The following is a 72,089-nucleotide window of genomic DNA, read 5'->3' as shown; positions in this document are numbered from 1 at the left end:
TCGTACCCTACCATAATCTCTTCGTTCGTTCTCCGCTATTAGTGACTTTGGAGTGACTCTTTGTTGCATGTTGAGGGATAGTTATGTGATCCAATTATGTTAGTATTGTTGAGGGAACTTACACTAGCGAAAGTATGAACCCTAGGCCTTGTTTACCATCATTGCAATACCGTTTACGCTCACTTTTATCATTAGTTACCTTGCTGTTTTTATATTTTCAGATTACAAAAACTATTATCTACCATCCATATTGCACTTGTATCACCATCTCTTCGCCGAACTAGTGCACCTACACTGGTAGAAAAAGGGCCTATAGTCCCGGTTCGTAAGGGCCTTTAGTCCCGGTTCTGGAACCGGGACTAAAGTGTCGGTACTAATACCTCCCCCCTTTAGTCCCGGTTCAATCCAGAACCGGGACTAAAGGCCCTCCACGTGGGCAGTGCGCAGAGCCCGGTCAGGAGACCCTTTGGTCCCGGTTGGTGGCACCAACCGGGACCAATAGGCATCCACGCGTCAGCATTTCTGTGGCTGGGGTTTTTGTTTTTTTTTGAAGGGGGGGGGGGGGTTGGGGGTTTTGGGGGGTTAATTTAGGTGTTTCATATATTGTGTTAGCTAGCTATAATTAATAGAGAGAAGTGTCCTCTCTTATGTCCGTGCTTGGTCGACGCTACGTACTATACATACGTATAGAGAGGACTAGACACGCTGGCTAGCTAGTAAGCAAACGAAGGAAACAGAAGATCGTCATGAACATATATGCATACAGAGAGAAGTGATATCGACCACCTCTCCTTCTCCGAGAGATTGGTCGAACAACAAGTTCTCGTATATCTATCTGACACTACCGGCTACATATATACAATAATTATCTCTTACAAATATAATCATACGGACTCAGGGTCCACATAGAATTCTCCGTCTTCAGGGATCACGTGGTCAAGAAAGAATGCCGCCAATTCCTCTTGAATTGCTCGCATGCGAGCTGGTGCTAGGAGTTCATCCCGCTTCCGAAACATCTAATTTGAAGAAGGGGTCAATACATATATATATGAATGAATGAAACTCAACACAAATGATGGTAATAAAATAAAATTGTGAATGTTGTTATTTACGTACTTCATATTGTTCATTAGAGTACCCGCCCCGCTCACAGGTCGTGTGGCGGATGGACTCGCAGATGTAGTATCCACAGAAATCATTCCCTTGTTCCTGCCACAACCACTTTACAAGAAATAGAGGTCAATCAAACTGATAAGCAAGAATGCTAAATGGTATTGATGAAACTAGCGCTTGAATCACTAGGAGATGCGCGGAACATGCTACTATAGTACTTACTTTCGGGTGTCTAAATTCCAGCTCCTTCGGCAGTCCCGGAACTGTTTTGGTGAATTTTCTCCAAACCCTGCCGGACAAAGAAAACAATTACTTGATATCAGGAAATGAACAAAGTTGCTGATATGGTGGATAATGATCGATTTAACTTACTTCTAGAGTATTTGAGTCATGTCTGCATAGTCCTGGGGATCTTTTCGTTTAGAGTCTAAAACGGTTACTACTCCCTGCTCAAGCTTAATCTCTAGGAGAATATAGTGGAAACTGCACACACATGCATAACTCATCAATTACATTACTATAACCTTGACTAATATATAAGGGAAACCGAATACGCACAAGACAGTAACACTCACCTGAAGTTGTAAGGAAAGAGTATTATATCTTTGTTTTGATTTATTACGAACGATCGTAGCAAGTTGGCCTCGGTAGCTGCGGCATGAAGTTTAACCTCAGTTGCATCTATGAGATATGTGTTAATGAACCCAATATCACCGACTTGTCTTTTCTTCAATTCGGCGATCTTCAATCTGCATAATATAGTGAGGATGATTATAAATACATGCAATGAAAGAGCTAAGCTATATAGAGAAACTTAATGACAGAAGTAGTACTACTTACAGACAGTAGCAGGCGACCGTTGTTTTATCGAGGGCCAATTGATTGAAAAACTGATAGAACTCCTCAAATGGAACAGGCAACAGATCAATTCCAACGAGGTCATGCTCCTTTTTAACTTTCACATACAAAGTACTCCTCCCCCCAGAGTCTCTGCAGATTTTCAAGTACCAATCATGCAATCTTCGCATCATCATTGATAGAGATCTTTCATCTTTGACGAGAGGCTTCCCGTACTCGTATCTTTGTATCTGCACGTCCATGGGTTCATAATGTACTTCGTCGGGCAGGTAATCTGCAAGATTGCTATAATCGGGCACCATCCTCGGATCATTAGCGACGTTGTGGCTAGGCACCTTGAGCGGGGGGCACGATTGCTTCGCTTGTTCGCCGATCTGGGCAATTTGTTTCCCAGCTCGTCATTCTTTCAGCCTTTGATCACTGACAGTACTTCTCGACCACTCCGCTTCGGCAAATTCCTTTCCAATAATGCGGTCATAGTTTCCTTTCGGCGGATCAGACTTCGGTGGTTTTGTCAGGGCAGCCAGAGTGCGCTTCACTTTCACCCGATCTACCTTCTCCTCCGGAGGTGGATGTTTCTTTGCTTTCACCCCTTCAAAGAATTTCTTCACTTCTTCTCGCGCGATCTCGGCGTTCTCCTCCTGGGTCCTCTCGTATGGTAACTTCTCTGGAGTCTTCAGAGAAGGACCGAATCTGTATGTCCTCCCGCCTCTGGTTGTACTGCTAGACGCCGACCGAGCAGACGTAGCGGTTTTCTTCTTTACTTGCTTAAGAGGCGGAGGAGAAGGACTACGACGCGCCGGAGCAACTGGAGCGGCGGCAGGTCTCTTCCGCCCTTGCTGACGAGGCGGAGAAGGAGGAGGCTGGCTGCTCGGGCGCGTCGGCGCAGGTGGAGAAGGAGGCGGAGTGCCGCCACGCGCCGGAGAAGGAGCCGGCCGAGGACCCTGATCGTCACTCGCCGGAGGAGGAGGCGGTGGAGGCGGAGTGCCCTGACTCGCCGGAGGAGGAGGAGGCGGTGGCATCCAGTTCGGAAGGTTGATGAGCTCCTTCCGCCATAGTCATGGAGTCTTCAGAGCAGACCCCAGCCGAGTCTCCCCTTCACCGGTAGGGTGGTCAAGCTGGAGGTCCTCAAATCCCTCCGTTATCTCATCCACCATCACCCTAGCATATCCTTCTGGAATCGGCCGGCAGTGAAAAGTTGCGCCGGGTTCAGTAGGATAAACAGAGCCAACAGCCGCCTTGACCTTCAAATTCATCCATTGCGTCATAAGGTGGCAATTTTGAGACTCCGTTATAGCATCCACGGGATAGCTGGCAGGAGTCGTCAAGGCATGCTCTGGCTGAAGCAGCTCGGTGGAAGCCACGCTGCTTCTGCGCTGAGATGGCGGGGTAGCTTCGGGGGAGGCTTCGGCAGTACGTTTGCTGCGATTTGCTTCTCGTTCCTCTATCGCGTCTACCCTTGCTTGCAGCGCCTGCATTTGGGTCTGCTACACTTTTTTCCTCCTCTCATGGGATTTGTAACCGCCTGCGTCCGGAAACCCAACCTTCCACGGAATGGAGCCTGGCGTGCCTCGTGTCCGTCCAGGGTGCTCAGGATTCCCGAGGGCCATTGTGAGCTCGTCGTTCTCTCTGTCTGGAAAGAACGTCCCTTCCTGCGCTGCTTCGATATACTGCTTAAGCTTACTGACTGGTATGTCCATTTGATCGTTCGTCCAAATGCACTTCCCTGTTACAGGGTCCAGGGTTCCGCCAGCCCTGAAGAACCAAGTCCGGCAACGGTCTGTCCAGTTAATTGTCTCTGGTTCGATCCCTTTATGAACCAGATCATTCTCAGTCTTGGACCACTTAGGCCGGGCTACGAGGTAGCCACCTGACCCCGTGCGATGGTGAAGCTTCTTCTTCGCAGCATTTTGCTTGTTTGTCGCCGACATCTTCTGACTCTTTTCCGATGTCTTGTGGGCCACAAATGCGGGCCAGTGATCTCTGATCTTCTCATATCTGCCCTTGAATTCTGGTGTCTCATTATTTTCGACAAACTTATTCAGCTCTTTCTTCCACCTCCTGAATAGTTCTGCCATCCTCTTCAGAGCAAAAGACTTGATTAATTTCTCTTTAACTATGTTCTCTGGATTATCCTCAGGCGGTAGGGTGAAATTTGACTTCAGCTCAGTCCAAAGATCATTTTTCTGCATATCATTGACATAAGAGATCTCAGGGTCTTCTGTAGCCGGCTTAAACCATTGCTGGATGCTTATCGGGATCTTGTCCCTAACCAGAACCCCGCACTGAGCAACAAATGCGCTCTTTGTCCTGAGGGGTTCAATAGGTTGGCCGTCGGGCGCGATTGCTATGATCTCAAACTTTTCATCCGAGCTCAACTTTTTCTTCAGGCCTCGTCTCTTTACCGAAGTTGTGCTCGATCCGGAGGGCTAGAAAAAAGAACAAAGACTTAATTAATATGTGTACATACCAAAACAATGAATGCATCAATTAGCTAGTCAGCATAGGCTTAACTAATATATATACCTAGCCGGACTCGGTTCGGTCACCGGAGCCGTCATCACGGTCTCCTTCTTGCACCGGCATTGGGTCACCGGAGCCGTCCTCATGTTCTTCTTCTTGCACCGGCATTAGGTCACCGTAGCCAGCTTGTTCACCCTCTCCTTCCAGACCATCGGTTTCATTGAGAAACAACGAGATGGCATCACTTCCTTCTGCGATTATGTCCCTCAACAACGCTTCTTTTGTTGCTTCGTCTAGGGCGGTGTCCATAGTTTCTACAAATATTTACAACATGGCAATTATTATTCAAACATGACAGATGGATATATTAGTGCCAAACATAGAAGATCTCCTCTATTCTTTCTTCTCCTCTTTTTTTTCTTCTTCCTCTTCTTTTTTTATCCTCTTCTTCCTCTCATGTTCGATAGGATCGCCGAGGGGTCGGGAGGTTGCCTAGTGTCAAGGGATTCAACAAAACCATGTCTTCATCATTAGGCGAAAGTAACATGTGCATGATGGTATGAAGCTCTTCAAAGTTGTTCTGGAACGGAGTCCCAGATAGGATAATTTTCTTTTTGGTACAAAGTTCAGCAAGAGCCTTCCGAATATCGCTATTTGGAAGGCCTTTGCTGAATTCGTACCAAAAGGCGGATTATTCTATCCGGGACTCCATTCCAGAACAACTTTGCAGAACTTCGTACCAACATGCACTGGTTACTTCCGGCTAATGATGAAGGCATGGATTTCTTCAATACTTTGACACTAGGAAACCTCTCTCTACTTCCGACTAATAAGAAGAATAAGAAGAAGAAGAAGAAGAAGAAAAGAAGAAAAAAAAAGAGGAGAAGAAGAAAGGAATAGTGGAGAAGAAGAGAAAATAGAATATTCTATTTTCTCTTCTTCTCCACTATTCCTTTCTTCTTCTCCTCTTCTTTTTCTTCTTTTTTCTTCTTCTTATTTATTTCTCCTCTTCTTTTCGGTAGAGGAAACCCTAAATAGCTAGCAAGTATCGTGGGTGTGAGATACATGTGGCCTTCGGTGTCGGACACTACATCCACGTCCCACAAGTGACGTGGGCGTCGAAGCCCGCGCCACTTGTGGGATGTGGGTGTAGTGTCCGACACCGACGGTACATGTATCTCACACCGACGATACTTTCTATTTATGGTTTCTCCTCTACCGCTCCTCGACCTCTCGACGACCCTCGTTCCCCATAAAATAAAGAGGAAGAAGAAGAAGAAGAAGAAAAAAGAAGAGAAGAAAGAATAGAGGAGAAGACTTCCTCTTCTTCCTCTCCTCTTCTTCTCCCTCTTCTTCCCCTTCTTCCTCGCCTCTCTCATGAATGTCCGGCATTCTCGACCCCCCCCCACGTGTCGAAGAAAAAAAGAAGAAAAAAAAAGAGGAGAAGAAGAAAGGAATAGAGGAGAAAAGAGAAAATAGAATATATATTCTATTTTTCTCTTCTTCTCCTCTATTCCTTTCTTCTTCTCCTCTTCTTTTTCTTCTTTTTTCTTCTTCTTATTTATTTCTCCTCTTCTTTTCGGTAGAGGAAACCCTAAATAGCTAGCAAGTATCGTGGGTGTGATATACATGTGGCCTTCGGTGTCGGACACTACATCCACGTCCCACAAGTGACGTGGGCGTCGAAGCCCGCGCCACTTGTGGGATGTGGGTGTAGTGTCCGACACCGACGGTACATGTATCTCACACCGACGATACTTTCTATTTAGGGTTTCTCCTCTACCGCTCCTCGACCTCTCGACGACCCTCGTTCCCGATAAAATAAAGAGGAAGAAGAAGAAGAAAAAAGAAGAGAAGAAAGAATAGAGGAGAAGACTTCCTCTTCTTCCTCTCCTCTTCTTCTCCCTCTTCTTCCCCTTCTTCCTCGCCTCTCTCATGAATGTCCGGCGTTCTCGACCCCCCCCCCACCCTCGACCCCTAGGCGACCGTTGACCCCTCCTGATAAAAAAAAGATGAAGAAGAAGAAAAAAAGAGGAGAAGAAAGAATAGAGGAGAAGCTCCTCTATTCTTTCTTCTCCTCTTTTTTTTTCTTCTTCCTCTTCTTTTTTATCCTCTTCTTCCTCTCATGTTCGACGACCCTCGACCCCGATAACATTTTTTTCCCTGATAACACTTTTTTCTCCGAGATAGTTAGTGTTCCCGAGTGAACCGGAGGGGGACATTGGTCATATCGGATTCGTCATATTTTCTACGAATGTTCTATATACATACATCCATCGATATCATTCCATACATACATATACATCTACATTATATATGAACAAAAAAAATATCAAAATTCATCATACATACATGTACAGTATATATGAACAAAAATTATAAACTTTCTCCCCAACTCATACATACATACATACATCTACATCATATCAACATTTTGCAAATTAAGGAGCAGGGAAGGAAGGAAGGGGGGAGGATGGGGCGGTAGCTACCTCTCCCGGAGGGATCGGGGATGAGACGCGGGTGGCCGGCGTCGGGGGCGACGGCGACGAGGACGGGCTCGGGGTCGGCGAGGGCGAGGGCGACGGCGGGGCGCGCTCGGCGGCGGCGGACGGGCTCGGGGGCGCAGGGGGTGCTCGGGGGCGGCAGATGGGCTCGGCGGCGCAGGGGGTGCTCGGGGGCGGTGGACGGGCGGCCGGCGACGACGGCGAGGCAGGGCGCGCTCGGGGGCGGGGCAGGGGCAACGGCGGCGACGGCGAGGCGAGCAGAGGGGCAGTCTGGCGGCGACGTCGGGGCGGGATCGAAGAAACTGAACCAAAATTTTCACAAGTGTGGCTTATATAGACGGAGCATTGGTCCCGGTTGGTGGCACAAACCGGGACTAATGCCCCCTTTAGTCCCGGTTGGTGCCACGAACCGGGACCAAAGGCCAATTTTCAGCAGCCCAAAGGGCGGGAAGCGGCGGCCTTTGGTCCCGGTTGGTGGAACCAACCGGGACTAAAGGGGGGCATTGGTCACGGTTGGTGCCACGAACCGGGACCAATGCCCCCTTTAGTCCCGGTTGGTGCCACCAACCGGGACCGATGGCCTTTGCTGCCCCGAGCCCAAAAGTTTAGTCCCACATCGCTAGCTGAAGGGCGCCGGCACGGGTTTATAAGCGCTGGTGTGCCTACCCATTCGAGCTCCTCTCTAATGCAGGCTTTCGGGCCTAAACTTGCTACTGCCTGTGGGCCTATTGGGCCTTCTGCGGGCCTGAATCCTGGCCCATGTAGGGTTTCTAGTCGTATTCAGGCCGTGGAGGCCCAGTAGGAGGCATTTTTTTTGGTTTTTTCTTTTTTATTTCTATATTTTTTTGGTTTTTTATTTTTTTATTTCTACTTACAACTAAATACTTACAGTTTTTTAGTGATTTCTTTTTGCTTTTAGGTCACAAAAATTATAAACTTTCTGTTAGTGCCATTAGTTTTAAATTTTAAATAGTTTAAATTTGAATTTTTAAAAAATTGTGTGAATCACTATTTTATGAATAACTTTACTATAAAATTAGAAAAAATTTCTTCTTTGCTATTTATTTTTTATTTATACTTACAATTAAATACTTATAGTTTGATTTTAGGTCACAAAAATTATATTCTTTTTGCTATTGAAGAATATTATAGTTTTATTTTAGTTGATCATAACATAATATTTTAATTGATTTTTTTTATTTTCATAAAATTTTTGTAGTTTATTCTGTTTGCTATTAATTCATTCTTTGAGCTAAATGACTCTGAAATTGGAAAGCATTTCAAAATGAACTCTGAAAAGGTTGAAAGTTGGCATGGTATCATCATTTCACCCACATAGCATGTTCCAAAAAGTAGAGAGGGTTACGACAAAAACTTGATGCACTTCGTGTACAAAATGGACAATCACTTTCGAAGTATCAAAGTTTCAAACCATAAGACATGAAAGCATTTCAAATGAACTCTGAAAAAGTTGAAAGTTGGGATGGTATCATAATTTCACCCACATAGCATGTGCATGTACAAAACGGACAATGGTAGCATGTTTGTCTGTTACAAATTTGGCATGGTATCATCATAATAGTTGCGGGAGAAAGTCTTCACTTTTTCTTCGCTTGTGCCATTTGCTTATTGCGCCGTAACCATGGATAATCTTCATTGTTTATCAGGATGCTTGGGTCAGCCTTGACATTGAAGGGAGGAATTTCATGAAACTTTTCATAATCTTCAGACATGTTTGTCTTGCCGTCCACTCCCAGGATGTCCCTTTTTCCTGAAAGAACTATGTGGCGCTTTGGCTCATCGTATGATGTATTCGCTTCCTTATCTTTTCTTTTTCTCGGTTTGGTAGACATGTCCTTCACATAGATAACCTGTGCCACATCATTGGCTAGGACGAACGGTTCGTCATTGTACCCAAGATTTTTCAGATCCACTGTTGTCATTCCGTACTGTGGGTCTACCTGTACCCCGCCGCCTAACAGATTGACCCATTTGCACTTAAACAAAGGGACCTTAAAATCAGGTCCGTAGTCAAGTTCCCATATGTCCACTATGTAACCATAATATGTGTCCTTTCCGCTCTCGGTTGCTGCATCAAAGCGGACACCGCTGTTTTGGTTGGTGCTCTTTTGATCTTGGGCGATCGTGTAAAATGTATTCCCATTTATCTCGTATCCTTTGTAAGTCAATACAGTCAAAGATGGTCCCCTGGACAACAAGTACAACTCATCACAAACAGTGTTGTCACCTCTGAGACGTGTTTCCAACCAACTGCTAAAAGTCCTGATGTGTTCACATGTAATCCAGTCGTCGCACTGCTCCGGGTGTTTGGAGCGCAGACTGTTCTTGTGTTCATCGACATACGGGGTCACCAAGGTAGAGTTCTGTAGAACTGTGTAGTGTGCTTGAGACCAAGAATATCCGTCCCTGCATATTATTGAGTCTCTTCCAAGAGTGCCTTTTCCAGTCAGTCTCCCCTCATACCGCGATTTAGGGAGACCTATCTTGTTAAGGCCAGGAATGAAGTCAACACAAAACCCGATAACATCCTCTGTTTGATGGCCCATGGAGATGCTTCCTTCTGGCCTAGCGCGGTTACGGACATATTTCTTTAGGACTCCCATGAACCTCTCAAAGGGGAACATATTGTGTAGAAATACGGGCCCCAGGATGACAATCTCGTCGACTAGATGAACTAGGACGTGCGTCATGATATTGAAGAAGGATGGTGGGAACACCAGCTCGAAACTGACAAGACAATGCGCCACATCACTCCTTAGCCTTGGTACGATTTCTGGATCGATCACCTTCTGAGAGATTGCATTGAGGAATGCACATAGCTTCACAATGGCTACTCGGACGTTTTCCGGTAGAAGCCCCCTCAATGCAACCGGAAGCAGTTGCATCATAATCACGTGGCAGTCATGAGACTTTAGGTTCTGAAACTTTTTCTCTGGCATATTTATTATTCCCTTTATATTCGACGAGAAGCCAGTCGTGACCTTCATACTGAGCAGGCATTCAAAGAAGATTTCTTTCTCTTCTTTCGTAAGAGCGTAGCTGGTAGGACCTTTATACTGCTTCGGAGGCATGCCGTCTTTTTCGTGCAAACGTTGCAGGTCCTCTCGTGCCTCAGGTGTATCTTTTGTCTTCCCATACACGCCCAAGAAGCCTAGCAGGTTCACGCAAAGGTTCTTCGTCACGTGCATCACGTCGATTGAGGAGCGGACCTCTAGGTCTTTCCAATAGGGTAGGTCCCAAAATATAGATTTCTTCTTCCACATGGGTGCGTGTCCCTCAGCGTCATTCAGAACAGCTAGTCCACCGGGACCCTTTCCAAAGATTACGTAGTGTAAATCATTGACCATAGCAAGCACGTGATCACCGGTGCGCATGGCGGGCTTCTTCCGGTGATCTGCCTCGCCTTTGAAATGCTTGCCTTTCTTTCGACATTGATGGTTGGTCGGAAGAAATCGACGATGGCCCAGGTACACATTCTTCCTGCATTTGTCCAGGTATATACTTTCAGTGTCATCTAAATAGTGCGTACATGCGTGGTATCCTTTGTTTGTCTGTCCTGAAAGGTTACTGAGAGCGGGCCAATCGTTGATGGTCACGAACAGCAACGCCTTAAGGTTAAATTCCTCCTGTCTATGCTCATCCCACGTACGTACACCGTTTCCATTCCACAGCTGTAAAAGTTCTTCAACGAATGGCCTTAGGTACACATCAATTTCGTTGCCGGGTTGCTTAGGGCCTTGGATGAGAACTGGCATCATAATGAACTTCTGCTTCATGCACATCCAAGGAGGAAGGTTATACATACATAGAGTCACGGGCCAGGTGCTGTGATTGCTGCTCTGCTCCCCGAAAGGATTAATGCCATCCGCGCTTAAAGCAAACCATACATTCCTTGGGTCCTTTGCAAACTCATCCCAGTACTTTCTTTCGATTTTTCTCCACTGCGACCCATCAGCGGGTGCTCTCAACTTCCCATCTTTCTTTCGGTTCTCACTGTGCCATCGCATCAACTTGGCATGCTCTTCGTTTCTGAACAGACGTTTCAACTGTGGTATTATAGGAGCATACCACATCACCTTCGCAGGAACCCTCTTCCTGAGGGGCTCGCCGTCAACATCACCAGGGTCATCTCGTCTGATCTTATACCGCAACGCACCACATACCGGGCATGCGTTCAGACCCTTGTATGCACCGCGGTAGAGGATGCAGTCATTAGGGCATGCATGTATCTTCTCCACCTCCAATCCTAGAGGGCATACGACCTTCTTTGCTGCGTATGTACTGTCGGGCAATTCGTTATCCTTTGGAAGCTTCTTCTTCAATATTTTCAGTAGCTTCTCAAATCCTTTGTCAGCCACAGCATTCTCTGCCTTCCACTGCAACAATTCCAGTACGGTACCGAGCTTTGTGTTGCCATCTTTGCAATTGGGGTATAACCCTTTTTTGTGATCCTCTAACATGCGATCGAACTTCAGCTTCTCCTTTTGACTAATGCATTGCGTCCTTGCATCGACAATGACCCGGCGGAGATCATCATCATCGGGCACATCGTCTGGTTCCTCTTGATCTTCAGCAGCTTCACCCGTGGCAGCATCATTGGGCACATCGTCTGGTTCCTCTTGATCTTCACCAGCTCCCCTCGTTGCAGCATCACCGTATTCAAGGGGCACATAGTTGTCATCGTACTCTTCTTCTTCGCCGTCTTCCATCATAACCCCTATTTCTCCGTGCCTTGTCCAAACATTATAGTGTGGCATGAAACCCTTGTAAAGCAGGTGGGAGTGAAGGATTTTCCGGTTAGAGTAAGACCTCGTATTCCCACATTCAGTGCATGGACAACACATAAAACCATTCTGCTTGTTTGCCTCAGCCGCATCGAGAAACTCATGCACGCCCTTAATGTACTCGCGGGTGTGTCTGTCACCGTACATCCATTGCCGGTTCATCTGCGTGCATTATATATAATTAAGTGTCCAAATTAATAGAAGTTCATCATCACATTAAAACCAAAGTGCATACATAGTTCTCATCTAACAACATATAGCTCTCCAGAGCATCTAATTAATTAAACCATACATTGAAACTATGTAAAACATTTCAATGCGAAAACAAATGCGATCATAATCGCAACCAAGGTAACAATTGATCCAACGGCATAATGATACCAAGCCTCGGTATGAATGGCATATTTTCTAATCTTTCTAATCTTCAAGCGCATTGCATCCATCTTGATCTTGTGATCATCGACGACATCCGCAACATGCAACTCCAATATCATCTTCTCCTCCTCAATTTTTTTTATTTTTTCCTTCAACAAATTATTTTCTTCTTCAACTAAATTTAACCTCTCGACAATAGGGTCGGTTGGCATTTCCGATTCACATACATCCTAGATAAATAAAATCTATGTCACGTTGGTCGGCATAATTTTCATAAACAATAAATGAACCAATAATTATAAAGACAATATACATACCAAATCCAAATCATAGACAGGACGAGGGCCGACGGGGGCGGATACCAAAACCATCGCACTATATAAGATGCAATAATAAATGTAAGAAAATGATACAAGTATCTATCTAAACATACAAGTAAGAATATTTTTCCTTTAAGAAAGAAGATAAGAACAAGAGGCTCACCACGGTGGTGTCGGTGATGAGATCGGCGCGGGTGATCGACGGCGGTGAAGACGGGGACGGGGCGTGACGGACCGCTAAATATAGACAAATCTCGAGGAAAATGGAGCTTGGAGGTCGAGCTTCGAGAGGAGAAAGCTTAAGTAGTGTGGCTCGGGCATTCCATCGAACACCTCATGTGCATAGGAGGTGAGCTAGAGCACCACAAAGCCCTCTCCCCCTTGGCCAGAAAAAACAGAGCACTGAGCTCTGCTCTTGCGCGAGGGGGTATATATAGGCACCTCATTGGTCCCGGTTGAAGACATGAACCGGGACTAAAGGGAAGCCTTTGGTCCCGGTTCAAGCCATCAACCGGGACCAATGGTGGTGGGCCAGGAGCGAGGCCCATTGGTCCCGGTTCGTCCCACCAACCGGGACCAAAAGGTCCAGACGAACCGGGACCAATGGCCCACGTGGCCCGGCCGGCCCCCTGGGCTCACCAACCGGGACCAATGCCCACATTGGTCCCGGTTCTAGACTGAACCGGGAATAATGGGCTGAGCCGGCCTGGACCATAGCCCTGTTTTCTACTAGTGCTATACAATTTACCATTGTATTGGGTGTGTTGGGGACACAAGAGACTCTTTGTTATTTGGTTGCAGGGTTGCTTGAGAGAGACCATCTTCATCCTACGCCTCCTACGGATTGATAAACCTTAGGTCATCCACTTGAGGGAAATTTGCTACTGTCCTACAAACCTCTGCACTTGGAGGCCCAACAACGTCTACAAGAAGAAGGTTGTGTAGTAGACATCAAGCTCTTTTCTGGCGCCGTTGCCGGGGAGGTGAATGCTTGAAGGTATATCTTTAGATCTTGCAATCGAGTCTTTTAGTTTCTTGTTTTATCACTAGTTTAGTTTATAAAAGAAAACTATAAAAAATGGAATTGAGTTTGTCTCATACGCTTCATCTTTTTAATATCTTTCGTGAGTATGATGGAAAGGATAATTGTGCTCAAGTGCTAGAAGAAGAAATCTATAAAATGTTTGGCACTAAATATTTGAATGATGATCATGATTGCAATGTTGTTAGTACGAAATCTTTGAATATCCATGATACTAATGATGATTGCACTAGTTATGATGAAAATGTCTCCTATAAACATGTCAAGTTTTGTGGAGTGCATTGGGTTTGTAAGTACACACCAAATAGGGAAGAAAGATATTGCAAGAGGCATGCTAATGATATGCAAAGCCACAAGCTTGGGGAAGCTACGTTTGATGAAGATGATATTTTTTGTCCCCCAAGTTTTGATGAGCAAATTTATTATGATGAAAGCATGCCTCCTATCTATGATGATTATTGTGATGACACGTATGCTTTAAAGAATAATGATAACCATGAAACTTGTCATCTTGATCTTAATTTTCAATCACATGATAGTTATTTTGTTGAGTTTGCTCCCACTATTATTCATGGGAAGAATTTTGCTTGTGTGGAGAGTAGTAAATTTTCTATGCTTGTAGATCATGAAAAGAATGCTTTAGGTGCTGGTTATATTGTTGAATTCATTCATGATGCTACTAAAAATTATTATGAGGGAGGAATATATGCTTGTAGGAATTGTAATAATATCAAGTTTCCTCTCTATGTGCTTAAAGTTTTGACGTTATGCTTGTTTTGCCCTCCTATGCTAGTTGATTATTGTTCCCACAAGTTGTTTACTCACAAAATCCCTATGCATAGGAAGCATGTTAGACTTAAATGTGCTAGTCATATTCTTCATGTGTTGTTTACTTATTTTGATAAATCTATGGCTAGTAAAATAGTTTATAAACCATAGAGAAGTTGGAATACATAAGGTTTAACACCAATATAAATAAATAATGAGTTCACTACAGTACCTCGAAGTGGTGATTTACTTTCTTATACTAACGGAGCTTACGAGTTTTTTGTTAAGTTTTGTGTTGTGAAGTTTTCAAGTTTTGGGTAAGGATTCGATGGACTATGCAATAAGGAGTCGCAAGAGCCTAAGCTTGGGGATGCCCAAGGCACCCCAAGGTAATATTCAAGGATAGCCAAGAGCCAAAGCTTGTGGATGCCCCGGAAGGCATCCCCTCTTTCGTCTTCGTTCATCGGTAACTTTACTTGGAGCTATATTTTTATTCGCCACATGATATGTGTTTTGCTTGGAGCGTCAATTTATTTTGTTAGTATTTGCTTGCTGTTATTTATAACAATGTTTTGCATCTTTTATTTCAATAAAAGTGGCATTGATAGCCTTTACTATGCCTATGTTACAAGTATACACGTTGCTGTTTGAAAACAGAAAGTTTACCGCTGTTGCAATAATTCCCTAGAAAATTCAGAATGTGATAAAATGTTGAAACCTTTTGAATATTAAGCTCTGATAAATTTACTACAGTGTGAATTTTCTTTCATAATTTTTGGAGCTAGGGAAGTATGGATGTTGCTGCATTCTTTACAGACTGTCCTGTTTAGGCAGATTGCTGTTATGTTTGCATTGTTTGCATATGTTTGCTTCTTTAATGATTCTATTTGAGGATAGGACTATTAAATATGCAGAGGCATTTAGTATGCAATGTTGAATAATAATTTTAGTGATTTTCTACAGTAGAGTATGATAAGGTTTTTGCAATGGTCTATACTAACTTATCTCACGAGTCCTTGTTGAGTTTTGTGTGGATGAAGCTTTTGAGATTTAGGGAGACCGTGATATGAGAGGAATTAAGGAGACACAAAGGCTCAAGCTTGGGGATGCCCAAGGCACCCCAAGATAATATCTCAAGAAGTCTCAAGCGTCTAAGCTTGGGGATGCCCCGGTTGGCATCCCACCTTCCTTCTTCAACAACTATCGGTTAGTATCGGTTGATCCTAAGTTTTTGCTTCTTCACATGATGTTTGCTATTCTTAGAATGTCATTTTCTTTTGATTTTCTTGCTTTTTTAATAGAATACCAAGATCTGAAATTATTAAATGAGAGAGTCTTCACATAGTTGCATAATTATTTGACTACTCATTGATCTTCACTTATATCTTTCGGAGTAGTTTGTCGTTTGCTCTAGTGCTTCACTTATATCTTTTAGAGCATGGTGGTAGTTCTATTTTGAAGAAATAGATGAACTCTCATGCTTCACTCATATTATTTTGAGAGTCTTAAATAGCATGGTAATGTGCTTAAAAATCCTAATATGCTAAGCATACAAGATTTGTAAGAATTCTTATGAGTATGTTGAATACTAAGAGAAGATTGATGCTTGATGATTGTTTTGAGATATGGAGGTGATAATATCAAAGTCGTGCTAGTTGAGTAGTTGTGAATTTGAGAAATGCTTGTGTTGAAGTTTGCAAGTCCCGTAGCATGCACGTATGGTAAACGTTGTGTAACAAATTTGAAACATGAGGTGTTATTTGATTGTCCTCCTTATGAGTGGCGGTCGGGGACGAGCGATGGTCTTTTCCTACCAATCTATCCCCCTAGGAGCATGCGCGTAATGCTTAGGTTTTGGATGACTTGTAGATTTTTTTCAATAAGTATATGAGTTCTTTATGACTAATGTTGAGTCCATGGATTATACGCACTCTCACCCTTCCATCATTGCTAGCCTATTCGGTACCGTGCATTGCCCTTTCTCACATTGAGAGTTGGTGCAAACTTCACCGGTGCATCCAAACCCCATGATATGATACGCTCTGTCACACATAAACCTCCTTATATCTTCCTCAAAACAGCCACCATACCTACCTATTATGGCATTTCCATAGCCATTCTGAGATATATTGCCATGCAACTTTCCATCATTCCGTTCATCATGACACATTCATCATTGTCATATTGCTTAGCATGATCATGTAGTTGACATAGTATTTGTGGCAAAGCCACCGTTCATAATTCTTTCATACTTGTCACTCTTGATTCATTGCATATCCCGGTACACCGCCGGAGGCCTTCATATAGAGTCATACTTTGTTCTAGTATCGAGTTGTAATCATTGAGTTGTAAATAGATAGAAGTGTGATGATCATCATTCAATAGAGCATTGTCCAAAAAAATAAAAAAAGAAGAAAGGCAAAAAAAAGAAGAAAGGCCAAATAAAAAAAGAAAGGCCAAATAATAAAAAGGGGCAATGCTACTATCCTTTTTCCACACATGTGCTTCAAAAGTAGCACCATGTTCTTCATATAGCGAGTCTCATATATTGTGGCTTCAAAGTAGCACCATGTTCTTCATATAGAGAGTCTCATATGTTGTCACTTTCATATACTAGTGGGAATTTTTCATTATAGAACTTGGCTTGTATATTCCAACAATGGGCCTCCTCAAGTGCCCTAGGTCTTCGTGAGCAAGCAAGTTGGATGCACACCCACTTAGTTTCTTTTGTTGAGCTTTCATACATTTATAGCTCTAGTGCATCCGTTGCATGGCAATCCCTACTCCTCGCATTAACATCAATCGATGGGCATCTCCATAGCCCATTGATTAGCCACGTTGATGTGAGACTTTCTCCTTTTTGTCTTCTCCACATAACCTCCATTATCATTATTCTATTCCACCCATAGTGATATATCCATGGCTCACGCTCATGTATTGCATGAAGGTTTATAAGTTTGAGATTACTAGAGTATGAAACAATTGCTTGGCTTGTCATCGGGGTTGTGCATGATGATAGCATTCTTGTGTGATGAAAATGGAGCATGATTAAACTATATGATTTTGTAGGGATGAACTTTCTTTGGCCATGTTATTTTGAGAAGACATAATTGCTTAGTTAGTATGCTTGAAGTATTATTACTTTTATGTCAATATGAACTTTTGTCTTCAATCTTTCGTATCTGAATATTCATGTCACAAGTAAGAAGAATTACATTGAAATTATGCCAACTAGCATTCCACATCAAAAATTATTCTTTTTATCATTTACCTACTCGAGGACGAGCAGGAATTAAGCTTGGGGATGCTTGATACGTCTCCAACGTATCTATAATTTTTGATTGCTCCATGCTATATTATCTACTGTTTTGGGCAATATTGGGCTTTATTTTCCACTTTTATATTATTTTTGGGACTAACCTATTAACCAGGAGGCCCAGCCCAGATTTGTTGTTTTATGCCTATTTCAGTGTTTCGAGGAAAAGGAATATCAAACGGAGTCAAAACGAACGAAATCAACTGGAGAAGTTATTTTTGGAAGGAAACCTACCGGATAGACTTGGACCCTACGTCAGAAGATGAAGGAGGTGCTCACGAGGGTAGGGGCGCGCCACCCCCTGGGGCGCGCCCCCTGCCTCGTGCCCCCCCCCTTCGGTACCACCGATCCGTACTCCTTTCACCCATATATACCCACGTATCCTAAAACTTCCAAACAGAGAATAGATCGGGAGTTCCGCCGCCAGAAGCCTCCGTAGCCACCGAAAACCAATCTAGACCCGTTCCGGCACCCTGCTCGGAGGGGGAATCCTTCTCCGGTGACCATCTTCATCATCCCGGTGCTCTCCATGACGAGGAGGGAGTAGTTCTCCCTCGGGGCTGAGGGTATGTACCAGTAGCTATGTGTTTGACTCTCTCTCTCTCGTGTTCTTGATTTGGCACGATCTTGATGTATCGCGAGCTTTGCTATTATAGTTGGATCTTATGTTTCTCCTCCCCCTCTACTCTCTTGTAATGAATTGAGTTTTCCTTTTGGAGTTAGCTTATCGGATTGGGTCTTTAAAGATTTGAGAACACTTGATGTATGTCTTGCCGTCGATATCTGTGGTGACAATGGGATATCACGTGATTCACTTGATGTATGTTTTGGTGATCAACTTGCGGGTTCCGCCCATGAACCTATGCATAGGGGTTAGCACACGTTTTCGTCGTGATTCTCCGGTAGAACTTTGGGGCACTCTTTGAGGTCCTTTGTGTTGGTTGAATAGATGAATCTGAGATTGTGTGATGCATATCGTATAATCATACCCACGGATACTTGAGGTGACATTGGAGTATCTAGGTGACATTAGGGTTTTGGTTGATTTGTGTCTTAAGGTGTTATTCTAGTACGAACTCTAGGGCGTTTGTGACACTTATAGGAATAGCCCAACGGATTGATTGGAAAGAATAACTTTGAGGTGGTTTCGTACCCTACCATAATCTCTTCGTTCGGTTCTCCGCTATTAGTGACTTTGGAGTGACTCTTTGTTGCATGTTGAGGGATAGTTATTAGTGATCCAATTATGTTATTATTGTTGAGGGAACTTGCACTACGTGAAAGTATGAACCCTAGGCCTTGTTTTACCCATTGCAATACCATTTACGCTCACTTTTATCATTAGTTACCTTGCTGTTATTTTCAGATTACAAAAACTTATCTACCATATCACATGCACTTGTATCACCATCTTTGCCTTCGAACTGAAGTTGGCACCTATATTCAATTTACCATTGTATTGAGGTTTGTGTCGGGGACAACAAAGAGCTCTGTTATAATTTTGGTTGGTAGGGTGCTGAGAGAGACATCTTCGTCCTATACAATCATTAGACGTCTCCTGAGATCCGTGAATATTGAGAGACATTAAAGCTTCATTCAAGGTTAGAGGGGATAATTTGAGCTACTTTTGCCTAATCAAACCTCTGCACTGAGGCCCACACTTCAACATGTCTTAACAGAAGTATGGTGGTTAGTGAGAGTACAGCTCCGTTTTTATGGTTATACTATTTACCTGATAGATGACATCAAGCGCATATTCACTAGCGCCCACGATAAGAGAGTGTGAGACCCGGAAAGCTGAGTATCTGTAGTAGAACTCTGGAAAAAAATTCCCCAATAAATTCCTGGAGGGGATGTTGCTACTGTTAACAAACCTCTTGCACTTGGAGGCCCAACAAGTCTACAAGAAGAAGGTTGTGTAGTAGACATCAAGCTCTTTTCTGGCGCCGTTGCCAGGGAGGTGAGTGCTTGAAGGTATATCTTTAGATCTTGCAATCGAGTCTTTTAGTTTCTTGTTTTATCACTAGTTTAGTTTATAAAAGAAAACTACAAAAAAATGGAATTGAGTTTGTCTCATACGCTTCATCTTTTTAATATCTTTCGTGAGTATGATGGAAAGGATAATTGTGCTCAAGTGCTAGAAGAAGAAATCTATAAAATGTTTGGCACTAAATATTTGAATGATGAGCATGATTGCAAGGCTGTTAGTATGAATTCCTTGAATATCATTGATGCTAATGATATGCAAAGCCACAAGCTTGGGGAAGCTACGTTTGATGAAGATAATAATGTTTGTCCCCCAAGTTTTGATGAGCAAATTTATTATGATGAAAGCATGCCTCCTATCTATGATGATTATTGTGATGACACGTATGCTTTAAAGAATAATGATAACCATGAAACTTGTCATCTTGATCTTAATTTTCAGTCACATGATAGTTATTTTGTTGAGTTTGCTCCCACTATTATTCATGGGAAGAATTTTGCTTGTGTGGAGAGTAGTAAATTTTCTATGCTTGTAGATCATGAAAAGAATGCTTTAGGTGCTGGTTATATTGTGGGTCATCACTGGCCTCTTTATTAAGCCTAGGTCGGTTTGCGGCGTATTGTTTGGCCGAGGCCGGGCATGACCTAGGAAAGTGTGTCCGGCCGGAGTTAATCGAGCGTGGTGGGTAAGTTCGTGCACCCCTCGTTGAGGCATATCTCTCTCGAGGTAGTTTTGGTGATTGATGACAACATGTTTGCGGACTAATCATGTGCTTTGAGTAGTTCACAGATTCATCCTTGGCACGAGACGTTTTCTTCCCTTCGGAGTGTCAATCAAGACGGTGTAGCTCTTTCGTTTCTCTTTCGGTGGACTAGTTGCGTAGAGGGCACCGTACTATCAAGAGGGGGTCCGCTGGGGTATTGCTTGGGTGGAATCAACACGTACACATCAGCTTCTCACCCTCAGAGCTCTTCCACTTCATTGGAGATATCTCTTCTCTTTCTGTGTCCTGTCTGGGTTCCAGCGGTAGTACCGCGCAACCCAGCGGTAGTACCGTTGAGGAGTCACAAGCGGCAGTACCGCTCCGCAGCGGTAGTACCGCCGGTGACTCCACAGCAGTACTACCGCTGGCCTGCCTGGCACTACCGCCTCGTCCTCAGCCTCGACAGAGAGATCTTCTCTCTCTCTTGTCTGTGTCCCAGCGGTAGTACCGCACTACCAGTGGTAGTACTGCCGAAGGGTCACAGGCGGCAGTACCGCTCCGCAGCGGTAGTACCGCCGGTGACCCCACAGTTGTACTACCACTGGGCTATCTGGCTCCTACCGCCTCGACTCGAGGGCTCTTTTTCTCGTGTCGGGTTTTGCGGCACTAGTTGCGGCAGTAGAGGCGGTAGAACCGTTTCGGAGCGGTAGTACCGCCCTTACCACCACGGTAGTACCGCGCTGGGTCCAGATCCCTGCTGCTCTTCTCTGCGCAGCAGTACCGCTAGATGGAGCGGTAGTACCGCCCCCCCCCCTTTAGCGGTACTACCGTCCTGTGCGGGGCTAGTTGGTGGGGCAACGGTTGGATTGTTGCCCCCATTATAAAAGGGGGTCCCCTTCTTCCCCTTTGACCTTCCTCTTCCCCCTCAAGCTCCATTAATGCTCAAGCTCCATTAATGCTCCAAGCTCCATTTTCGCCCGATCTATCTCTCTAGCCAATCAAACTTGTTGATTTGCTCGGGAGTGGTTGAGAAGGCCCCGATCTACACTTCCACCAAGGGATTTTAGATTCCCCCACTCATCCCTAGCGGATCTTGTTACTCTTGGGTGTTTGAGCACCCTAGACGGTTGAGGTCACCACGGAGCCATAGTCCATTCTGGTGAAGCTTCGTGGTATTGTTGGGAGCCTCCGATTAAGTTGTGGAGATTGCCCCAACCTTGTTTGTAAAGGTCCGATTGCCACCTTCAAGGGCACCAATAGTGGAATCACGGCATCTCGCATTGTGTGAGGGCGTGAGGAGAATACGGTGGCCCTAGTGGCTTCTTGGGGAGCATTGTGCCTCCACACCGCTCTAATGGAGACGTACTTCCCCTCAAAAGGAAGGAACTTCAGTAACACATCCTCGTCTTCACCGGATCCACTCTTGGTTATCTCTTACCTTTACTTGTGCAAGCTCTTTAGTGTTACTTCTCTTGCTTGCTTGTATGCTTGTTGTCATTGCATCATATAGGTTACTCACCTAGTTGCACATCTAGACAACCTACTTTGATGCAAAGTTTAATTTGGTAAAGGAAAGTTAAAAATTGGTAGTTGCCTATTCACCCCCCCCCCTCTAGTCAACCATATCGATCCTTTCAATTGGTATCAGAGCCTCGTCTCTTTATTAAGGACTTTACCGTCCAAAGAGTATGGTTGATACCGTAGACGGTGTGGAGGAACACTCCGGTGTGAATCCAACCTCTTCTACGGGCGATGGGGGAACCTCGGTCTCTCGTGAGGAGTTCAATGTGGCCTTGGAGACATTGAAAACCTCCATGACGACCGAGGTTGAAAGCATGTTTACTAAATTTCTTGAGGGGCTTAAACTATCCACCGCACCGTTGAAAGTGGGTGACCCCACCGACAAGGTGACGGATGCTATCTCCGACACGGGGGAAGCTAGTAGTGAAAAGGCTCCTTCCTCTAGTGGTAAAAATGGCACCGGCATCTTTTCTCATGTGGAACCACCACTTGTTTATGGTGGACCGGTTCCTTCCACTCATTTGAATCATGCCGGTCCTCCCCCTAAGATTGTGAAAAATGAGGACTTTGATTCTTGGGTTTACCGCTTTAAACGTCATTTAAATCATGTGAACACTAACCTTTGGAGAATCATTGAAGAAGGTTTCTATCCGCATGATCCAAGCAACTTCACTCCTCGAGAAGCCGCGGATAATCAATTCAATGAGAATGCTCTCTTCATCATTCAAGATGCAATCCCACCCGAAGACCTACCTCATCTTCGGCCCTTCACCTTGGCCAAAGACGCATGGATTTGTGTTGTCTCCCTCTACCGGGGAAGCGCAAGCATTCAACGCTCCAACTATGAAGTGGTGCAAGATGAGGCCGATGAGTTTGCAATGAAAGAATATCAAGAACCTCGTGAGCTTTATCGGAGGGTAACCAAACTCGCGGTCTCACTCCGAGATCACGGGATCAAGGACACGGATGACAATTGGATCAAGCACAAATTCCTCAAGGCAATGATGCCCTACCACAAGGCCATGTCCTCCGTTATTCGTCAAAGACCGGACTTCCACACTTTGACCTCAAGCGAAGTGTTGGATGAGTTTGTGGCCATGAACATTTTGGACAAGACCGCCGACAATGCGGTGCTTCGTTCTCAAAGGGCAAAGAAGCCCAACCTTGCATTGAAGGCCAAGCTCTCCGTTGAAGAAGAAGAAGAGGAAGAAGAGGAGAGCAACCCTGAGGATACGAAGTATGCATATCATGAACACATGGCACTCGCTTCAAGGCAATTTTGGAGCAAGAAAAACTCGAGGCCAAACTTTAACAAGAACAACTCAAGTGGCACGAAGAGCAAGCAACGTGTAAGGACTTGCTACAATTGTGGCAACGTGAGTCATTTTGTTGCGGAGTGCCCATATGAGAAGAGGGAAGACAATGGTGGCAAGCTCATCCGAAAGGACAAGGCCAAGTCATTCCCCAACAAGAGCAACTTCACCAAGAAGACTCCTCCCAAGGCATTGGTGGTACAAGAAGAGTACAATGAGGATGATGACGATGATGAAGGTGATGAGTCGGTTGCCATGGCCTCCGTTGCCATTGCGACGACTCCACGGGTGTCCCTCTTCGGCTCACCCAATGAGAGCATCACCGCCAAATGCCTCATGGCTAAAGCCACCAACAAGGTAACCCCCAACATCAAAACTACCATCATTAATCATCCTTCTCCGACGAATAGCATTAATGAACTTGAGGGAGCGAATGTGGAGACAAATGAGTTTGAGGCCTTTATGGACAAACTTAAGGGAAAATCCAAGAAGCACTTTGTTGCTCTCTTGGAACAACTTGGTGAAGCCAATGACATGATCGAGGCTCACGAAGACACCATCACTAAGATGGAAGAGCATAGTCGTGACTATGCCGATGAGATTTTGGATCTTTCCAATGCTATTGAGGAAGAGCGTGATATTCATTTGGCTCTTGAGGAGTCACACAACGTTGATCATGCTAAGTTAAAGAAAGATTATGATCATGTCCTCATTGTTTCTCATGTGCTAAACTCCGAGAAGGCCGAACTTGAGGTTGATCTTGCTAGACTCAAAGAGGAGTTTGATCTACTTGACAAGGCTCACAAGGTCTTGAAGGGTGCTCATGCTAGCCTCAAAGAGTCTCATGATCAACTTCAAGTAAAGCTAACCAAGGAAAAAGCCACTTTTCCTCGTATGATGTTAATTGATAATGCAAATGCTACTAACCCGTGTTGTGAGCATGTGCATATCATTGAGGAGAACGGTAAGCTAAAGGGGAAACTTGAGAGAGGTCTTGCGACTTGCATACAAGGCAAGAAGAACCTCAATGACCTCTTGATCAACCAAAAGGGAGTTGTGGCCAAGGAAGGGGTTGGGTACGTGCCCGACTTCAAGAACAAGAAGAAGAATGACAAGACCAAACGACCTCCTCCTCTCATGCAAACCTTTGTGAAGGAGGGAGAGAGTGCCTCCAGGGAGAAGAAGAAGAACAATGAGAAGGGTGGCGTTGTCAAAAGGGCAATGCCACTCCTCGCATCAAAGCCGGCGACTTTAATCCTTCATATGTGTTATGCCGTGCTAGTGATGGGCATGTCTATGCCAAATTCGTTGGTTCTCCTCATGAATACATTGAATGGTCTATTTGGGTTCCAAAGACCCTTGTTACTAACATCAAAGGACCCATTAAAAATGGGTACCTAAAACCAAGCATTAATCTCTTGTAGGTGTTTGCTTCCGGTGGGGGATCATGGTTGCTCGATACCGGAGCTACAAATCATATGACCGGAAGCAAGGACTTGGTGGTGGATGTGCACAAGATTCCATCTATGCCCACCAATATCGAGTGGGGTGACGCCTCATCCTCTAAGGTATTGGGACTTGGCAAGGTGGTCATCTCTCATGATCTCACGATCGAGAAGGTCATGCTTGTTGAGTCCCTTGCATACAATTTACTTTTTCGTTCGTCAACTTGCAATTATGGGCTTTGCCACTTTCTTTGATATCGATACCGTGGCCCTCTTGTGGAGCAAGACTCTTAAAGTAGCCTTTGTTGCGCATGTCGAGAACGGTCTATATGTGATTAACTTTTCGGAGCGACCCACTAAGACCGCGACATGCCTAATGGCTAAAGTTGATGTGGGATGGCTTTGGCATCGCCGTCTAGCCCATGTCAATATGAGATCTTTGCAAATTCTTCTCAAGGGGGACCATTTCCGTGGACTAACGAATGTTAGTTTTGCTAAAGATCGTGCTTGCAGTGCTTGTATCGAAGGAAAGCTACATGAGAAGGCTCACCCTCCCACGACTATCATTTACTCAAAGAGGCCTTTGGAGCTCCTTCACATGGATCTCTTTGGGCCTCCATCCTTCGATAGTCTTGGAGGTAGGAAGTATTGCTTGGTGATTGTGGATGACTACTCAAGATACACGTGGGTGTATTTCTTCAAGAGGAAGAGCGAGACCCAACAAACCGTCATTGACTTTGCAAATGAAGCACAACGTCAACACGATGCAAAGATCTTGACAATAAGAAGTGACAAAGGCACCGAGTTCAAGAACTACACCTTGGATGAGTTTCTTAGTGATGAGGGGATCAAGCATCAATATTCCGCACCTTACACCCCTCAACAAAACGGTGTTGCGGAGAGGAAGAACTGAACATTGATGGATGCGGCAAGGACCATGATGGCGGAATTCAAGTCTCCGTACAACTTTTGGGCCGAAGCCATCAACACCGCGTGTCATGCATCCAATCGGCTCTACCTCCGCAGGGGCTTGAACAAGACTCCATATGAGATACTCACTGGTAACAAGCCCAACCTCAAGTACTTTCGGGTGTTCGGGTGTAAGTGTTTCATTCTCAAGAAAGGTGTTCGGTTGTCTAAATTTGAGGCTAGAGCTTATGAGGGCATATTTGTTGGTTATGCTACAAACTCTCATGCTTACCGTGTCCTCAATAAATCCACGGGACTTATTGAGGAGACATGTAACGTGGAGTTTGATGAGAATAACGGCTCCCAAGTGGAGTAAAGTGGCACTTGTGATGTAGGTGATGAAATTCCTCCTCAAGCCATAAGAAGAATGGGTGTTGGTTTTATCCTACCCATTGAGGAACCCCCTTGTGGCCGAAGGAGAAGGACAATGCTCCACTCAAGTGAAGCCATCACCAACCCAAGTCCCACACGCTTCCGAAGAACAACATGAAGGCCCTCGTCCTCAAGAACATGACCAAGGGCAAGATCATGCTCAAGACAGTGTTGACACATCAAGTGATGCCCAAGGTCAAGTTCTCTCCTCCGAGCAAGTTCAAGAACAATAACAAGCTCAAGACGACGCTCAAGATAATCAAGTGATCACTCCTCATCTCACCCCCGAGGAGGATTTGGAGCGTCGTGCCGCCAAGGTTGCTTCTAAGCTCTCCACCAAGGATCATCTCATGATGAATGTGCTTGGAAGCTTAAGAAAGGGGGTAAGCACTCGTAGACAATTAGCAAACTATTGTGAGCATCACGCGTTTGTCTCTTGTGTCGAACCCCACAAGGTCTATGAGGCGCTAGAAGATCCGGATTGGCTCAATCCCATGCATGAAGAACTCAACAACTTCGAGCGCAACAAAGTGTGGAGATTGGTGCCAAGACCGACGGGGAACCACAATGTCATTGGAACCAAGTGGATATTTAAGAACAAGCAAGATGCCCATGAGATTATCATTCGCAACAAGGCTCGTTTGGTAGCACAAGGCTACTCCCAAGTCGAGGGTATCGACTACGGTGAAACCTTTGCTCCCGTTGCTCGTCTTGAATCCATTCGCATGTTGATTGCATATGCTTCTCATCATAACTTTAAGTTACAACAAATGGATGTGAAGAGTGCTTTTCTTAATGGTCCTATTAATGAATTGGTTTATGTCAACCAACCCTCGGGGTTCGAGGATCTGTACTTTCCCGATCATGTGTATCAACCCGATAAGGCACTCTGTGGCCTTAAACAAGCCCCACGTGCGTGGTATGACCACCTTACCGAGTTGTTACAAGACCGTGGTTTTGAAGTTGGGCTAATCGACCCCACTCTTTTTACTAAGAAGGTCAAAGGGGAGTTGTTTGTGTGCCAATTATATGTTGATGATATTATCTTTGGTTCACCTAACAAAGCTTTCAATGAGGAATTTGCCGCTCTCATGACCTCAAAGTTCGAGATGTCTTCCATGGGAGAGTTGAAGTTCTTTCTAGGGTTCGAAGTGAAGCAAAGAAGAGAAGGAACCTTCATCAACCAAGCCAAATACACTCAAGACATTCTCAAGAGATTCAAGCTAAGTGACGTCAAGCCGGCTTCCACTCCAATGCCCACCAAGTGCCAACTTGACATAGATCCCAATGGTAAAGTGGTGGATCAAAAGGTATATCGCTCCATGATTGGATCCTTGCTTTACCTTTGTGCATCTAGACCGGATATCATGTTGAGTGTGGGAATTTGTGCACGGTTTTAAGCCGCACCTAAGGAAAGTCACTATGTGGTGGTCAAACGAATCTTTTGATATTTGGCTCATACCCCAAACTTTGGCTTATGGTACCCAAGAGGATCAAACTTCAAGCTTGTAGGGTTCTCGGATTCCAATTGGGCGGGAGACAAAGTGGATAGGAAGTCCACTTCCGGAGGGTGCCAATTCCTTGGTTGCTCTTTGGTAAGTTGGTCTTCCAAAAAGCAAAGTTGTGTGTCTCTCTCGTCCACCGAAGCGGAGTATGTAGCAGCCGGTAGTTGTTGTGCACAACTCCTATGGATGAGGCAAACTTTAAAGGATTACGGTGTCACTTGTGACAAAGTGCCTCTTTGGTGTGACAATGAAAGTGCCATCAAGATCTCTCTCAACCCGGTGCAACACTTCAAGACGAAGCATATTGAGATTCGGTATCACTTCATCTGGGATCACATTAGGCGAGGAGAGATCGAGCTCAACTATGTCAACACTCATGATAGCCTTGCAGATATTTTCATGAAGCCCTTGGATGAAGCAAGATTTCGCGAGTTAAGGCATGAGCTAAATATCATTGATTCGAGCAATGTGGCTTGAACCCTTGCACACCCCACCACGCTCAATTTGTTGTCTAGTTTAGGTGTAGGCATGGACATAGGGGGAGTGTTGTTCTCTAAATGAACTCTTCCTCCCCCCATTATGCATAAATTGATCAAGTCTTTCACTTTAGCCATTGTTGATGGTACTTGTGTTTCAAAGACGAGTTTTGGTCATGGGCCCAAGGTTAAAATCTTCGCGGCGCCATACCTCTTGACTCAAACATAGGTGGCCTCGTCCACCGCCCTCAGAGGTGTGTCTTGGCCGTTTGCTGGTGTGCTCTCCCTTCTTGCCTTTTTTGTTTTTTTAGCTAAGCCATGTTGTTTGGTTGCCGTGGCGTGCTGGGCGGTACTACCGCCCCCCAGCGCGGTACTACCGCTGAGGGACGGGACCAGGGGGTTATATCGGGGCAGGGGGGTTTCTTCTCCCCCATACCCATTCACGTTGCCCCCTCGTTCCTCTTCCTCTCTCCAGCCTCGCCACGCCGCGGGAGGGCTCCGGCGGATCTTCGTCTCCGGGGCGTCCCTCTCCATTTCCTTCGGTGGAGTCGATCCCCACCTCGTTCTCTTGCCATGGATGTCGGTATTGCCCCCGTTCCTTCTCTCCCTTTGTCTCATTTTCAGATCTTGCTTCTTAGGGGTAATGGTGGTTGCATCCCTAGATTTTTGGCTAAATCTAGGCTTGAGTAGGTTGGAGAAGGCAACTAGACTATCTAGATTAGAGTTTGGTAGGAATATTTTTGAATTTGGCAGGCCGGTAGTGCCGGATCTGACCACGGTAGTAGGAAACCACTGTTTCCCCGCCTCGAGTGGTACTACCGCTCTCATTGGAGCGGTACTACCGCTTGACCTCGAGCGGTACTACCGCTCTCTTTGGAGCGGTACTACCGCTTGGGCGGTACTGCCGCGGGCATGTCACGGTACTACCGCTGCCTGCCAAGTTCCATCATGTTCCTGCCTTACCTTGATCCTTTTGTTGTGTTTGTTGGCTTATGCTCGTTCTTTCTGGTTGTTTTGCGTGTTCTTGTGTTTGGCTCCAGGTGATGAACATCCTGAGCATCAAGCTCGCCGTATCAACCCCGGGCGTGCAACGTCAAAGTGCTACTGCACCTCTGAGCCAGCCGGTGGTTCCTCTAGCACCCAACCGCCACCAGCAGGTGCATCCGCAAGTGCTCCTCCACCTCCTCAGTAGTCGAAGAGACCCGCCAACAAGCCAAAAGGAAAGATTGTGACTGAGATGACTGCCAAGGAGTTTTGGGAAAGGCGTCGCCGCAATCCCTATGAGGTGGACCAAGACCCCACTTTGGTCAACCGCCCGTTCTGGAACCGATTTCAGTTTGCCATCTATTTTGATGTGATCAAGGCCAAGAAGAATCTCTATGTTGATGTTCGCTCCATCGACACGGATGCCATGGAGAAGGACCCTGAGTACTTTGGCGAAGCCCTTCAGATGTGCACTCAGCTGAACATTCTCAGGATCATGCGGTTCAACAAGGATTTCGATGCAGATTTGGTGGCTCAATTCTTTGCTACCGTTCATCTTGGAACGGATGCCGACAGGACTCTGACTTGGATGACCAATGGCAAGTTGCTTTACGTCAAGTGGAAGGCCTTCATGGAGTTACTTGATGTGGAAGATCGCGGGCTTGAGACTTCAGTAGGTTTCCGCCCTCACCGCAATACTACATCCACTCACAAGCAAGCCCTTTGGCCCTACTGCAGTGTGAAGGTTCACCCAGTGACTAAGAAGGAAACCTATGAGCTGTCTCCGTATCTGGACATTCTTCATCGTGTCTTCCGTGAGACTCTCTTCCCTCGCATCGGTAATCTGGATATGGTCCACTCATATCTCATGGACATACTTCTTTTCTGTCAGCATGAGAAGGAAGCAAACACTGGAGAGAGCCTGGATATTTCTCATGTTATGTGGTCTGAACTTCTCTCTGTCGTTTCTGAGCGCAAGTGCCCGATATATGGTCCATTCATCATGAGGCTCATTGAGAGGGCCTGGGCACAGATCTATCCCAGAGTGATGCTAGAAACTGGAGACTTGGTTTCCCATGAGATCAAGCGTCTGAGGAAGAAGGACAATTGGGGCACCCTAGCGCCTAAACCCGGTGGTCCGTCTGCTGTTGCTGCTGCTACTGCCATGGAGACCGAGGGTGGGGCTGCCACTGATGATCACAAGGAGGACTTTGGGCCCTCTAGTGCAGAACCTTCATGGGCGAAGAAGTTTAAACGCAAGATGAAGAATCTTTTCTGCATGGAGTCTCATGGTCAGTACATGACTCATGTGGCGGAGAAGCATGCCAGGGTGCGCCACAAGGAGCTCATGCGTCACCTGGGAGCGACAGTTGCCAGTGGTTCTGAGGGACAGCTCACTGAAGAGGAGGAATGGATTCATCAGCATTTCCCTTGGACCGACTCCGACGCCGAGCAGTTTTCGACCAACGACGGAGATGCAGACGATCATGCTGAGATGTGATGTTCGAGATCCTCAGCTTGCCATCACCTGGAGTCGTAGCGTCGCTCTTTGCCCTTTTGGTGTCTCGATGCCAAAGGGGGAGAGAGTGTAGGGATTTGTGTTGTTGCCGTGCTTCGAGTGTGTCTTTGTGTCGTCTTGTGTTTTCTTGTGTGTTCTCTCGTTGTCTTTGTTTGGTGCCTGTGAGACCTAAGTTCTAAACATATGGTGTGAGACATATGCTCCCTATCGCTACCTTATTACTTATGTCTATTCAGTACTGTAGTATATTATGAGTTGCATGCTTGTCCTGTTTTATACTCTTCTCTCATATATCATGTGCTTAGAATTGTTGGACTATAAAATATAGGGGGAGTGTTGATCCGGATGTGTGTGTCTTGCTTTCCAAATGCTCCTCTAACTAGGTGCACACATTCAGGGGGGCGTCTATGTTTTGTAGTTCTTAGTTTTCTTACTTTTATATCTTTTCCTTGTGCAAATCCCTAGTTGTCATCAATCCACCAAAAAGGGGGAGATTGTTGAGGCATATCTCTCTCGAGGTAGTTTTGGTGATTGATGACAACATGTTTGCGGACTAATCATGTGCTTTGAGTAGTTCACAGATCCATCCTTGGCACGAGATGTTTTCTTCCCTTCGGAGTGTCATTCAAGACGGTGTAGCTCTTTTGTTTCTCTTTCGGTGGACTAGTTGCGTAGAGGGCACCGTACTATCAAGAGGGGGTCTACTGGGGTATTGCTTCGGTGGAATCAACATGTAAACATCAGCTTCTCACCCTCAGAGCTCTTCCACTTCATTGGAGAGATCTCTTCTCTTTCTGTGTCCTGTTTGTGTTCCATCGGTAGTACCGCGCAACCCAGCGGTAGTACCGTTGAGGAGTCACAAGCGGCAGTACCGCTCCACAGTGGTAGTACCGCCGGTGACTCCACAGCAGTACTACCGCTGGCCTGCCTGGCACCACCGCCTCGTCCTCAGCCTCGACGGGGAGATCTTCTTTCTCTCTCTCTCTTGTCTGTGTCCCAGCGGTAGTATCGCACTACTAGCGGTAGTACCGCCGAAGGGTCACAGGCGGCAGTACCGCTCCGCAGCGGTAGTACCACTGGTGACCCCGCAGCTGTACTACCGCTGGGCTGTCTGGCTCCTACCGCCTCGACTCGAGGGCTCTTTTTCTCATGTCAGGTTTTGCGGCACTAGTTGCGGCAGTAGAGGCTGTAGTACCGTTTCGGAGCAGTAGTACCGCCCTGACCACCGCGGTAGTACCGCGTTGGGTCTAGATCCCTGCTGCTCTTCTCTGCGCGGCAGTACCGCTAGCTAGAGCGGCAGTACCGCTGGCTCAGCGGTAGTACCGCCCCCCTTTAGCGGTACTACCGCCCTGTGCGGGGCTGGTTGGTGGGGCAACGATTGGATTGTTGCCCCCACTATAAAAGGGGGTCCCCTTCTTCCCCTTTGACCTACCTCTTCCCCGTCAAGCTCCATTAATGCTCAAGCTCCATTAATGCTCCAAGCTCCATTTTCGCCCGATCTATCTCTCTAGCCAATCAAACTTGTTGATTTGCTCGGGAGTGGTTGAGAAGGCCCCGATCTACACTTCCACCAAGGGATTTTTTATTCCCCCACTCATCCCTAGCGGATCTTGTTACTCTTGGGTGTTTGAGCACCCTAGACGGTTAAGGTCACCACGGAGCCATAGTCCATTCTGGTGAAGCTTCGTGGTATTGTTGGGAGCCTCCGATTAAGTTGTGGAGATTGCCCCAACCTTGTTTGTAAAGGTCCGGTTGCCGCCTTCAAGGGCACCAATAGTGGAATCACGGCATCTCGCATTGTGTGAGGGCGTGAGGAGAATACGGTGGCCCCGGTGGCTTCTTGGGGAGCATTGTGCCTCCACACCGCTCTAACGGAGACGTACTTCCCCTCAAAAGGAAGGAACTTCGGTAACACATCCTCGTCTTCACCGGATCCACTCTTGGTTATCTCTTACCTTTACTTGTGCAAGCTCTTTAGTGTTACTTCTCTTGCTTGCTTGTATGCTTGTTGTTATTGCATCATATAGGTTGCTCACCTAGTTGCACATCTAGACAACCTACTTTGATGCAAAGTTTAATTTGGTAAAGAAAAGTTAAAAATTGGTAGTTGCCTATTCACCCCCCCCCTAGTCAACCATATCGATCCTTTCACCCCTGCAGGGAAAAAAACATCTATCGATAGCCTGTCCTACGGTAATGGACACTTGGAGTTGTATCCCGATCAATACAACTAGAATTGGATACTTGTGATGAGAAATGAATTGTGGATGAGAAATGGATAGTATGGCTTTGGGATTGCTTTCTCGCAGGGAGTCGAGAAAGGATCTCTGGCCGAGGTTGATAACACTACTGCTACTTTACTTTATGCTACTCTACTCCCTCCTGTTGCTGCAAGATGGTGGTTTCCAGAAGATGCTAGTCATCGATAGGATTAAGCCTTTCCTCTATTCTGGCATTCTGCAGTTTAGTCCACAGATACAACCCATTTTCTTTGATACAGATGCATGCTTAGTTTACATCTGATGTAAGTCTTGTGAGTACTTTGGATGAGTACTCACGGCTGCTTTGCTACCTCTTTTCCCCCATACTCGATTGTTGTGACCAGATGACGGATCTCAGGAGCCAGATGACACCACTGATGACTACTGCTACCCCGAGGGTGCCTACTACTACGTGACGGCTGCTGACGACTTGGAGTAGTTAGGAGGCTCCCAGGCAGGAGGCCTTGCCTTTCGATCGTTGTTGATTTTGTGCTAGCCTTCTTAAGGCAAACTTGCTTAACTTATGTCTGTACTCAGATATTGTTGTTTCCGCTGACTCTTGTGTATTCGAGCTTATGTATTCCAACCCTCGAGGCCCCTGGCTTGTAATATAAAGCTTGTATTATTTTAATGTGTGTCTAGAGTTGTGTTGTAATATTTTCCCATGAGTCCTTATCTTAACCGTACACATTTGCGTGTATGATTAGTGTACGGTCAAATCGGGGCGTCACACCGGGCGGGAAGCCAGGAAGGGGAGGCGCGAGCCTCCTGGGCGGCTGGGCTCCGGGATCCGACCGGCTACCGGTGAGGTCGCGGGGAACGGCAAGGCGCTAGGTGTCGGGGTCGGACAGGGGAACTGACGACGAGGCGGCTGTGCGAGGGGCACGAGGTTCTCCTCGAAGTGGACAGAACGTGGTTGCGTTCCTTTTCCTCATGGATTGCGTTAGTGGGCCGTTTTTTTTCTCTAGTCCAGTTAGAGACATAGGTATATAAGCATATCTAAAATCCCAGGTGGGCCGCGGCCCACCCATGGCCATCCTGTAGATTAGCCCTTGCTTATGATATAAATGAGACACGTATTATCATGCAAAAAAACAAACTACCTCTTCCTCTTCCTTCCCCGAACGCACCACATGCCTATTTTGTTTCAACGAACGCTGCCTCTGCGTTCATTGGGTTTCCAAAGCACTTGTTTCAATGATCCGATTGAGGAAGGACTACGGCGCCACTTTCGGGCCGATATACACGCACTGCCTCTTCCTTCCTCGTTCTCCCCAGAATCCATGCCTGCACCGGAATCCTCCGCGGTCGCCGCCCTCCCTACGACCCTACCTCCCTCCCTCTAAGCGGCAACTCCTCAAACCAATCCAGGCGATTCCTCGATCTAGTCCACGTCGTCTCCGTTTCTTGCCGCTGTAAGGACTAAGGAGGTACTCCCTCTCTTCCTAAATATTTGTTTTTTTTAAATTTTAAATAAACTATCACATATATATGTATATAGACATAATTTAGATTTTAGAATGTAGATACACTCATTTTGCTCCGTATGTAGTCACTTGTTGAAATCTCTAAAAAGACAAATATTTAAGAAAGTGCTTTGGAAGCTGGATCATTGAAAAAAAACCAAGGCAGTCCCCAAATGATTCTTATGATATAAATGAGACACGTATTACCATGCAAAAAGAAAAAACTAGCCACATTCCGACAGACGCCAATTGGATGTGTACCCACTGAAAGTCAGTTTTCAATCAATGGGATCGCCAGAAGGGGTTTGCATTCCAACCTGCTTGTCCTATGCAAGTGCACCTGAAGAAATAAATTATGATCTATAGCGAACTGATATAACAAACACCTACTGAAAGTGCAATTTCACAGCGTCCAATACATGCAGAGTTCAGGTTCAAGTTGGCACCATACTATGAATCCAGCACACAGTACACGAAGCAGACGTACAGAACGTAGCTAAGAGACCGAACATAACTTGTTTGCAAGCACTACATTATTATCTTCATCACAGGACATACCAAAAACAAGGAGGTCATGGAGAACAAATCCATGGAAAATTATTAGGCCGGTGCTTCATGTTGGAAAGACATTCAGCTTCTCTTGTTGGCGTAGTCATCTTCATCCTTGCTGAAGTCGTCGTCAAGAAAGTCATCCTGGCCCTCGCTTCTCTTGGTGTCCGCATCACCCTCCCCAGCACCATCCTCCTTGCCACCAACATCAAATTTGAGATCCTTCAGCAGGTCATCAAGCTTACCAGGGGGCAGATCAACAGGGGCATCGTTCGCGTAGCTGTCGTTGCCTGCGCCGAAGTTTCCACCTCCAAATGCAGGAGGTGCACCACCCCCTTGATTCAGGCTATCGCCGCCATAGTTGTTGGCAGGAGCAGCATTGTATCCACCACCACCAACCCCTGTGAAACCAGCATCACCCCCATAGCCACCTTGCCCGCCTTGAGGGGCACCATAGTTCCCCCCACTGTTGTACCCTGAATTATAATTGCCACCACTGTTGTATCCACCACCGCCGCCACCTCTGCCTCCACCTCCATATCCACCACCTCCGCTGTACCCTCCACCACCACCATAGGAACCACCCCCTCCACCGTAACCACCGTCAGCACCGCCATAGCCGCCGCCGCCACCGTAGCCACCCCCACCACCAAAACTTGGACGACTACCACGGTCATGAGCATAGCTCACCCTCACTATCCGACCCTGCAGATCCTGGTACAGCAAAAGGAAAGATGTTAGAAAATGAACCAGCAGGCTAGGATTATAGAAGACTGATCGAGATAATAACAAAATAATCAGATGGATATCACAGAAGCCACCAGGCACAAAAAGAAACGAGCTGCATAACCAGTGTACAATTTAAAAAGACTGATTCAGCTGATAGCACAAATTAACCTCAACAGGATCGCATGCCAGCCTCCAGGAAGAAAAATACAACACATAGAAAAACACGCCAGAGTGTGCATGAGAAAAGAATAATAAATCAAACAGAACAGTAATACATCCATTGCGCAAGTAAGCTGAAAAGTTAACACACAACCTCTATGAGACCAAAAATTATACTGATGTTTGAAGTCCAATCTTAAACTAACTTCACGCTACAGCATATAGGACCAGATGATGACAGGAACAGAAATATTCTGTTATAAAAGATGCAGACTGACTAGCAACATGATAAGACCATAATGTTAGAGAAACATAGTCGTCTCTTGAGCAAGTCGATGGTTTTATCCCATCACCCTGACCAACACAAATGGCTTGTTCACCAACATAATCTCTCCTGCCTACCGTCCTCAACACTATATGCTCCTATTCAATATGCCTTGACAACATTCAGCACATATGACCAAATACTGTCCATTGCTGCCTTAATAGCAAGGCAACACCATTCTGCATTCATCACGTAAAAGCATGCCACATTCAAGCTGCATTAGCTAAATAGAATTTTGCAAGGAATACAACCGCAAAACTTCTGCTAAATTTTCAATCCTAAGAACAAGTTGCCAAGAGCTGACTGTCCGGCTGATGACACAGGCAATGGCATGCCTCAGTTAGGAAAACTGTGGTTTGTTGCTCAAGGGGCATAAAATTTTCAGACCATGAATCAACAGCTAGTAAGCTACATAACAGTTGGAAATGACAGGGAAACATACAAGACACAGTTACAGTGGCCAGCAAATTGTGCTAGTCCTAGAGTGTATTTGTGGCTTTGCCTCCCTGTAACTTAAAGGACCACTGCACAAGCTGAGATACTACGAAGCATATTTCTGAATCATATTTTGATATCTAGTGCATCAACATATCAAAATATATTTGCTTATCTGCGAACGTAATTCCGGTGAATGCAAATAACAGGAAATATATACAGTAATTAGGTTCTGTAGTAATCAACCATGTTCAATTTCTCAAATAGCACGGTATGTTACTATATATACCATTTAAAAAGATAAAAGCAGTCAGCTTTATTTCTTGGGTACACAATAACTTAAGTTTTTACCATAGCCTATTCACATGTCAAGTGTGAACATTATCTCCAAAAGCACTGATAAGTACAAAAATGCTAGCGCCCCTTTGATTCAGGAGTTTCATATGAATTTTGGTGGATTGTAATCATTCAAAACTTATCCTGTGTGCTTGATTTGTAAGATTATAGTCCATATGAAATTTTCACAAGAATTCTTTTCATAGAAAAGATCCATTGACAAAAAAATCACTTGCAAAGAATCTTATGTTTATTTTACAGTCTAATCATGATGTCTGACCCTACTGGTATGAAATGGGAACATTGCAGTCCTATCTCACAGCAGTTAGATCCATAAAACAACAAACTCCTACAAATTTCATCATTAATTAGAGACAAACCGGCTAGACGGTTGGACCAAAACTTTCAGCAACATAATAACCAGTTTTATGGGAATAGCAGTCTGTTATAGACAGCAAATGTAAAGGTAGTGTCATAATGTTATTCGGCAGCAAACATATTTTTCCAGTATTATAATGCAATAGTGTAGAAATATGCTATTTTCAGATAAATATAACCTTTCCCATAGAACCAATCATGATCGCCAGACATTATGAAAAGAGACAGCAAATAAATATTCTCAATCTCTGGCGACATAGCTAAAATATCTTATGTACAGGTGGTCATCAAGCCACTCCGTCAAGGCAAGTCGCACGGCTAGAATTGATAGCTGGGTGACCAGAGTTGGAAATGGTCAGGGTTGGGCCACTGGCACATCAACTAGGTCATTGGATGTGATACTCCCAATAAACACCACCCCCAGCTATCACACGCGACCACCCCACACTGATTCCTCTCATCACTACCCTGCCGCTAACTCCCACATCATTTCCCTCTTCTCCTACTTGACCTCCCTCACTGGTGAACACAAGTTGTTCACCTCCTGCCAACTAGACAATGAATAATCAACAGCTTGGTAGTGGAATTGTGAACTTCCAATTTCCCATGAAATAGACTAAAAATGATAGCTTGCTTTTGACTTGACGCGTCACAATTAGTTATTTTGTTTATATTACACATAACAAGCTGTAAAAGTAATATGGTGTCAAGTATGCTTATGGTATTACTGAATTCTGATTTTCTATGACACCTTCATTATAACGTGAAACACAAAAAGAACTACTTATAGAAGCAAATGCATCTTCCACATACTGCGGTATATGAAACAATAAAACATCCAAGACCACAATGCATGGTCCTTAATTCGGACGATCCCTGGATTAGCTTGTGCTGAATCGCACAACCTTTAATAATTAGTATGGCAATGTAGGTCATATTCCAGAACAGCGGTACCTATGTATGTAGGTTAATAAATGGTATCCACGCAAAAAACAAGAAACTCATAATTTTGCTTTGTGTTCGACCGCAACAAAAAACAAGTCTTTGCGCTACCACTTAGGGTTCCAGCAATTAAACTGTTACAGCCACAGATCAGCAAGCATATGAAGGACAAGGATAAGGCATTTACTCTTGTCTAACCAGTGACAGGACTCAATTACCCAACAAGGTAGAAATGCTCTGATGCTTAGTTTAGCCTTGGGATATTTCAATGACTTGAACTGGTGACTACTAAAATAGTCTCTTAACTCATAGGAATCTGATCTGATCACCTAATTTTTATTGTTGTCAAGATAATCTACTAAATCACAAGACTTTAGCCTCCAAAAAAATACACCGCACACAACATACAAGCTACAGTTAGATGATTCATGATTCGGTACTAAACAATGCTTAGAACCGGAACAAGAAAAGAAAAAGCAAAGTATGAGGTTCACCTTCCCATCCATTCCGGTGATGGCAGCTCCAGCCTCCTCTGCCGAAGTGTAGGTCACGAAACCAAACCCCCTTGACCTTCCAGATTCACGGTCCATGATCACCTTGGCTGAACAAATATGACAGAATTAGTACGCAGGATCACATCTTCTACATCAATGAGAAACGGTGGAAACATGACAGGAACATACATTCCACGACTTGGCCGTAGTTGGAAAACGCATCCGCGAGGCTCTGGTCATCGGTGCCGTACGAGATGCCTGCAAGGACATAACGAATCAGGGCTGCACAATCTAATGGAAGGGCTTCCCCCCAACCAGAAAATCTTAATCTCGAGGCGCGAGGGAAAGAGATGGGCGGTTGGGAAGGGAGAGCTCCGGCGAACCTCCGACGAAGACCTTGGCGGAGGACATGGACCGGACCGCCTGGAGCATCGCCGAGCCGGAGCCCGCGGATCGCTTGAGGGCATTCCCGACCTTCTGCAGGAACGCCATCCTTCCGAGACCCCTGCGAAATAGCCGCGGATTTCAGATTGGATCGGATTGGATTGCCGGGCGCGCGCCGACGGATCGTGCAGGTCAGCGGGGTTTAACCAGTCCCTGGATCTGGGGGGAGGCGAGCTCGTACCTCGAAATCTAATGGAGGAAGGTTGCGGGCGCGGTGGAGAGGGCGGGGACGGGACGTCGCGGCGAGGAGGAAGAGAGGGGAGCCGCGGTGGCGGCGATGGGTGGCGGAGGGGTTAGGGTTGGGGAGCGGGAGGGGGAGCGGGGCAGCGGGCGTACGGGGCCGGTGAATGGGGAGCGGCTCCGTTTTAGATTGGATTTTCCCCCTTTTTTGCGGGCGATATTCTCCGTTCAAGAAGTAAATGATAATTGTAGTTTTCCTCTCTCCTTTTTTTTTGCATGGATTGTGGATTTTCACCAAAGTCTTGGGAACTGTTTAAGAATAGTTCAAAATAGTGTATGCATATGTAGAAATATTTTTTGTCCAAATTCATACTCTCTCCGTCCCGAATTACTTGTACTAACAAAAATGGATGGAAATTGATGTATGTTAAACTAAAAATACGTCGGGAGGCATCCATTTTTAAGACAAGTAGTTGCGGACAAAGGGAGTAGTTCTCTTGCACATTTTACGTTAATTTGGATATGTGGAAGATCAAGATCAATTGACCAGGAAGAGTTGAATCGGAGATAGTTAAGATTGCTCTATCCCACGAGCCATGTATATATCCTATGAAACACTTCATGTCTTGTGTTTATATCGTATCCATACTCATATGGATATATTTGTCAATGACACATATCGATGACATGGTGATGGGAAGTAGGGTACAAAGAATGAATATTGAGAGACGAGCATCTTGTCGTAATTTCAGACATAAGTCTTCAACATATTCTCCAAACAAATAAATGTGTCTAGATATGAACCATGTAGGTTTGTATGGCATGTGTTTTGTCTGTCAGTATCGTTTACTCCTACAGTTAGCGGTGTGCTCGTTTTATCATGGATTAAGTCTTTTGTGCAACGTTAACAGCATATTGATCCATTAGAATTGACTTCAAAATGTCCATTATGTTTTTCCAACAAAAATGCCATTATGTAATGACATCGGCCACTTGAACAGAGAGTACATATATAGAAAAATTAATTAGTTCAACTTTCATTGAATTGTCATATCCTATGACAGAATCCGCCTACATTGCATAAGGCCTACACAAATGCTTAGAGCAAGTGCCTACCACATTAGTAGGTCTATGAACAAAATTCACAACACATATATAGTTGTTTAGGTTATCGCTGTAATATTCACTTTATCTACTGCCTCTATAAAAGCACGAAAGAGCATATCTAACTCATAATCTGAACCATCTATACAAAACAAAATCTAAAGGTCCAAAACCTATCAATGCTGAGCACCAACCATGTTGAGCGCACTACTGAACCATTAATGCCACCCATCAACCCCTAATCTCGTAACCCTTCGTTATCGTCATAACTCCCTCACCGACTGCCCCACACACGTTGCCTCCCAATCCCCCGCCGCACTCTTCCTTCAAGCCATCGGATGACCGGCGCATGCCGCTTCCCTACTCCATTGCCTCTCCCATCTAGCCATCGTCCTGTCCTACGAGAGGGCCACCGTCCTCTGCTCTGACATTGCTCTTCTACTCTGAGCCCCCAACCCGAACCACGCGTCAATGCCCAACCTAGCACCGCCGCTAAGGTCTTGCATGGAACCACACATGTGGCCACCCAGCCCCGTTGAGGTACAGGCGGGAACCGTCTCCACAACGACTGAGAAGATGGGACACTAAAATGATCGGTATGGTCGACTAGAAAGGGATAGAATAGGCGAGTAACAAGTAACAATTTTTAACTTCGTTTGCAATTTTTAGGCTCGATAATAAAATATGTTATCTAGATATGCAATTAGGTGGAGCAACCTATATGACAAGCACAACAAACAGGAATTGCAAGCTAAAAGTGAACACAAGATAATAAGCCTGCACAAAGTAAAGGATAGAAGTAATCATAAGTGGAGTAGATGATGTGTTTCTGAAGTTCCCTCCTTCGGGGGGTACGTATTCGTTTGAGGGGTGTGGAGGCACGATGCTCCCCAATAGCCACAATGGTTCACCCTATTCTCCTCACTCCCTTGCACCATGCATGGTGTCATGAATCCACTAGCGGTACCCTTCAAGGCGACAACCGAAACCTTTACAAGAAAGGTTCGGGCAGTCGCCACAACTTAATTGTAGGGTCCCAACACCACCATGAAGCTAGGGTGCCCAAACACCCAAGAGCGACAAGATCCACGGGAGAATGATGGGGGAATCAAATTTCTTTGATGGAAATGTAGATCTAGCTCTCCTCCCTCGATCACTAGCAAATCAACAAGTTTGGTGGCTAAAGAATGAGATCGACAAGATAGAGCTTAGGGCATCAATGGAGGAGAGAGGGGGACAAGAGGTAGGTGGGAGGAGGAAGAACCTCCTCCTTAAATAGCTCCACCAAAATGCAACTGTCATGTACAGAAAATGCACAAGGTGATACAACTGCTTCGGAGAGGTACAACCGTCCAAGTCCCGTAAAACAATATGTAGGGTCCAAGTAGTACAAACGCATCATGTAGAAGGCGTTTCCAAGGCCTAAGCGGTACAACCACTGGGGCCAATGGTGGTACCGGTTATTCTTTAAACTAGAAAATTCCCCGCGCGTTGCAGCGGGAATTTTGAGTAAATAATTTGCAAAGAAAAAAACGTCAACGATATTGTATACATGTTATATAATGTACTAAAGTGGAAGCGTCATATGCATTATTAGTGCATCACTTGATGATTCAGAAACATGATAATAAATTTTCAGGTCCTAAAAAACCATGAGTTGTTAAAATTCATAACACATTTACATACACCACGCTTACATACTTCTTCCAATACATAACAATAAAATGAGCATGTTGCATTCGTTGATATTCTGCACATGCATATGTTCATTTTGGCAATAACTAAATGTTATCCCTGAAGTACAGTTGGCAACTTGCAAACTTGATGGATCACCAAACAGATCATACCGCCAAGTGATGGAACAGCAAACAGTATTATGTGAAATAATAATTCAAACAAATAGTTCAATATTCAGTTAACATGACCACAAAGGTTAAATATCCAACTTAGTAAGCTATCATCCAGCATGCTGGAGATACAACCATTCATCTTTCTCTAAAATAATGTACAGTTTAAGAGCAAAACCTCAATACAATAGTCAAATCGTATCAAGCTTTAGTATCTAGAACACAATATATATAATTCAAGCTTTGCATCAGCCAATACATGAATTTTCCAAGACAGACAACTGATGTAGTTCTACGTACAACAATTTTTAAAATTTTAAATCTCTGAATTTAAGAACCAGACTGCAAAAACAGGATGGTGGGGCAGAATCAAAACAGACTCTGCGACGAAGAGGCTGCAGGGAGAACCTGGTATGGAGACTTGGAGAGGGGAGGAGACATCTAGGGCTGCAGACCTGTCCCGGCAAACACGGACGACACCTGCAGACGATGGCTGATGGGTGTCAACAATAAATAAAGACTTCAAATTCGTTCCACCATCTTGCAAGATAGTTTATCAGGAATCAGCTCGATTCAGGGAAGATGGTTTGGAGAAGAAGACGGCCCATATTGCCTGAATATTGAAGAAGAAGACTCATATTGCCTGAATATTGGTGATGACATGTGACAGGCTTAGAGAGGGGTCTGACTTGAGAAGAAAAAGACCCGTCTGATTTTTTTCCATGACTTACCTGAAGAATGAGAATAATCGCATGAGTGCTTCTCTGATAGAACTCACTACCAGCTACCTCCTCCCTTCGTTCCATCCAGGCGGCCTGTCGTCTCTATGCGCTGCCAGGATGAAGTAGCGCGTCGCTCCGCTGGCAATTTGGAGGCTTGCTACCTCGCCGCCTCAGCACGTCTCCCCGCCGTCGACCTGCAGTAGGCTCCTCTATTAGACCAAAAGCTTGACAATGTTGTTGGCCAGCAGAATATGATAAAATCGAACGGAAATTTTGCAGATGTTCTGACCCGGTGGAGATTGAAAGTTAAGCCTCACCGAATCTACTTGCCACCTCTCTCTGGCTCGACCCCCTCAAAAAACACTCCCTTCTCGGGCACACTCTGCCATGGACGGCCATGCTCCTCTGTTTTCTCTCTCCCCCACAACCGTTGTGGACTGGTGAGCTTAGGAGGTCACACCGGTGACAGATCTGTTAGGCGCACCAAGAAGATAAGAGATCTCAGAAGATAAAGCGTTGGGGAGGCAGGACTGATTGGGAATTAAAGGTGGAAGGGGAAGTGGAAGGGAAGGGAAGCGGACTGATTGAAAATTAATGTTGAAGGGAGGCGGAAGGTAGACATGAACTGAACCAAACAGACCGAAAGTATGTCCCAGTTTTTTCACTAAAACTCTGACCGGAACATATTCGCTTGTAAGAATCATAATGAAACGTGACTGTTTGAGTGTGTTTGCTTGCTGATGTGGCAGGATTGCTGACTTGGATATGCTGCATGTCAAGAGAATTAGATTAGTGGGGATAAACTATTTAAGTATTATAGATATCTGGAACAACCGCTCTAGCATCGCCCAAAGTGCCACTGCCAGACCCGAGAAAAAAAGAGGTGGTAGTTGGGTTGGTACAAGAGCTAGTAGTACCACTCCAGGACAAGGAGTGATACAAACATACTTACGTCTGGTACAGTTCCCTGGTTGTACCCCGGTTGCCCCACTCCACAGAGGGAGAGGTACAACCGCTTGGGTGGTTTCTACCAGATTGAATTTTGGTCTCTCTTCTCGAACGGTTAGGGAGGTAAATATGGGTGAAATATGTATTTTGTGTATGTGTTTTTTATTCCACCCGTACCTTTCGACGCGAACCCCCTCTTAACAGTACAGATTTCCTACAACCAAAGAAATAAAAACGTCAAAAATGTCATCTTCACTCTTTTCCTTCCATAGGGGTACATAACCGTCTTGTGCCATATAAAATGTGCATGTGTAGCTCATGCACATGGTTAGTCCGCAAATTTGAGTTGTAATCAACACCAAAACACTTAAGACAGAAAATGTCCTTCAACCACCACCGAGGTGTCCCTCTTTAACCGCCAGACCGTACCGGAGACTCTAACCTGTTATGGATTCACAGCTCCAACGAAAAACAGGCAATTAGACCTCCCTCCCCTCTACTTGTTCGGGATAAGGGACTTGATATGTGAACTTTCGCAAGCACATGATTCGTACTTTTTATGTGAGGCAGTTCTTTGCGATTCCCTTGTGCATATAAGCCTTTATTTGAGACACCACTTGCATTGCAAACAGAAGCTAAGCTGACTGAATTCAAAAGGACTTGCACCACGCAAATCTAAGAAATCAGACTCCAGTTTCCTAGCATGGTCAATCCAACAAAGGTAACAATTTACATGGCTAGGTAAGTAGGCGCATAAGATTGTTCTCTTGGAGGAATCAAATCTCAAATGTACCGGATCGAGCGATATAGTTCTTTGCTTGAAAGCTTTCAAGTCATGTCGTTTTGTGTGGTTAAGATTAATATTAATTTGTGAATCTAGTGTTATTTTCATTTTATTCCAACTTTACCATCAGACTCAATGAGCCTATCACCATGTTCTTTATGGAGACATTTGATTGTCTTTGATCCGAAACATATTATACATGTGAGATGCCTATTAACTAGGATCAATAAGACAATTTCCCTCCCGGTTACATGTGTTGCATGTGCACGTTTACTAGTTCACTTAGTTGTACAATCCTATGGGTCCTTTTGGTTTTGAGCCAAAAAACGTTAAGGGCAAAAAAACTGACGTCGACCACATGATGCGCATATTAGGACGAGAGACAACTATTTGGCTTGCCAACACTCCAAAATGGCAGTATCACACACAATACATATAAAAAAGTCTGACGCAAAGCACAATTATTAATTTTGGACCCTAATAGGAAAATGACTTTCTCTCTGTGGTGTCATAGGAGGAAACCATGCTTTAGGAGGCCCCCGCAAGCGAAAGATACTTTTCACATTGGGGAGCTCCCCCGAGCGATCAATGTCTAGCGACCATTCGCTCTGAGAGGGTATATAGTGAACCATTCCATTGTTCTATCGAAGCAAATGCATTGAGATTCGTGTGCAAAATACGACGTATTCAGAGGTTTTGGCCTTTTTTTGCCAACACAAAACGTTCCATAAGCTTTCCGTTAATTTCCGGGCATGTGGCGTCGTGATAGCCCAAGTTTTGGTAGCGAGAGAAGTTCTCTTGAAATCAGTGGTACAAGCTCTACCGACCTACTCTATGAGTTGTTTCAAACTCACAAAAGCTTTGTGCAAGAAACTTATTAAGACCATGTCTAAATATTGGTGGGCTGGATCACTTGACAAAAGAAGGATGCATTGGCAAGCCTGGGAAAAAATGGCAATCCCAAAGTCCAAGGGGGGCATGGGATTCAGGGATATGGAAGTATTCAATGATGCAATGTTGGCCAAACAGGCTTGGAGACTGTTGGAATATCCTGACAGCTTATGTGCGAGGGTTTTGAAAGGGAGGTACTACCCTGATGGTGAGTTCCTTTCTGCTAACTGCCCCGCAAGTGCCTCTCGCACTTGGAAGGCAATTATATGTGGGCGTGAGTTACTGAAAACAAGGCTCATTCAACGCATTGGCGATGGCATGAAAACAGAGATATGGTATGACAACTGGATTGAGGGCACAAGATCCATGCGCCCATTGGGAAGGCTCACTGATGAGCCGGTTCAGTTGGTTGGGGATCTATTGGATCCGGATACTGGTAAGTGGGAAGAGGAGATAGTACGTCAAGTATTCCTGCCACCAGATGTTGAAGCTATACTGGCTATGCCGAGACCTAGACGGGGTGGAGAGGATATTTGGGCGTGGGCGTGGGAGAAATCCGGCGTCCTCAGTGTAAGAACAGCCTACCGAGAAACAATGGATTGAAAACAGAACCTGCAGGCCAGGGAGGGCAGCTCTCGAGGGGCTGATAGTATGTGGAAGGAGCTCTGGAAGCTACAAGTGCTGCCGAAGATCCGGGTCTTTTGGTGGCGAGTGGTCAAAAATATGCTACCCTGCATGCAGGAGCTGCAACGACGACATGTTAGCGATTATGCGGGCTGTCCGATGTGCGGACATGGAGATGAAAGTCTCCATCTGTAAGTGCATCTAGTGCCACCCCTAGTTGGTTCTGGAGTATTGACGACAAACCTAGTTGAGGGACTAATGTGTTTGTGAGAATTGCAGGATAATACAGGTAGAAGTCCCTCATTGATTCGGTTTTCTTACCAGAGATGACCCCTAAAAATGTATCAAGACATTGATGTCAAAGGTGGTATATGAAGATATTCACATTGAAGACTATGACAAGAGAAGACATCGCATGAAGCCTGTGGAGCTCGAAGACTTAGACCTTTCGTAGCTCTTTTTTCTCTTCCTTGTTGAGTCATAGGAACCACCGTACTGTTAAGTGGGGTCCAGGAGAACCATTCAGAATGACTGAAGTGATGCTTAAACAAAACCTATGTCTTTGAGTGAAGACTATGAGAGCGAATCTTGTCCAGAGTCGGACAAGTCAGCTTTGCTTGTAGCCCAAGTAAAGTTATCGTGTGAGATTGAAATCTGACCGTTGGAATACGTGTCAGTTCCTTAGTGACCCAGGGTCATTTCGGACAAATCAGGTCGGGTTGCCTAGTGGCTATAAATAGCCCACCCCTACAACCATAAACGGTTGGCTGCTCAGAGTTAGTGTACGGCTTTTGTCGTTTGAGAGCAACCCACCTCGAAGCATTTGAGAGAGAATTCCTAGCGAGGATAAAGCCCTAACCACCCAGAGCCAAAGAGAATTAGGCATCACTTAAGTCTTCTTGTCTGTGTGATTTGAAGACTTATTACACTTGAGGACTGTGAATCCTCCAGCCGGTTAGGCGTCGCGTTCTGAGCATCCAAGAGACATTGTGGATTGCCGGTGAACGAAGTCTGTGAAGGTTTGGGAGTCTACCTTGAAGACTTATCAGAGTGATTGGGCAAGGTCTGTGTGACCTTAGCTCAAGGAGAATACGGTGAGGACTGGGTGTCCTGAGCTGCGTGTTCAGGACTGGGTGTCCGGGACTGTGTGTCCTCAGGTTTAAATACCTAGCCGCCCTAACCAGACGTACAGTTGTCACAGCAACTGGAACTGGTCCAACACATCATTGTCTTCAACGAGTCACTGGTTTCATCCTTCCTTTCTCTTTACGTACTGTTACTCCTTGTGAAGTCATTGTATGATTGCACTATCTTTTATCTTCACCGAGTAACTGCGTGTTCGGTTTGGCTTCATAATATCTTCCTACCTGATCCTTACTACATTACTGCTATTAGTCATTGTGCTATCACTCTATTGAATACTTGACTATGGCTTGCCTAGTGTAGTCTACCTTCCGCTGCAGAGGGTAGTAGGTTTATTTCTATCGTTTGTCTTCATAACTTTCACGTTTTGAAGACTTTCATAAAAATCGCCTATTCACCCCCCTCTAGTCGATATAACGCACTTTCAATTGGTATCAGAGCGAGGTACTCCCTTGTTCTGTGTGATTCGATTTAACCACCTGGAGTTTTAGCTATGTCGACTGCAGGGATAATCAAAGTCTCCGCTGCGTGCCCCGTCTTCGATGGAACTGAATATCCCTACTGGAAGAATAAGATGCGCATGCATCTTGAAGCCATTGACGTCGACCTATGGTATGTCGTCAAGAATGGCGTTCCCAAGGCTGGAGAAGCTGTCACTGCTACTGATGTCAAGAAGTTCGTTCAACTGGACTCTACCGCCAAGAATATCATCTGTGGTCATCTGACCAAAGGACAGTATGACCGTGTGAGTGCTTTGGAAACATCTAAGCTGGTATGGGACTGGCTCTCCAAGGTCAACGAAGGCGTTTCAACCCAGAGAGATCAGAGAATCAGTGTCCTCCGCAACCTCTTCAATCGCTTCAAGAGAAATGACAAATGAGAATGTCCAGCTCACATTTGATCGACTCACTGACATCACGAATGAGCTTCAAGCCCTTGGCGCTACTGAGATCACCAAGCATGAAGTCGTCAAGACACTACTGAGATCACTTGACAGTTTGTTTGACATCCTAGCCCTGATGATTCAAGAACGTCCTGATTTCAAGACACTCGATCTGTCTGACATACTTGAGAGGCTCAACACACATGAGTTTCAGCTTTCTGAGAAGAGAGATATCTATGGTCCAAACTATGGGCGAACTCGTGCCTTGAAGGCAAAAGTTGTCTCCTCATTTGAAGAAGAATCTGACAGCAGTTCTGATGATCCTGAAGACATTGGAAGGGAACTTGCTATGCTTGTGAAGAAGTTCCAAAAATTCACCAAGAAGAAAGGCTTCAGAAAGTCTTCCCGATCAAGCTCAAGGAATGATGAAGCTTCTGCTCATGACTACAAGAAGAAAACATGTCACAAGTGCAAGAAACCTGGCCACTTCATCTCTGAGTGTCCGCAGTGGGACAATGAGAACAAAAAGAAGAAAAAGAGCAAGGAATATGACTCTGACGACAAGAAGAAGAAGAAATACTCAAAGTCTTCTTCCAAGTCTTCTTCAAAGTCTTCATCACACAAGAAGAGCTCATCTGGCAAGGCACGTGCGTTTGTTGGCAAGGAAATGGATTCAGAGGAGGAGTCTGCTTCTGAGGAGGCTGAGGTGGAGTCTGAGGAGGAGTCCGATTCTGGCGTTGCAAGTCTGGCTACAGCATACGTTGCCAAGTCCATCTTCAACACTGAAGACAATAACCTCATCACCGACACCGATGCAAACGACAAGGACTACTCCGCTCCTACCTACTGCTTCATGGCACGCGGTGCCAAGGTAAACACACGCACTACTCACTATCAAACATCTAGTGACGATGACTCTGATTGTGGTTCAAAACCCAGCTACAAAATACTTGCTAAAATTGCAACTGAACAACAGAAAGCCATGGAACATATTCAAAAACTATTAGACAAAAGCGATGATCTGTTAGGCGCTGAAATGACTCGATCTGAGTCCTTAATTGAAGACATAAAAAATCTTCACGTTAAGTATGAGGAACTTGAAAGTCGTTATGAAACTCTCTCAACGACTCATGAAAAGCTTTCCTATGATTATCTTCAAAGGAAGCAAGATCTTGAGAAATTGAGAGCGGCTCATGAAGATCTTCAAAAGGAAAACCAGTCACTTCGCGCCGAACAGATCAGCTCCGCTCAGGAAGGATTTGAACCACCATGTCTTAAGTGCATTGAGCATGATAATGCTACTACTGTTGTTGAATGTTCTACTGCTGCTACTGTTGCAATATCTTCAACTGTTGATGTGGGAACTAACCCCTCTGCTGAGGATTCCATTGCTATTGCTGATGAGAATGCTAGGTTGAAGACATTGCTTGAAACAGGGATGTACAAAAGTCTTAAAGGGCATCAGACACTATGTGATGTCTTCAAAAAGCAGATCTTGAACCGAAACCCGAGGAAAGAGGGTGTTGGGTTCGTAAGGAAAATGAATGCTGATGGCTCTTACTGGAAACCTGAGCAGTACCCCAAAACCACATGGGTTGCTGCAAAGGAATCTTCAGTAGATCTATCCAATCTATCTGGCTTCTCTTGTGCAAATCTCATTGTCATTGATGAATCCTTTGATGCAAACTATAAACTGTTTAAGAATCAGAATGGTGAAGTGTTTGCCAGGTACATTGGTACTAACTGCAGGAATGGACCACCTATGAAGAAGATCTGGGTTCCGAAAAAGTGTCTGGAGAATCTTCCTGTGAATGTCATCATGACACCACACGTGAATAAGACAAACCTCAGACCACAGGCTTCATACGGTCCAAAGGCTTCATACAGACAGAGGACTCACCTGAGTCGCACTAACGCAAATGTTTTGCAGAGAAACCATACTCAGGCCTATGAATATGAGCGCGGTTCATCAAACCGCCATGTTCATAAGACCAAGAACTATTCTGCTTATTCTTATGAGTACTATTGTCCGCCTACAAGACTTTTTGCTAGTGCTCCAAAGCCAAAGTTCTCAGACGCTGCACTTAGACTTATTGCTTCTAAGCCACCCATGAAGATGTGGGTGGCTAAGAAAGCTTAACTCTCTTTTGCAGGGAAAGGTCTCCAGCAGAAAACCAAAATCGTCTGACGCTATTGCTGGGGACCTTAAACATCTTGTAGGGCGCAAGATCAAATGCCCGAATGGTCTTACTATGTACTTCGTTTCTGAATCGCTTGCTACTCTCCCTATCAGTCCTAATCTGGATCTAAGCTTTCATAACCCACTGGTTCGTCAAATGTTTTTGCTTCACAATTCTCTTCGTGAAGCCTATCCCCCTAACTGCACTGTAGGGTACGACACCAGCGTCTTCAGAATGGATTATTGATAGTGGGTGTACCAACCACATGACTGGCAAAAGAAGCCTTCTTATGGACTCAACCTTACGTCCATCCGATAAGAGTCACATCACATTTGCTGACACTGGTAAAAGTAAGGTATTGGGTCTAGGTAGAGTTGCAATCTCAAAGGATCAACACATGGATAAAGTCATGCTTGTTGAATCCCTTGGCTTCAACTTAATGTCTGTCTCAATGCTTTGTGATTTGAACATGATCGTAATATTTGGAAAATATCGCTGCCTTGTACTAATGGATCTGACAAGTCTCTAGTGTTTGAAGGGTATCGGAAAGATGACTTGTACGTGGTAGATTTCTCAGCAGGACCACAACTTGTCGTATGTCTTCTAGCAAAGACTTCAGAATGCTGGCTCTGGCATCGGAGGCTAGGGCATGCCGGCATGAGGAACCTCCACACCCTTGCAAAGAAGAAGCATGTCATAGGCATCGAGGGTGTCAAGTTCAAGAAAGATCACTTATGCGGTGCCTGTGAAGCAGGGAAGATGACGAGGGCCAAACATCCCTCGAAGACAATCATGACAACCACTCGACCCTTCGAACTGCTCCACATGGATCTTTTCGGTCCCACTCATTACTCAACTCTTACTACTACTGCTTGCCTCTATGGCTTTGTTATTGTTGATGATTATTCTAGATATACTTGGGTGCACATAATCCTCTACAAGACTGAAGTGCAGGATGTCTTCAGACGCTTCGCCAATCGAGCAATGAACAACTATGGCGCCAAGATAAAGCACATCAGAAGTGACAATGGCACTGAATTCAAGAATACTGGCCTTGATACATATCTTGATACCTTGGGCATCACACATGAATTCTCAGCCCCATACACGCCACAGCAGAATGGCATCGTCGAACGCAAGAACAGAACACTCATTGAGATGGCGCGAACGATGCTTGATGAATACAAGACTCCAAGAAAATTCTAGCCTGAAGCCATTGACACTGCATGCCATACAATCAATCGTGTTTATCTTCACAAGCTGCTGAACAAGACATCTTATGAGCTTCTTACTGGCAAGAAGCCAAATGTCAGTTACTTCAGAGTATTTGGTGCCAGGTGCTGGATCAAGGATCCACATCACATTTCAAAATTTGCACTAAAAGCACATGAGGGTTTTATGCTTGGATATGAAAAGGATTCGCACTCCTAGAGAGTCTTCAATCTCTTTCATTATAAAGTGGTTGAAACAGTGGATGTGCGGTTTGATGAGACTAACGGTTCACAAAGAGAGCATCTCCCAAATATGCTAGATGAAGTTCCATCCAGCGAATCGATCAAGCTTATGAGAACCGGAGAAATCATACCCTCTGAAGCTCAACCTAAAGAGGAATTTATCATCTCCGCACCTGATCAACCTGAAGACAATGCTCAGCCTGAAGACAATCCCACTAACAATGACAATGATCAACAAGAGCAAAACCTTCGTCCTGTACATCCTCGTGTTGCCAATGAAGTGCAGATTGAGAGAATAATTGACAGCATCAATGCACCCGGTCCGCTCACTCGATCAAGGGCAACTCAGCTGGCAAACTTCTGTGGGCACTTCGCATTCGTCTCAATAATAGAACCCAAGAAAGTTGAAGAAGCCTTCATGAAACCTGAATGGATTCAAGCTATGCAATAAGAGCTTCAACAGTTTGAGCTGAATAATGTATGGGAACTGGTTAAGTGTCCTGATCCTTGGAAGCACAACATAATAGGCACCAAATGGATATACCGCAACAAGCAAGATGAGCATGTTCAAGTTGTCAGAAACAAAGCTCGTCTCGTTGCTCAAGGATATACTCAAGTGGAAGGCATTGACTTCGATGAAACATTTGCTCCTGTGGCTATACTTGAAGCCATACGCATACTGCTGGCCTATGCAAATCATCATAACATACTTCTATATCAAATGGATGTGAAGAGCGCCTTTCTCAATGGCAAAATTGAAGAAGAGGTGTATGTTGCACAACCGCCTGGCTTTGAAGATCCAAAACATCCTGACATGGTATACAAGCTCAACAAGGCACTGTATGGCCTCAAACAAGCCCCTCGGGTCTGGTATGACACACTCAAATACTTCTTAAAGAGCAAAGGCTTCATACCTGGTTCCCTAGACCCCACTCTCTTCACGAAGACATATGATGGTGAACTGTTTGTGTGCCAAATATATGTGGATGACATTATCTTCGGCTGCACCAATCAGAAGTACAATGAAGAGTTTGGATATATGATGCAAGAGCAATATCAGATGTCCATGATGGGAGAGCTGAAGTTCTTTCTCGGTCTTCAAATACGACAGCAACGCAACGGCATCTTCATATCTCAAGAAAAGTATTTCAAAGATTGTCTGAAGAAGTTTGGTATGCAAGACTGCAAAGGCTTCACGACGCCAATGCCAGCCAAGCATCATCTGGGTCCTGACGACAATGGTAAAGAGTTCGATCAAAAGGTATACCGCTCCATGATTGGTTCTTTGCTTTATCTATGTGCATCTAGGCCAGATATTATGCTTAGTGTTTGCATGTGTGCTCGATTTCAAGCAGCACCAAAGGAGTCGCATCACTTAGCTGTGAAGCGAATTCTTCGATATTTGGCTCACACCCCAACTCTAGGATTATGGTATCCAAAGGGCTCAGAGTTTGATCTGGTTGGATTCTCGGATACTGATTATACTGGTGACAAGGTGGATCGCAAGTCTACATCAGGCACATGTCATTTTCTGGGACGATCACTTGTATGTTGGTCTTCAAAGAAGCAGAACTGTGTATCTCTCTCCACTGTTGAATCTGAATACATTGCTGCTGGATCTTGCTGCGCTCAGCTTCTGTGGATGAAGCAAACACTCAAGGACTATGGCATTCATCTGAAGCAAGTGCCACTCTACTGCGACAACGAAAGCGCCATCAAGATTGCCAACAACCCAGTTCAGCACTCGAAGACAAAGCACATTGAGATTCGTCATCACTTTCTCAGAGATCATGTTGTGAAGGAAGATATTGATATCATACACGTCAACACTGAAGAGCAATGGGCAGATATCTTCACCAAGCCCTTGGATGAGAAGAGATTTTGCAAGTTACGGTGTGAGCTAAATATCCTGGAATCCTCAAATGTCCTGTGATCAGGCACACATCCTAACACTTATGCATATTGATGACTTAGATGTGCAACACACGAAGTAAAGTATATCTTCAATCAATGAAGACATACATTCTAAGTGTGAATACATTAATGTGGAATTTGACTTCGGAGCGCCACGATAATTGTGCGCCGTGTCTGGGTCTAATACTTCCTATACGGTGGGTAACGCCACCACCAAATGTTCTGTTTGAAGTGTTTCACTCATGGCGTTACATTTGCTATGTCTTCACATTTGGTTTGGCTCCAATCTCAACTTGTCTTCATGATTATTTTCATTATGTCGAATATATATATATATATATATGTACTGGTGTTCTGTCCTCTACATCATTCACTTATAGCTATGTCTTCTTGTTGAATCTTTTGAACTAAGTGAATGTGATCGGACCCTAACCTCTCTATGCTTTCTATCTCAAACTCTATCTCTCCTAATCATATGCATTCTATTGAAAACTGTCGAATGTCTTCTCTACGTCCTTGTCAGCAGAAGATACAGATACAACCATTAAGTCCGTTTTCAATGCTCATTCCTCCACCTGAAACCCGAAGAAGTGGGAATGACCACCCGACAATCCAGACGTGCGTGGGACGTGGAACAAACCCCAATATGCTGCATGATGGCCACGTGTTTCTCAGATGCAAATCGCTAGGGGCACCTGTGTAATAACGCGGTGCAGCCCATGTACCTATAAATACACACCTCACAACAGTCATTATCTCTTCTTCCACTCTCGCACGAACCCTAGCGCCACCGCTAGCCCTCGACGACGCCGACGACGAAGCGCTTCGCTGTCGCAACCTCTCCGACGCCGTCTTCACGCCGACCGCGGACATCGTCTTCTCCGCCGTCGCCGTAGGTGTCCTCCGTCACCAAGTTAGGACACGGACGATCGAACTGTTCGGCCTCCTCTTCCATTCCGTCTAGCAGTTCTTCGTGTGGTAAATAAAACCTCCTTTTACGGCCTCTTTGATCTTATAGCTTTATCACTTTCTACCACAAGCAGTTTCTGTTCACACAAGTTGGATCTCTTTCATACTGCATCTCATAACATGCCTAGTATATTCACTTATGCTTCACAAAGTAGTTAGATTCCTCACTTGTACTGATCCATGGATTTGTACAAATCTGGAACCAACTCCTTGTCTATGAGTGAATGTCTTTGCACGATGAGGTCAATGTCTTCTAAACTGATTTATTTTCAAAATCTTCTGAGAATGCATATGACCTCTTCCCCTTCCCTCGCACCTTAATGCTGTCACAGGTACATGTCCGTGGGAGAATCCCTTGGTTCTCATAGTCTGCATTCATTTGCAGAATTCTTACAGCATCATATAAATTCTCCCGAAGCCAGTTCCTGTTTGTCCAACAAGCGAAAACCTTTGAAGCCTCTGAACATATTGAAGCCTTTCAGTTTAAAGTTCATGGCTTCAGAGAAATCAGTAAGGAAGGGTGGCAGAAAGCGTCGTGGAGAAACATCAAGAGATCTGCCCGATGACCTCTCAGAGCTGTACAAGACAGATCCTGAAGAGGATTACAATCAGCGCAAGACGCGAATCCAATGGATTCGACGCTATTGGGTAGAACAGTGGTTCAAGTACAGATTTGTGACCAAGGAATATGCTGAAAAGAATGCTATCAAACGACCATGGGGAGACATCCTCTATAAAAATCTTCAATCCAGGACCAGAGATGAAGCCATTGCTATCCCTGCATGGTCCATGGACCACAGCCTGCGAATGCTGACCCATCGTCCCTGCTATGGTGTCTTGACGACATTATGTTCAAGCGCAACTTTCAGTTTGCCCAGAACTCAGCAAAGCAGAACAAGAAGACATTGGGACTAGACTTCAACCCTGGTCCTTCTGCTCCAAGGGCTGACGGCACACGTGATGCAGAACCCAATGTCGTCGGTCCTTTCTACAACCTTGAAGGTCTCATCACCCATATCTTGGTTCAAGGGACAGTCGTGGATGAGCCTGCAGATGACGCTGAATCAGATGAAGCGCCGAAGCCAAAGAAGCAGCCTAAAGCTTCAAAGCCTGCTTCTGCTCCAAAAATCTCACGGGCAAAGCCACTAGCAACTGCACCTCCTGAAGACAGTGTGCAGTCTGAAGATTTGTCATGCATCTCCAAGCCCCAGACGGTCAAGATGCCTCTGCCACACACCGGCCAAAAGCTAACAGCTGCTGCCATTCTGCGCAATGATGCCATTGATCTGTCAGGTGATGAAGATCTTGCAGATGACGCTCTTGAGCAACTCATCAAGAGCAAAGAAGAAGCAGAAATCTTCAATGATCTGCCTCTCTTTGACGTGACAATCATCCACAACTTCATTGATGAGTGGTTTGACACGCCAAACATCAGCTTCGAAGATCTGCAGCTACCCATTGGCCTCAGTGTCGCCTTCCATGGCGCCATTGCTTCAGAGCTAGCTCTCGCTCAGCGCATCGTCGAACTGAAGCAAAAGATTGACTATGAAAAGGCTCAGTTAAAGAAGCATATGGCCAAGCTCAGCGTGCAAGAGGTGAAGAAATTCAAGATTATGCTGCACGAGCTCAAGGAAGCCTTTCTCAAGAAACGTGCAGAAGCTCAGGGTTCTCGTGAGCGCATGAAGGTTCTGACTGATAGATGTGTGCAAGCCTACAATGAGGCTGAGAAGCGCAAGGCCCTTGGGCGTCCTGGCATCGACCCCAGAATAGCTGCAAAGAAGAAGAAGAAGCCCGCTACGGCTGAACCCGACGCACCAAGGCAGGAAGCAGATCCCATTGTCTTCCCAACTAGAATAACTGGTTCGAAGCCAAAAAGCCAGTCAACTGCTTCAGAGCTGAAGAAGACGAGGACTGCTGAGGCTGAAGCCCGGAAGAGGAAATATCCTGAAGCCTCTCCTACTGCCCCCTCCAAGAAGAAGAGGAAGACGAAGAAAGAACGGGCTGCTCCCACAGAGCCTTTGATTGTTGAACCCATTTCCATGGTTCGTCCTGACGTTGAACGCCAACTGACAATCCATGAGCCTGCTTTCACAGAGGCTCATGAAGCTGAAGACTTTTCAGCAGCTGACCCCATCGCTGCTGAAGACATTGGTCACCATGACCATGTAGAAGATGGTGCAGTCCTTCCTCAGCTCGAGCACAACGAACTCATCAGCACTGGTCGTCCTCTGACGCCAATTGCTCAGGATGCTTCATGGGTTGATCGCCCACAAGAGGAAGAAGACTTTGAGGCCCAGCCAACTCCAACTACACATGCGTCGCCTGCGTTGCGCAGGCTTCGCAAAGGACCAAGGCCTCCAGTCTCTGCGTCTGAAGCTGAAACTGCTGAAGACATTCCGGCTGCATCAGCCGATGAAGAAGAAGTCCCACAAGCTGCTACTCCCCTGTCCCACCAAGAAGCGGTTCTCGAGGAGAACGTGATTGTGACCGACCCTCCAGCTCGTCCAGTGGAGGTTGAAAATCTTGAGGCTGCCACCACCAACACCAATGAAGCCACTGACGCTGTCATGGCTGAAACTAATGTGGAGCCCTCCCCAAAAAAAGCATCAGAAGTCAGCGAAGCCACTGATCCCACTGCTTCTGTTCCTGCGCCTGCCGCCAGTCCTCAGTTCGACTATCATGTTGAGCACATGCCTCAGGTACAGAAGCCAATCCCAAGATTGCCCAGGTTCCCAGGTCCTGCATCAGCACCTGGATCCTTCAATATCAATGGCTTCAGAGCAGACAACACATTCTTCAATAGCTCCAGGAACCCCTACTCAAGGGAAAGAATATCATCTGATCGGTTCTGGAGCTATTCGCGGCGAAGCTATTACTCTTGCATTCTCTACAATCAAGGTCGCATCTTCCCACACAAGCGTCTTGACATTGAAGCAATAGCTGGTCTGCCCTATCTGGAAGAAGCTCTGAATTGCTTCAAAGAAGTTGGATTGCTGCCATTCGTCACTGACCAAGAGCATTGGAATGAAGAGTTGCTGCTCCAATTTTATGCCACACTTCACATCCGCGGGTATAACAGAGACCCGAAGACTTGGGTCCTGGAGTGGATGACAGGAAACGTTCATCACGAAGCCAAAGCCTTTGACATCATTGAGCTCACTGGTCTGCCCACTCCCGGCGATCTCTACGAATCTGGCTGTCAACTTCACAGTGAAGCTGTGGAGAGCATCTTTCAGAGGCCTGAACCTAACATGAGTCAGATGCTCAGTATGATGAAGCCATTACCCCAAGATGCTGCATATCCCAAAGAGTTCTTTGTTGAAGACCTAGAGTATCTGCCAAGGACTATTTATCACATCATAAGGCGAACTCTCTGGCCCATCAAAGGGCACTCTCCATATGCCAAGCTGGAAGGTGCAACGAAGACTTTGGTCTTCTATATTTTTCATGGAAAATGCTTCAATGCACATGACTTCTTCATTCGCCAACTTGCTGCATCAGGCTCTGATCTGTTTGGCTTGAAGTTCTACGCCCCATGGGTCATGCGGCTGATCAAACTTCACTCCACTATCTCATATCAGCCATCTGCTCGCAATCATCGGATTTTTCTGCCTGATGTGGATATGTCTATTGAAGCCATCTATCCTGAGCCTGCCAAGGAACCTCTAAGTCTTCAGAATGTAGAGCATCAGAATTTTTCTCAGAACATTGAAGGAGTTGAAGCAGTCGCTCGTGTGTCTCCTTTGGCTGGCACTACACGTGCACCGCATCCTGCTCTCACTGAAGCCACTAACAGTACAACTGCTCCACGACCCAAGAAGTGCACTCGTGTTCTCAATGACCGAGAGCTTCTTGTGGCTCTTCATCAGAAACAGGATAGGCATCATGACTGGCTGAAGCGTCAAATGCAAAGCCTCTTGGTGGATGTCAATCGCATTCACAATCTTGCCACCAAGAATGCTTTTGTTGCCCATGAAACCTCTCGCCGCACATGGAAAGGGCTGACGCTGATGTGTTCTGAAGATGATCTTCAAGAGGATGGCTTCTCTGAGCACTTCAAGTTTGACTCCACACCTCCTCGAAGGGCAGTGCTGCGACGAACTCCATCTCTTGAAGACTCTGAGTTCTCTTCCTCTGCTGCAACTGTGAATGCCAGAGTGATCGAGGATGAAGACGATGCTACTTCACCGCCACCTCCTTCAGCACGCTTCGACTCTGCTCCAAGCTCTTCTGCACCGCCAAACACCAGCAACGACCCTGCTGCTTCACCTACTCTTCATGGGAACGAGTAGATGCTCTATGTCTTCAAACCTTTTTGGTCTTTACTGACAAAAGGGGGAGAAGCATATGAGTTTGATAGTCTTCAAGCGGGTCTATATGGGCGGGTGCTTTATATTTTGCTTCGTGTTTACAACTCTCGTTTTGATACATTTGGTTCTTTGAGTTGTAACACTTAAACTCGATGGTCGTCTGCTACCTATTTGCCATTTTGTGATGCGATGATAAATTCCGCATGTGCGACGATAAATTCCGCACTTAGATCATTTTGCAGACGTTCATTTTCCATTATGCATGTCATTATCTTCACATCCCTTCACATGCATAGTGGATTGTCATCATAAGTTGAAGAGGATCTCCACAAGCACAACCTGCCATGTGCATTTGCATTCCAAAAGCAAATTACTTATATGCACATCTTCAGGGGGAGCCCTTGCAACTTATGAAGACAATTCCTTATCCTTTACAATTTCACATATTATATTCCCTGTTGAAAACTTTAATTAATTTGTCATCAATCACCAAAAAGGGGGAGATTGTAAGTGCATCTAGTGCCACCCCTAGTTGGTTCTGGAGTATTGACGACAAACCTAGTTGAGGGACTAATGTGTTTGTGAGAATTGCAGGATAACACAGGTATAAGTCCCTCATTGATTCGGTTTTCTTACCAGAGATGACCCCTAAAAATGTATCAAGATATTGATGTCAAAGGTGGTATATGAAGATATTCACATTGAAGACTATGACAAGAGAAGACATCGCATGAAGCCTGTGGAGCTCGAAGACTTAGATCTTTCGTAGCTCTTTTTCCTCTTCCTTGTTGAGTCATAGGAACCACCGTACTGTTAAGTGGGGTCCAAGAGAACCATTCAGAATGACTGAAGTGATGCTTAAACAAAACCTATGTCTTCGAGTGAAGACTATGAGAGAGAATCTTGTCCAGAGTCGGACAAGTCAGCTTTGCTTGTAGCCCAAGTAAAGTTGTCGTGTGAGTTTGAAATCTGACCGTTGGAACACGTGTCAGTTCCTTAGTGACCCAGGGTCATTTCGGACAAATCAGGCCGGGTTGCCTAGTGGCTATAAATAGCCCACCCCCTACAACCATAAACGGTTGGCTGCTCAGAGTTAGTGTACGGCTTTTGTCGTTTGAGAGCAACCCACCTCGAAGCATTTGAGAGAGAATTCCTAGCGAGGATAAAGCCCTAACCACCCAAAGCCAAAGAGAATTAGGCATCACTTAAGTCTTCTTGTCTGTGTGATCTGAAGACTTATTATATTTGAGGACTGTGAATCCTCCAGCCGGTTAGGCGTCGCGTTCTGAGCATCCAAGAGACATTGTGGATTGCCGGTGAACGAAGTCTGTGAAGGTTTGGGAGTCTACCTTGAAGACTTACCAGAGTGATTGGGCAAGGTCTGTGTGACCTTAGCTCAAGGAGAATACGGTGAGGACTGGGTGTCCTGAGCTGCGTGTTCAGGACTGGGTGTCCGGGACTGTGTGTCCTCAGGTTTAAATACCTAGCCGCCCTAACCAGACGTACAGTTGTCACAGCAACTGGAACTGGTCCAACACAACATTGTCTTCAACGAGTCACTGGTTTCATCCTTCCTTTCTCTTTACGTACTGTTACTCCTTGTGAAGTCATTGTATGATTGCACTATCTTTTATCTTCACCGAGTAACTGCGTGTTCGGTTTGGCTTCATAATATCTTCCTACCTGATCCTTACTACATTACTGCTATTAGTCATTGTGCTATCACTCTATTGAATACTTGACTATGGCTTGCCTAGTGTAGTCTACCTTCCGCTGCAGAGGGTAATAGGTTTATTTCTATCATTTGTCTTCATAACTTCCACGTTTTGAAGACTTTCATAAAAATCGCCTATTCACCCCCCTCTAGTCGATATAACGCACTTTCACCATCACTGTTTGATAACATGTGATCATGCCAAGTTATTTTGGATGGAGGCACAAACTGTATTTGCTATAAAGATGCCCCGACTCCATCCACACACTTGGGCTACTGACTTGCTCGATGCTAGCTGGGTGCCAAAGAAAGATGCAGCTATTGGCATTACGGTGATGTGGGCTATTTGGAGCAGCCGGAACAGGTTCACTCATCATGAAGAAAGATATCAACCAAAGCGGTCCATGTAGATTATTGCTGAAATTGTGGGGACGCTGGAGCTTCCCCCCAAGACACATACACCTGCTGTAAATGAGCAGCAGCGATGGGAGGCGCCGATGACCGGGGTTGTCAAGATGAATGTCGACGGTGCAGTCGACACGGCTAGTGCAAAAGGTGGCACCGGCGTAGTTGCTCGTAACAGCGAAGGCATACTACTAGTGTCGCGGTGCACTGGCTACCAAGGGGTGGTTGATCCCCTGACACTGGAGATTTTGGCTTGCAGAGATGCTACTTTGCTTGCGAGGGAGAAGAACTATCAGAATGTGATAGTCGAGATAGATTGCCTCAATGTTGTTCAGCTATGGGAAGGTAGGCTGAGAGGCAAATCGAAGGGATTCCATATCTTCCAAGAGATGCAGGAGGAGTTGCCGTTTTTTCAGGGATTTCAGCTTCGTTATGCTAGCCGTCTAGTTAACTCTGTTGCTCATATTTGTGCTAAAGAAGCTTTAGTTGTAGAGAATGTTGCTACATACTCTAATGTAATCCCTAGCTTTCTGAGTTGCGTTGTGCACTCGGATTTGCTACCGCTGAATGAATAAAATCCGGAGAGTGGAGGTTTTAAAAAAAAAATTGGTAGCCAAGTTCTTGTGAACCGTCGCAGTCGGACGAAAATTTGAACCGGACTTGAACTGGGCCACCGCCAACCGCGTGCCACCTCCGCCGACACGTGGACACCCTGCGCCGCCCCCGCTCACGCGTCGTCCCTCTGGCCACCTCACCGCCCCGCCCGAAGCGACCAGAAAGGGACCAGTACCCGAGCCAAGCGGCGAGCCGGCGAGCCACCGCCCCCCGCCTCCCCTCGCTCCCGCCCGCGCGGTATCCTCCCCCTCCACCCCGCCCCGCGGCCGCAGCCGCTCCGCAGATCGAACCCTCACGCGCGCCATGGCGTCCTCCTCCTCCGCGACGTCCGGCGACGACCGGCCGCCGGCCGCCGGGGGCGGGACCCCCGCGCAGGCGCACGCGGAGTGGGCCGCCTCGATGCACGCCTACTACGCGGCCGCCGCCTCCGCCGCCGGGCACCCCTACGCCGCGTGGCCGCTGCCGCCGCAGGCCCAGGTACGCGACGCGATCCTCCTCTCCTAGAGCCGCTCCCGGGCCGCAGACCCGCGGCGGCGGGGTGGCGTTGTTGCCTTGTTGGTGGCGGGGCTTTGAGTTCTGATCAGTTTTTTTCCTCTTTCGCGGCGGGGCGCAGCAGCACGGCCTGGTGGCGGCCGGGCCGGGGGCGGCGTACGGCGCGCCGGTGCCGTTCCCCATGTACCACCACCCCGCGGCGGCGTACTACGCGCACGCGCACGCCTCCATGGCCGCGGTAAATGCCGAGCTCCTCTCCCTCGTTTATTTTCTGGCGAAATTGGACCTGACCGTACGTGGTTGTGCGGCCGTGTGCGAAATTAATTGTCTGCCGCGTTCTGCTCTGTGCAGGGGGTGCCTTACATGGCCGGCGAGTCTGCGTCGGCGGCGGGGAAAGGGAAGAGGGTGGGGAAGACACGGCGTGTCCCTTCCGGCGAGATCAATTCCAGCTCCGGGAGGTACGGCGTGGTTTCTAATCTGTGCTCGCATTTGTGTTCTTCTTTGTCTGTTGGCCGGGTGGACTGAACTGATATGGCTTGCACAGTGGCGATGCCGGGAGCCAGGGGTCATCGGAGAAGGGAGACGCCGGCGCCAATCAGAAGGTGCCTCGTTTGGCATTGTCTGAATTATGCTTTTCTAGCAATCTTTGATTGTTAGTTTTGGTTGATCCACAATTTCACATGTGCTTATGTAATCTGTCCAGGGCTCATCATCATCCGCCAAGAGGAGAAAGTCCGGCGCTGCGAAAACAGAAGGTGGGTTATCAGTTATCACAAACCATAATTCTTGGATACAAGGTATGATGGGTTAGTTTGAAAAGACGATGACTGGACCAGTTACACTTCATACAAAGGAAGAAGTGGGCTTGGATTTGTGTCATTGCACCCTAAGAGAGTGCTGCAAGGAGTAGTTTGTCTATGTTGGTAGTATGTGAGAATGACAATTGGCATTTTCAGGTGAACCATCTCAGGCTGCCACAGTGCAGAATGCTGTAACCGAGCCGCCATTGGAAGACAAGGAGAGGTCTGCATCCAAACTGTTGGTTTTGGCGCCTGGGAGGGCGGCACTCACCAGTGCTGCACCAAACTTGAATATTGGGATGGATCCCTTGAGCGCTTCTCCATCCTCCTTGGTGCAGGGGGAGGTGAACGCCGCAGCTTCTTCCCAGAGTAACGCTTCGCTGTCTCAGATGGTATAGTTTTCCTTTATGAATTCGTTTCTTCAAAGGAAGTTTCTCCTAGACTTCCAGCCTCTGCACTGTTATGATTTTTGAGAGCGTGATAAATTGGTAATTGTCATGAATGACCAGTAGTTTTCCTCTCATTTTGGAAATTGAATAGTGCATTTACTTGCGAACTTTAGCCCTCTTTTATAAAAGTGTGGTGACAAATAGCATGTAAATGTCTTTCAGATTGCATCTTATATGATTATAACAACCATACTCTTGAGGCCGTGACGAGCAATCAATCTCTAATACGTATATATTACCGAAGCAGCACCTAAGTCAGAAATTTTATGCCCGCAAATACCATTGGTTATTAAATATGAATCTATAGTTACTGGTCACTCGTGACCACCCGGATGTCTCTGCGAGTGAATTTTTGCAATGTTCTGCAAGATTTATCTTTGTTTTTGTAGGATGAACGGGAACTGAAGAGGGAGAGAAGGAAACAATCCAACAGAGAGTCTGCAAGGAGATCAAGATTACGCAAACAGGTACACTCAGTACTAAAGACGAAAAATCTCAAGTGGGAATGTGAAAAAAAAAATACTTCACACAATGTTTTGTACTTTCCTGCACTTGTTTATTTCCTGGTGAGTGTGTGGCACTAGAAGTAGAGAAATGATAGGTACAAAATTTACGTTCAACACTATGGACGTTTGACTGTTAAGTTAGGTCCGCACAAGGATCTCTCCGCATGAGAATGCTCCAGATAGGTTATGCTGGACATAATGTCTGAAACAATCACCGCTGGCCTGATGGCCTGGTCATCTTGGAAGCATTTCTCTCGCTTTTATTGCTAAAATGGGATTACCCAGTCTTTATTGTTTCAGAAATTTAAGTGTTGGCTTTGTAGGGAAGTATGCAATCACTAAAAGTTTTGGTTAACTGGGATCATCGCAGGCTTCTAGAAGTTTAATTAGAATATACTTTCTACTGCTTCTTGAGCAATGCTGCCTAATATACTTGATTTGTTTTAACTGGACTTGATTACAGTAGGGATGTTTAGTCAAGTGTCCCTATAACCTATTACCTGCATGTTGCTAAAATTATCTTTTGGGGGTAATATATCTAACATTCTGAACTCAGCTGAACAGCGAAACATATCCAGTTTAGGCAAGTAAGACAACACTGTATCGATTTTCTAGGCCAGCAAATGAATTAACTTAAGATTATTTGATGATATAAAATTTCACCGTTGAAACAGTATACTAATTGATCTCGATTTCTTCTTATGCTACCTAGCAAGAATGCGAAGAGTTAGCCCAGAAGGTAAGTGAGCTGACCGCAGCGAATGGCACGCTCAGATCAGAACTCGACCAGCTTAAGAAGGACTGCAAAACCATGGAAACAGAAAATAAACAGCTGATGGTGAATGCCACACCCCTCTCTGTCCATGCCCTTGATGGCAAAGTTATTTTCATAACTCAATCTTACTGCTGACTGTAACCAGTGGTTTTCTGATTAATGCAGGGTAAAATACTAAGTCACGATGATAAAATGCAGCAGTCAGAGGGCCCTAGCGTTGTGACTACCTTGAGCATCCAGGTCGAAGCGCCCGAGCCGCATCAGGGAGGACACGGCAAAGCTTCATAAGAAAAGCTCAACAGCAACAGCGAGGGGTTGGATCGAGTGCCAACCAGTAAGTAGAAGTCAAGAAGATTGGTGGAGTTCCCTATTATCTAACCCTGCCATCGCCCGATAGGGTTTCACCCCCCTTTTGAAGCTCCATAATCATACTTGGTTTTTGGTCTTAGTCATGGCTGGCCAATGAGTTGTTTGTAAAACATGGTGTACATAAATGTATGATAGATTACTATATTTCTTGTTATATTTTGGTGTAGTACAAGAAGTGACATCCGGACGGGAGAAGAGCTCTTGCTGGTGTGGTAGTGATACTGTGTTCAGTATCATCTAGGGAAGCTCTGCTTCATTAGTGGTTTAGTACATGCTAAAAGTGCAATAGATTGGATTGCAAAACTGGTAAAACTTTCTTTGGTACCTGGCGAGGGTATCTCCCCGCTCGGCTGGGACATGGAGGTAGGGGCTGAAACGGATCGGACAGTGCACTTACCGTTTCTATTTTCATACTTTCAAAACAAATGCAAACGCGAATATGGATATTGTCGAATACAAATGTGGATTGGGTTTACTAGAATAAGGATACACATCAGATGTTTGCTCAATTCGGAACGAACATATCAGATGTTTGCTGAATTTGGAACAGACACAAATAATAGCAACATGTTAGTTAAAAGAAATAAGTCAACAGATATGTGACACAAAATAATCAACTTGCAACGTATAATAAGTCAACGATAGATATGTTCATAAAAACACACTACTATGATGCATAATAATTACTGTAAGTTTAATCATGTAAAATTTGAAATTGACAACTCATTAGGCTTTTATGTTCGATAATTGGCATACTGGGGCTAAAATTGGTTAATTAGCTCATGTAATTTTATTTGGACACGAATATATCCATTTTCTTATCCATATTTGTGTTAAAATAGATTGGGATATCTTTTGTCTTGGCAATGTCGATGCGTGGCTACTCGTACTATACACATGGTTCCCAATATAATTACTTTGAGCTTAGCTATATTAAGAAAATCATCGGAATGAATCTAAACTACCAATAACAACTAAAAATCTATCTTATGTTGGGGTCGCGGATCGGGTTCTACTAGTTGGTTCTTTTCTGGCGTGTCTGATGTGCTCTTCTGTGGTTTTGCTTGGTTGTTGTGGAATCAGAGCTGTGGTGAGTTATGTTCGTGTGGTGACAATGATACACACTCGGTGGCTGTTTGCGGAGCACTTGGTCCGCGCAAGCCCCGCGCTTTCCCCTCGCGATCGTCCTCAAAGTCGGAGATGTTGTTCGTTGGCGCGTGTGGCCCACTGTTGGCATATGTTGCCTTTTATGCAGCTGTTTGCACACTAGCTTTGTCGATGGGGTTGTTCAGTGAAGTCGGAGTCCCTTGTTCAGAGGCAACCAATGATAACTATGATGCTTGCGGCCCCTTGATGGATGTCTTTTCTTCTTTATAGCTATATATGATCCATGTCGGCGGCCAGGTTGGCCGATGGTGCTCATTTTCTATGGTTTGGATTATGTCGGTTTTAGCCTTGTTTCTTTACAAATTAACAGAGCAATTTTAACTCTCTCATTAATCAATGAAATGACAAGTCTTTTGCCTCGTTGCAAATAAATAAATTCCGCACAACAAAAGAAAAAGGAGAGAAAGTATATTAAGTAAAAAGATGAAATTGCAATGAGCTTATTTCATAGTTGCCCTGAGTTTTTTTAGAATTGCCATTATGCCATCTCTTATTACAGTGAAATAATTTCCATGGGTTCAATATTTTTCTCAGGAGAGAGCAACAAACTGCACGAGAAGAATCCTAGCATATTTATTTTTTGAGGGCAATGGCACAAAAGCTGCTACGGCTCTTCAAGCCCACACGCCTATCTTCAGGCCCATACAGGTCAAACGCGAGCCCGCTGGAACGAACCTCCCCAGACCGCGCGCCTCCCGTGACTCCCCTTCACGCCCGCTGCCGTTGCGTGCTTCGGTTTTTAGTACCACCTCGCCTAGCCGAGGGGAATCGAGAGGGAGAGCAGGCTATAAGAGGAGGGCGAGGTGCTGCATCCTCCTTACTTACCTGGACGGGGTCGACGGGCGATCAAGAAGGCCCGTGGCCTGGGTCAATGGCCCACATTGCACTTGGTGGGTGCGTTGGCCCATCATCTCCCCAAGAGGGGGTACGCGTTCGCGCGGCCCCTGCCAATTCTTTTAAATTAAATCTTTGTCCCTGGCCTTGGTTGCTAAAGAAGCCCGGTTTTACAATACAGTCCCTTGGCTGGGTCATCTGGTCTCTGGTACATACAGTTCCTGGTGTGGTTCATCTTTTTTGGAAAAATATTTCAGTAATGGAGGGAGTGTTCTGCACTTCTGATCCAAGTTTCTTTGAGCAATATTTCAGTAATGGTGGGTGCGTTGGTCCATCGTCTCCCCAAGTGGGAGAATGAACGTCATAATTTGTGATAGAGTAGATATGCGTTCGCGCAGCCCCTGCCAATTCTTTTAAATTAAGTTTTGGTCCCTGGCCTGGCTTGCACATGCGGTCTGTTTTTGCAATCCAATCCTTGTCTGGTATGTTTCATTTGTTGCACAACCAGAGGGAGCCGTCATATATGATCTGACCTTCCCTGAAACTAAGTTGCGGTGAACTGAAAAAACAACACTGCAAACTATAACCAAACCATATGCGCCCGTCCAGTAGGAGAATCCCTTGCTCACACATTGACAAGGCTTCCAGCAAAATAAGAATAACCAGCAAGGAATCAAACACCGTCTCTAACTAAGCTCTAAACACTAGAGGATGGAACTACCTGCAACAACTTCAGAGCTCCTGCCCGCCGTGAACATCTACGGCACATGCTGCAAAAAGGCCACTTTCCTGTTCAGTTCTCTGCTGGAAGAGCAATTTTTCGGAACCAGACTGGTAGAGCTGGCTTAAATAAAGATGAACAACATTTTCCATGCATGCTGAACTGCACGCTGGCTCCAGCCTCTCATATGTTCAGGCAGTGCGTTCTTTCAACATGAGAAAAGAAGAGGCCATTCATGGAAGGAACTGAAGGTACACAACACAGGAGGGTTCTGAACTTCTGATACAAGTGTGGCACAACAAGACTGCAAAATGACCAAGATGAACTATCTGCACTACATTACGCGTCCACATGAATCGTGGGATATGTTTCAGTCCCCTGAGCAGATTAAATCAATGTACAAGCAGGGCTGATTACCCATTGCAACTGCCCCAACTGACTGAATCAACAGTCTTGGTGTTCCTTTTGCGCGATTCTGTTCTAGTACGTACTATTCATTTTAAGACAAAGCACATGCTGAAGTGTGCAGAGCAGACAGGGATTAGATCAAAGCAGCCTAGAAGTTAAAACTTGTCACTCGTGGAGCAGATACGACCAAGTGTTGTGGGCTACTGCACCAAAGCGTTCTACATTAGTACAAAGCAAGTTGATGATTTTTTTTTTTGCGAAGAAGAACACAAAGCGGACACAAATTTTAATGATAAATACGGTGACAGTTATGCCAGCCTATAATGCCTCTCTTGCTCTAGCACCTACAGTTTATGATTGCAACAAACTTTTCACAAGGAATTCGCTAAACGACCACGAAACAGCTAGCAGCCCATAAAAACATAGTAGAAAGTCGTGGATAAACGCGGGCTCTATGTGGTTTACAGAAGTCTAGTAGCCTTTATATATGGTGAACCATGATATAAAACGGCACCATACACTCATTATTCCTTAAAAATAGGTAATTCCTTCCTCCCACAAGAGTTTGTTCCGACAGTCAATTTCCATCAATTATTTCGCATGCTACATACAATTTCAAAGTCATACATGATACATGTGCAGTCATCACAACCATTAATAAGATGGACCTGTGTAAGGTCATACCTAACTTACCGGCAACCCATGAATGGTTGGTGACTAACATAATTTGTGAGTTATGATGCAGTACATCTCTTCATCATGATCTCAAAGCGAGAGTGGTCGTCTAGCCAGTGGCCTCCACGATAAATAGTAGTATGTTATCTTCATGCTAAAGAGCAAGCCAACACGACCAAATCGTCTAACTATGTTAGAAGTGTAGCTGGAAAAACTTAGAGGAATTTGAAAAATAATAACCAAGTTTCACAGGCAAGCTACATGTCAGTCGAATAAGAAGAGGAGGCATCTGGAAACAATAGCTTCCTGGCTGGCTTGCCTGTACGCAAGACTTGCTAGACATAAGTGAGCCATAGTCATAGCTAAGTGCGCTAACGCTCAAGAGGTTGGAGCATGCAATGTCCATCGTTTATCGTCTACGGTAAAATACCATGAGAATATGGACAAAGCCAGCACACAATGATCCTCGACGGCTGTTAAGTGTAACGCCCCGGATGCAGCACTGGTGCAAGAAACGCAGCCACATGACACTAATATTTTGATAGTCATACTTAAACAGCAGCAAACTGTACTGTTTTCAGAGGTAACAACAGCAAATCCATTACAAAATCATTGGATACCCTACTACAACAGCAGCAAGTCCATTGAATAGGCTATATACAACAACAGCAAAATCATTGTAAATACAAATTTATCACAATACAATACTACGCTGCTGAATACATGAGCAAATCCACTGAATGCAGGAGCAAGAACATACCTTGCACTTGAGGCGGACGGGTAGGCAGTAGGTAGGTCAACGGCTACCGGTCGTCTGCGGTGGACGTCGAGCAAGGTGAGATGCGGTCGTCGGCTCGTGACTATTTTAAACCAAGCCAACAACAGCAGTCCACGCCAAACCCATAAGCAGCTGACAAATTCAGAAAGGTAGCAGTCCACGCCAAACCCATAAGCAGCTGACAAATTCAGAAAGGCACAAAAAACTCGCAGGAATCTAGGCCACACGGCAACAAAATACCAAGGATCCAAGTAGATCCCCTAATCCATCCATAAAAACCCTACCATATCCAGCGAGGAGAACCTAATGCATCCAAAAAAACATTAGCCAGATCTGAGCAGCCAACACATCTAAGAAACCACTGAAGCATCACATACATTTGTCTGCTAGATAGGAAGGAAAAAGACGAGCTCACCAACCAGAAGCCTTCCAACCTCTCGACGCAGTAGCAACGAGCAAGATGGTCGAAGCCTCGACGAACGGTACAAACGGTGGCTCTTGATAACCTGCAAATATCTCACGTGAGACCCTGACCAAACCTAAAGCAACGAAGCAAATCAACCATGACAACTGACTCACCCAGGCACGCGTACGTAGGAGCCATCACGGAACGAGACCCTCGAGCTCGGCCATGGCCGCCTCCGTGCTCACCAACGCGCCATTGCGCCTGGATCCGGTGCGCCCCTCAACCCTCGATTTGGAAGCATGGACAGGGTAAAAACGGCTATTCATTGGATCTAAATAATTTGATGCACAGTGGACTACATAGCAAGCATCGACATGGCTAAAAGGATTATTCAACTACAAATCACATGGCATATATCAAAGACAGATCCAAGCAAAGGGGGCTCACCTTGCTAGCAGCCGGCTCGTCGGCGCACGTGGCCGGCGCGTCGAGCCGCTCCATGTTTCATGGTACAAGTAAAAGCTTGTCGTGCTTATCAAGAGGAAGACATAATGGATCTCTGTAAAGGCAAGGCACCAACACAGGTACACATCACATAGGCTCCTGAAAAAAAGAAACCATGCTTAACAATAACACAAGTGGGAATCAAGCAAGTTGCAATATTCATGGCTCCTTTTGGGGCAAAATCAGTACATCTTCAGCCGAAGCAAAGAAAACACACACATATATGCATACATATGTATCTTAGCTAGCACCTCTACCCATACACAGACATAGAGCAGAATCCGGCCAACAAGCCAAGCAAGGCAACAAACATGTGCTCTGTAAATATTTAGCTAGATCCAAGGCCTTCCTTGGCAGCAAGGTACAAACAAATCAAGAAAGACAAAGAAAAATCTCTTCTTTGGAACCTAGCTAAATCTGATAATCTCCTCCACAAGAAGAAAACAAAAAATTGCTAATCCCTCTCCTCAAGGTAGACTGCAGCACACAAGATTACATCTCAGAGGGGTAGAATACCAACCTGCGGCTGGATGTCACACCCAGTACTCTCCGTTCCCTACCATACTGAGCTGCAAAAAAGGGGATCAGCAGTGGAGAGGGGCTGGCGCGCACACCCGGCGATGCCCTCCCTCTCTGGCCGCTTCCTTCACAGCGGGAGGATGGCCTGGCCGAGCGGCGGCGGCGGCAGCCGGCGAGGGCGGGCCTAGGTTTTGAACGGGGGGAGAGAGGCGAGGCGGAGGGAAGAGGAGAGGGGTACGCGCGAGTGGGAGAGGAGCGACGGCTAGGTCACACCCATATGCCATGACTGGCTATTTTTCGCCCATGTGAAACGACCATCGACGGCCTCCCAGTTTTACGTGCGGTGGCACGACCGGGAGGTAACTCCTCATTCAACCCATGCTACAGGGGGACGGGATTAGATCAGACGGACGAGGTCTTCCAGCGGCTCGATCCGACGGCCGGAACTCCATCAAGCAACTCGATCGGACGGAGGCCCAAATCGCTGAGGAGCCAGATGTTCCGTCTGGATTCGTTTTTCTGGACTAGATCGGAATCACGCCTTGACGCGAGGGTGCCGGTCCAATGTTTTGGTCAAGCAAGTAATGTTGAGTTAGTAGGAACCCAGATTCAGCATATGCATTCATACAAGACAATTTCCAAGGATTCATGAAATAGGGATTTCATAATCTGAAACATCAGTTACTGCATCAGTCAGTACATACCAGGAAAAAACATAAGAACAATACACTTCCTACCAAAACATATGTATCCTCTAAAATCAGAATTGACATGGACAAACAAAGGAATTGTTGACGAACAACACTTGGACGAAGCAAATCATTCTAAGCCTACAATTGATAAGGTGGCTGAGAACACATATACCTGCCACGCTACTCTGTACCGGCCAGCTGCTGAGTGATGTATTTAAATAGGGATCTCACAATCTGCAACGATAGTTAAGAAAGATTTCAAAAAGAAGAGCAAGGGTATTACTAATGGCAGGGGGCAAGCATTATTGGCTTCTTGGCAGTCGCTTAATATGTCAATCTTTTGATCGTCATCTTCAACCTCCTTACAGTCTGGACATCTTCTCCTTTAAATCACTTGAAAATGGTCTTCAAATAGCATTGCCCACGAAGAT

General features: G+C 45.5%; 2 protein-coding genes, 1 long non-coding RNA gene and 1 pseudogene across 5 annotated transcripts; 2 read left to right on the top strand and 2 right to left on the bottom strand.

The window, feature by feature from the left end:
• Positions 1-34,456: 34,456 nt before the first annotated feature.
• On the bottom strand, positions 34,457-39,263 carry LOC125511077 (glycine-rich RNA-binding protein GRP1A-like). The gene is made up of 5 exons (XM_048676355.1): positions 39,058-39,263; positions 38,816-38,937; positions 38,622-38,690; positions 38,433-38,539; positions 34,457-35,348 (listed from the first exon to the last, which is right to left on the bottom strand). The coding sequence occupies exons 2-5, from the start codon at positions 38,922-38,924 to the stop codon at positions 34,716-34,718; spliced, it is 918 nt and encodes a 305-aa protein (XP_048532312.1). The 5' UTR covers positions 38,925-38,937; positions 39,058-39,263; the 3' UTR covers positions 34,457-34,715.
• A 22,397-nt stretch (positions 39,264-61,660) lies between these two features.
• LOC125506215 (DNA-binding protein EMBP-1) lies at positions 61,661-65,108 on the top strand. Of its 3 annotated transcripts, none has more exons than XR_007282606.1 (9): positions 61,661-62,040; positions 62,177-62,293; positions 62,407-62,513; positions 62,600-62,657; positions 62,759-62,810; positions 63,012-63,247; positions 63,694-63,771; positions 64,527-64,648; positions 64,751-65,108. XR_007282606.1 is itself a non-coding variant. In XM_048671077.1 (9 exons), the coding sequence occupies exons 1-9, from the start codon at positions 61,867-61,869 to the stop codon at positions 64,871-64,873; spliced, it is 1,068 nt and encodes a 355-aa protein (XP_048527034.1). In that variant the 5' UTR covers positions 61,673-61,866; the 3' UTR covers positions 64,874-65,108. The 3 variants fall into 3 exon arrangements, 2 of the variants coding, with proteins under 2 accessions (XP_048527034.1, XP_048527033.1); XM_048671077.1 differs by having other exon boundaries at positions 61,673-62,040; positions 62,180-62,293; positions 64,523-64,648; XM_048671076.1 differs by having other exon boundaries at positions 61,675-62,040; positions 64,523-64,648.
• Positions 65,109-66,938: 1,830 nt separating this feature from the next.
• LOC125511938 lies at positions 66,939-67,069 on the top strand (annotated as a pseudogene).
• A 2,117-nt stretch (positions 67,070-69,186) lies between these two features.
• Positions 69,187-71,257, bottom strand: LOC125506214. Its single transcript, XR_007282605.1, has 3 exons — positions 70,968-71,257; positions 70,117-70,546; positions 69,187-70,043 (listed from the first exon to the last, which is right to left on the bottom strand). It is a non-coding gene; the product is annotated as an uncharacterized LOC125506214 (long non-coding RNA).
• Between the last annotated feature and the right edge of the window lie 832 nt (positions 71,258-72,089).

This window comes from Triticum urartu, chromosome 5 (genome assembly GCF_003073215.2).
Source record: "Triticum urartu cultivar G1812 chromosome 5, Tu2.1, whole genome shotgun sequence".
NCBI lineage: Eukaryota > Viridiplantae > Streptophyta > Magnoliopsida > Poales > Poaceae > Triticum > Triticum urartu.
This window is presented reverse-complemented; position numbering and strand designations above follow the sequence as displayed.

Coding starts and splice junctions, on each gene's coding strand:
- LOC125506215 (XM_048671076.1), top strand. CDS start 61,867: ATGGCGTCCTCCTCCTCCGCGACGTCCGGCGACGACCGGCCGCCGGCC. Junction 63,248..63,693: donor ACGCTTCGCTGTCTCAGATG/GTATAGTTTTCC, acceptor TTGTTTTTGTAG/GATGAACGGGAACTGAAGAG. Junction 63,772..64,522: donor GATCAAGATTACGCAAACAG/GTACACTCAGTA, acceptor TATGCTACCTAG/CAAGAATGCGAAGAGTTAGC.
- LOC125511077 (XM_048676355.1), bottom strand. CDS start 38,924: ATGGCGTTCCTGCAGAAGGTCGGGAATGCCCTCAAGCGATCCGCGGGC. Junction 38,691..38,815: donor CGCCAAGGTCTTCGTCGGAG/GTTCGCCGGAGC, acceptor ATGTCCTTGCAG/GCATCTCGTACGGCACCGAT. Junction 38,540..38,621: donor CTACGGCCAAGTCGTGGAAT/GTATGTTCCTGT, acceptor ATATTTGTTCAG/CCAAGGTGATCATGGACCGT.